Here is a 65,087-nt window from a genome sequence, read left to right as displayed (position 1 = left end):
GTCTATCTTAAAAATTTTAACTCAACGTAGGCTCTGATACCACTAAATGTAACCCCCCTCAGACCAATGCGGGTAACCTAATCTAATCTGGAATGTCACATTAGGGCCACCGGAGCGACCCATAGTAAAAAATAGTGGAAAATTTAAAACTTTTATTAAAACATATAACTCATAAAACGATTTAGCAGTATGCATAAATAAAATAGATTTTCAGACTCGTATATAAAACAAAATACAATTTACATGCCCCCTAATCACATGTACCATACTCTGCAAGCAACGCCAGAAGAACTCGCTTACTGATGTCGATAGATGCACTGGTACGATACTTTTAACCTGAAAAGGTGAGTAACAGAGTGAGCTTTGTAAAACTCAGTAATACAGAACTACCAGATGATGTTGAAGTACGTGTAGATATAGATAAACATATATTTCTTTATCGGTTCAAACATATACATATTTTTAGTTAAGTTGAGTCCCACTGATATCTCAGGTAGTAACAGACAGTAAACTTCCAGTTCAGAGGAAATATTTCGGATTACTGGGTTCAGAAGATCAGGGTAGGTTATCTAGTATGTTCCCGCAGAACCAGTGAAAAGATACATATCTTTTTAAAACATATTTTTAAAATTTAAAAACCATAGTAATTCCCCCAACTGAACACGTCCAAATGTGTATGTTCCCCAGAACCATACACCCATCGTCACGTCCAGTAAGGCCCTGAGCACAAAGCCAATGAGCCTACATGTATGCTTCCTCCAACAATACCCCCAAATAAAACATTTTTCCGTCAGCAGACGGAGATATAAAAAAATCAAAACATAATTCATGTCAGATATCATAACAAAATCTAGGTCAGGTATTAGAACAGAATCCAGATCAGGTATCATAACATAATTCAAATAGGAAATCAGATAAATATTCATGGGCTTAGGGAACACACTAGAGTTTCCAGATATTATTCAGAGATATTGGATAATCTTATCGGGTAGAGAAACATGGATCTTAAGTATATCGATAGAATGTCGAAATTTAGAATCACTATCGGAAGAGTTTATTAGCTGATGAAATCATCAGTTATTCAGAATGTGATTGTAGCTGATAAGGAAGAAATGAAGGTTTAGGACATTTACAGTCTGTGTCGATCTATCGGATTATCGAAATAACTCAAACTGAACAACTCCCAAAACTAATGTATGTTGACAGGTTCATTCGTTGCCCTTCCAGGTATTCACTCTTTAATACCAACAATTATTGTCTATAAATCATCTTCTGAGTCATCGCTGAATGGATCTTAAGGAGTCAAACATATATTCTAATGATCTTTATTTCATTTTCATGTTTCAATTATATCAGGAAATGCCGACGTTCTTGAATTGTTGCTCATAACCCATAGGGATGATATATCATGTAAGTTCATCTGAGTTTCCAGACTTATCCAAATCATTTACTTAATCCTCAATCGTTGAGGTTAATTAGTTCATTTAGTAGTTAAGTCTATCCCGGTTACTCTAGAATTTTTCAGAGTAATTCGGACATTTCTGAATTTCGGATACATATTGTACTTCCGTTCAGTTCAATTTGGTATTCATGGCTGATTTATCTTACGAATATCCATTTTTTAATACCGAATGCACTCTAGAGTTGAGCTGAGCTGAGTACTTCCAGAATTATCATCGATCCAAACTTGAGGAGACGAACAAGCATTCAAGTGGTACATATGCCATTCAGGTACTGTGTTCCATAACTTTTAAGAGCAGTACAACATCCATGTTTATTTGGATTTCTTAATTAATCCAAGACATTTACTTATTCTAGGCCATAAGGGTATTTTGGTGCTTAATGTTAATTCAGTCATTTCAGAGCTTGAGGATATCCAATCATTCCTGGTCTTAGTGATATTCTTGATTCATTTCCATTCAAGGGGTATTTTGATCATTTTACAGATCTAGAGTATTTCAATCCTTTCTTTCTATCCGGTCTTATTATTTAATTCAAACTTATCATTTATTTCAGTCCTTTCTAATAATTATGATAAAAAAGTACAATCGATAAATTATTCTTCAGGTATTTACTCATTCAGAGTTAACTCGGACTATTTATACCTCTCAATGGCATTTTCATAATTTCGTAACCAAATAATTTTGGTGTTAAACTCTTAACAAGGATAAATATAATTTGGAGATCCTAAGGTTAATTGATTTCCCGGATAATCTCTGAACTTGAAATTATTCCTTATCAAACTTCTAGTAATTTGTACAAGCCATCTTGGGTTTAGAAATCGGTTATCCAGACTAAGCAAAACTAGTATTTTCTATACACATCAGTAGTTTCATCAGATTAATGTCTTTAAAAACTTCTTATCCAACTTTCAGGGTCAATTCTTATCTTTTTACAACATAAAGGTATTTTTGTAATTTTACATAATCGAAATATTCTCATAATTTATCATCCAAGTACCTTTAATGAGATAAATTATAATTTATATATTCAGGATTGATTCCTTTATCACTTAATCACAGAACTTGTAATTCAATAGTCTTAATTAATTTATCACTTAAACCGTATTATGTTCGAGTTCATCTATAATCAAACACGCATAATAGTCCAATCATATACATCCATGCATTTATCCATTATCAAAATGTTCTAAAAGCATAAGAGGTAGTAATGTATTACCTCGATTGTTGTGCCATATCGATCGACCATTTAAACTCCATTTGAATGCCCTCGATCTTGAAATCAACTTCCAATAACTCCTCAGATACATATCAACAAAAATTCATAAAAAATCGGAGCTTAATTGCGAAAAACAGATCAAATCGGGTGATTAATCAATGCAAAATAACTTACCGGGTTTGAATTTGGCAAAACAGACTTCGGAATCAGACTCAAGACATCGAGAAACATAAAATATGACTTTTAAAAAAAATGACTTTTTGGTCAAAGTCAAAGTCAACGGTCAATGAGTTGACTCAGTCAAAGTCAACGAGTTGACCCAGTGAGTTGGCTCAGCCGAGTTGACTCAGCGCGGGTTGACTCAGTCGAGTCAAGCAGGTCGGGCAGGCCCATTCAAAGCAGTCCACCAGGCAGTGGATTTTCCCCACTTTAAGAGGTGGCGCGTGCGGGCGCGTGCGGGGTTGAAAAAGACGAAGAAGACGAAGGAGTGGAGTAACCAAGAATGAAAGAATGCCCAACAAAATGCCAATGCCATACACATGTTGTTTTGTGCATTTGGTATCGTGTCTATGAAGGTGTTTCTTCTTATTCAAATGCTAATGAGCTTTGGAATAAGCTCGAAGAACTTCATAGTGACAAGAAGCACCAAAGGTAGTGTGCTTAATGCTCTTGAAGAGCCCAAGGTATCTTCTAACTCTGGTGAATTTGATTCATATTCTTTTAATGAGTTACAAGATGCATATGATGAATTATTTTTGGAGTTTGAGACCATGAACTCCAAATACAAGAAATTGATTTCAAAATTTAAAGTTGAAAATGATTTTCTTTTGAAAACTAAAATGGATTTTGAAAATCAAAATAAAATTTTGGAAAATGATTTAGAGCTTTCAAAAATAAAAAATGAAAATTTTGAAAAAGAATGCTTTGATTTAAAAATTAAGCATGAATACTTAACAAAAGAAAAGGAAATCATTTTAAATAATTTATCAAATTTCATAATGACAAAATGTTCACACTGTCATTATCACGATCACATGATTGTCCTTTAAAGAAAGGAAAACATTTTAAAATTAGACAAGTATGGATTCCAAAGGGAACAAGGGGCATTGAAACTAACGTCCAAGGATCCAAAGCAATTTAGATACCAAAATCCAATTGAATGTCTTTTGTAGGTGTTTGGGAGCAATGGTGATGAAAGTGAAGATATCAAAATGCTCTAGCCACACTTGATATGAAATGGGTAACCCCAAAGCTTATTTTGATTATCTTGCATAACTGGTTGCTCATTTGGTTTAAGCATGCATGAGTTTGGATTTTAAATGATTTTATATCTCTATCTCATGTATGTTAAAAAGTGTTGTGATGAACATTTTCTAAAGTTTTAATGATTTTTCATTAATGTTTGTTCATCATAATAATTTTTTGTCAAAATTGGTTTTAATGTATTGTTTTTACAAATTTTAATTTTTGACCTAAATTTAAATGTTTATGCATTAATTTTATTGCAAATGATATCTCTCTAACAATTGATATCAATTTTTAAAGTGTATAACATTTTGAAACGCTTTATGCATATGATCTTCATTGCCTCATGCTAATATTGCATCAAGTAGTTTAGACTTGGATATATTGAATTTCATGTGCTACTAACTTGTTTGTTCATCTTTGTTTAAATTCAATATTCTTTGAAGTATCTAAGTTTTTGAGCTAAAACTTTTTATGGAATGCATTTGTTGAGGGGGAGCTTTTAATTTTTCAAATGCTTTTAATGTTAAAATTTCTACCTACTCTCCATTGTTATTTTGTACCTTAAAGTTTGAATTATTTTTGATATAGCAAAAAGGGGGAGAAGTTTTGGTTTGAAAAATTCAATTTCAAGAATGAAAAAGGGGGAGCTTTAATATTTTCCAAATATTTCTCGTTTTCATTAAATGTTTTATTAAGAGGGAGCTTTTTCCAAAAACTATTTTTCAAAGGTTTTATATCAAAAGGGGGGAGATTGTAAAACTTATATTTTGATATATCAAATAAGGGAAAATTAATGTTTGTTGGACTAAATTGAATTTTTTTCAAAGTTTTTCAAAAATAATTCAAAGTCTAATCAAAACCTTAAAATGAGTGTTTTGATCAGAAGTTTCGAAACTTCTACAAGAGTTTCAAAACTTTCCAAGACAGTTTCCCAAAAAGTTTCAATATTTTGGCTCCAACGGTCATATTTTTCCAATGACTCTTTCGAAGAGTTTCGAAACTCAAGGAAGGTTTCAAAACTCTTTGTGCAGAAAGTCTTCCAACGACTCTAAACCTTCCCCAACGGCTAAAACCAGCTAGTAGCTCATTCTAACATATAAAAACAGCTAGTAGCTCATTCCAACATATAAAAACAAGTTCAAGATACTTGAAGAAGGTTACACAACACCTATCCAAGAAATTAAATACAAGAGAAGAGTTTTTCATTCTTATTTTTCTTTCTCTTGTAAATAGTGTGTGTTTTAGTGAGCTTAATTTTGTAAATACCCTCCTTTATAGAGGTTTCCTGTTTACACTTTCTTATTTTTTTTGTAAAGAGGTTTTGGTTCTAGTTTAGCCAAGTTAAAAACTAGGGAGTTGTAAAGGTTACTCCTGAGCCTTGAAAAAGAAAGAATAAATTAGTGGATTTATTGAAAAATCCTAAGTGATGAGCTTAGGTAGTGAATGTAGACTTGGTTGATAAGTCGAACCACTATAAATCTTTGTGCAAATTTTCCTATCTTTATACTCCTTACTCCCTAAATTTCAAAAAGCCAATTCACCCCCTCTTGGCTCATTTTCGATTGATCAATCAAGCTTCATCAAATCCCAACATGATGTGGTTAGTATATACATATAATTTAGGATGAAATTGAAATATTCAAGAAATTTGGGGACCAATTTAGAGTAAAAATCATAGTTTGGGGATGAAACCAAAATGTTCAAAAGTTTGAGGACCAATTTAGAATGATAGTCGTAGTTTAGGGATTAAATTAAAATATTTAAAAGTTTACGGACGAGAGTTATAATTGAAGGATGCATGATGGAATAAACTTAAATATTAGTTTTGTGTTGTTATTTGTTTTTTTTAGTAATTTATAAATAAATTTTTTGTTCGTAATTATTTAATTTAAAAAGCGAATATAATAAGATATAAATAACTCGAAATATTTATGAATAATACATGAAATAATATTAATTTTATTTCATTATAAAATAGTTAAGTGCAAATGCTCAACATGCATTTGTTTCTAACAATTATAGAAGCAAACGCATTGCCTTGAAGAAGGAATACCAGGAATATTAGTGCAAACGCCATGGCCGTCTAGAGCCCCTGAGTATTTTTCTGCACATTTTAGTTGACAACAAGTATCGTTGCAATGCTCACTGCATGGTCCCAGTCCCACGTTGCATTGTTTGTTTCTCGGCGGCGTCGGGTTCCCGTTTACTTTCTCATATTGTGCACCGCTCACGTTGGCTATTTTTTCAAGAAACAAAAATAAAATTTCATTTAGTTAATTTTAAATTTAAAACCCCGTTAAGTAAATGTTATTCTTTCTATAGATTACGGATTTAAGCTACTATATCTTCCCAAACTATACCTAAAGTTTCGAATAGATACCTAAATTATTTTTTTAATACATCCAGGTGTCTAACATTACAAACGTTATCATTTTAGGTGTCTGAGTCGTCAACATCGTTAATTTCACCCATTAAGTGATATGTGTCACAATCTAATATTTTGAAATTTATTTATTTTTAAATATTATTATATTTATAAAAAAAAAACCATAATTTATCTTAGATGAAGCTTCTTTGACGACAAAGAGCGACGTGAGTTTAGGACTTAAAATGAAGGTTTTCGAAGTTTAAGTTTATTTCAAAATGTTTATGTTTTTCTTTAAAAAATTATATGATTTAAATTTTTTTAATTTTAAATAAAAATTTTAAAATCATCATATTGTGACATGTGTCACTTAATGGGGAAATTAATGTCGTTGACGGTTCGGGCACCTAAAATGATAATGTTTATAACGTTAGGCACCTGGATGGATCAAAAAATAGTGTAGGTGCCTATTCGAGAATTTAGGTATAATTTGGGCACTTATTTTAGTATTAAGCCTTACAAATTTATCAGAACTGCTAACATGACATTTAAAAAAAATCAACAATGACATGAAATTACCTATGGTGACATGTAAGCATCATTGTTAATTTTTTAACGGAGAGTGACCAAAATGAAATTAAAAAGTAAACGTTATGAATGATTTAAAAAATAGTTGGGTGATCATAACAGAACAAAAATAATAATTGGGGTACTAAATATATAGTTTACCCTAATAATTCGTGATAATTATCAAATCTGAGGAGAATAATACCTGAGGTTAACAACAGGAGGACAAGAATACAAAATACTTGGAAGAATTTGACCATTTTTCTAGAATATCCAATTCTTTTTTTAAATTTTGTTTACAACAAGTTTGATGGAAAATCCTTTTATAGGCAAAAAAAATTGTAGTCCTAAATATTTAAAGAAATAATCCTACGTGGCAGTGTATAATGTTGACAAGTGGATACCTTATTTGCTTGCAACATTTTAGGAAATAATTTGTGTGCGAATGGCAATTTTATAATTCAAATTAAAATAAATGGAAATTCAATTTGCATATAAAGCAAATACAGAGAAGGAAAGAGGAATTATTTACACTAACATTTTCAAATAAATTTATGGTAGGTATAGTATAGGAGGTTGCTGTATTTTTTGAAAAAAAAATCAATGTGATAATTGTATTACTTTTCTCTTAATATGATCATCTAATTTAGAAAATAAATTCATTGTGACCATTTGACTAAAACGTTTTTCATCGTTGATCATTACAATACTAACATGTCAGTCCACAGTGCTGACGTGGTAGTCTATTCGTCATATTAGAGTTACCAATTTAGTCTATATGCTATTTCATCTGTCACGTTAATCTGCCATCCTGGACTACCACGTCAGTACCGTGAACTATCACATTAACATTGTGAATCATCATATCAATAAGTTTGCATGTATGACACGTTTTAATATGCCTTTATGAAATATTTTCTTATGCATTTTGGCATGTTTTTCGGTCGTTTGGTCGTTTTTTCATTTATTTTTTTCTACGGGTTGATTTGACTAATATTGTGAATCATCATATCAATAAGTTTTTTCTTATGTCTTTTGTGATCTTAAGTTGCTAGTTTTGTTTTAATGATTATAGAAAATTTTACTAATTATGTGCTTAACTAAATCTTTATTGTAATTTGGGATATTTCCTATTTTAAATACAATTAGTTGCTTTTGTAGAAAAAAAATCATTGGATCGAATAAGAATTACTCTCCATATAATTGGAATTCTTCCAACAAATTCTTCTCACATGTTTCTAATCTTGCTAACACAATCCACAACAACAAATTCTCTCGAAATTGAACAATTACTTGAGGATCATATCACAATAAATCTCGAATCACAACCATTATACCCTCGTTAAGATTTACAAAAAAAAAATCATATCGACTCAATACCACTTGTTAAGAATTTACAAGCAGAAAAAATATTCATAGAAATATCGATATGGAATAAATCACATAGAATATACAAAATTTGAACGAGGTACGATTTTGTTTATCTTCACAGATGAGTGGAAAAAATCTACTATAAAATAAAGAATAGAAATAATCTTCACATAAAATTAATTTTGTTTAATTAAATTGGACTGGAGTATATGGTTTTACTGAGAGATGTTATATTAGGTGACCTTAATGGTTAGAATTGTTCGAACCCAAACAAATCAAATTTGATTTTTTTTATTGAACTTAACTCGATTAACTCGAATACACAAATGTCACATCTACACCTTTTATTTTGCTCGGACTATGAAGTCTTTATGAAAGATGGAGGAGAAATGAATAGAATGGTTGACGGGTACAATCTGAATTGCCAGTAATCGGAGGGATACGCAAATTAAAACGACATCCCTCGCTGAGTAGAGGAATTCGTTTATGTTCATACAGTCCATTTTGTAGCAATAACGATTTAAGGCACATACATAGTCCTTGTTCATCTTGCTTGGTTTTCGTTCGTTCGACAAGAGTTTTAACGCCTGCACAACAACTCGACGACGGCTCGGAATCTTTTCTGATAAAAAAGCCCCAACAGGGTGACATTAAGCCGAGAACATCGAAAACCCCAAATGGGGCTAAATAGGGCGAAAGAGCGGGTTCTTCACTCAGGAGGGTCCGAAAAGGCACTTTTAACCCAATGCAAGGAAATAGTCGACAAAACTATAGCAAATAAGGGCCTGAAACAGCCACAAAGAGTGCACCAAAATTGCAATCAAACTTGCCTAGAAGACAGCAGCATCAAACGGGCAACGGCGAAAAATACTAGCTTCTCATGTTCAACACCAAAACGAACAAAACGCTCATGATGTTGTATCTTCTCTCGATCTTCTCCGAAAATTACATCCCCATATTACTCTTCTTCCCGTTAAGTGTTGAGGCCTCCGAAATTCAATGTTCTCCGGAGTTCCTTGAAACTTCTGGAATTTCATGTCCTTCGCAGAACTACAAACCCTTAACGTAACCTTTGATAAGTCGACATAAGTTGCTTGTCACATAGAATGAAGGCCCGTTTACGTAGAACACCTTCGCTTACGTGGTATGTCACGTGAGTTGTTTTTCTAAACAGTGGCATTGTCATGAGTCTGTCATCTAAGCAAGAATATACGCATAATTTTATGTTAAAAGTAAATAATAAGAGGAGATAAGTTTTTAAAATTTTAGGAGGGAAGAAAACAGATTTTCAATAGAAGATACAAATAAAATATTTAAAATATATAAAAATTTAAAACTCTTAGGGGGATGACAATTCCCATTCGTCCCGCCTAAGTCCATTCATATTCGTAAGCAAAGGCGCTTCCTTAAGGAAGAGCACTTAAAAAAGAGAAAATAACTTCAGTGACCGAAAATGCCTTATAATATACGATTTTAACCAACTTTTTTTGGATTTGTGAAAATAACCAACAAATTCGCAACATGAACTCCAATTTCGCAACACAGTTTCCAAATTCGCAACTCAGTTTTGAAATTTGCAACGCGATTTTTTAAATTCGCAATGCGAATTTGGAATTCGCAACACAGAAGTCAAATTCGCAAAGCACGTTTATTTTCGCAACGCGAATTTTATTTTCGAATCCGAAACACGAATATTAATTTTGCAACACGAATGTAAACAATATATTCCGTAAATCACAACTCATAATCTAAAACACTAAATCGCAACTCGGTCTCATCTCCATCTCTCACTCTCTACGGCGACATCCGTCCCCCTCTCACAACCTTTCACGACCACAAATGAAAAATCAACCACTGATGGTTAGTTTTTTAATTATTTTTATTTTAAAAATTTTGTATTATTATTATATTTTTCATATTTAAATTGATGATAAATTTACTCGTAATTTCAATATATAGATTAACCATTTCACCTAGATTGCTTAGTAAATTCATTCGTTTGCTGCCAATACTACTAAACTGTTTAGTCTTTAACCCTGTGAAGTTAGTATTTGTCTTTTGGTTGAAGTAATGCAATTCATTCAAGTTTCAATTTGCAGAAGAAGATTAGTTTTTGAAACTTAAATTCGCAATACGAAAATGAAATTCGCAACGCGAAAACTAAAATCGCGTTGCGAATTTCATTTTCGAGTTGCGATTTTCGTGTTGCAAATTTCATTTTCGTGTTGCGAATTTAAGTTTCAAGAATAAACTACTCTTCTTCTGCAAATTGAAACTTGAATGAATTGCATCACTTCAACCAAAAACAAATACTAACTTCACAGTGTTGTGAATTATGTTTCAAGAATAAACTACTACTCTTCGAGAATGTTGTCCTTGAACCTGCATTAAACCTATATGTTGTCCTTTTAACATTGTTTATACTTACTTCTAGAATGTTATCTGATGCATTTTGTGAACTATGATAGAATAATGACTTGGATGAATACCGGACTAGTTTGAAACATATTTGGCTATATTTTCCATGTTTAATATCATGTCTGTTTATTGTGTATAATTTGTAGTTTTTGGTATATTATTAGTATATCTAACTTGGTATGATTATTGTTTTTGTTAGGAATTTTTTCCGGCTGCATTGACTTTAAGGAATAAATTAAGCCTAGCCACTACAATTGCGTCAACACTTACACCTGTCCAAAGAAATTTTTTTGAGAATACTTGTTTTGGGCCATGGCTGAAAGTACAACATCCAGGTGGAGATGCTATGTTGACTCATTTGTTTCTTCAGACCATGTCTAACGATCTACCCGAGGGGATACAACGTGGTGATGAGGAGATATAATTTCATTTTCCACCGGTGTATACTCGTTTTGGGTGTGAGGAGTTTTGCTTAGTCACTGGTCTACGTTTCGGACGACACGATGAATTAGGTCTGTATACTAGTCATAATAGTTGATAGCCATCTTCCACACATTTCGTATACAAAGCTATCTTCAAGTCTTCCTTTGTATCAAAACAATCATCTTTCTTGATACAAATAACTTTTGTGTAACAATCAACTGCTATCTTTACCAACTCTTCTTCCGGTATCTGAAGTAATTCTGGCATATTCCAGTTATACTCCCGTGGCATTTTCTTCTTTTTCTTTTCTTCAGGGACTTCTTCTTCTTCTTCAGGGTTATATGAATTACAGAATGGATGTTCAACATGTTCATTCACAGCCGTAACTTCCTCCTCATTATTATCAACATCTTCCTCGGCATCGGCTGTTTCATCATCAAAATTCAGGTATTGACCAATATCAAAATCATTACACGCAGGGTCTGTTTTTTCTACTGAAACATCATCAAAATCCGTGTATTAACCAAGATCAAAGTCCGAGTATTGACCAAGATCAAATTTTGAATACTGACTAGTACTCACATTTTTTCCTATTGGCTCATCATCGTCTAACTGGTCAATACGAAAACCGGAATTTGGTGCTGAAAGTTGATTGGGATTTGGATTAGGGAAAGATTGTGGGTTTTGAGATTGTGTTTGATATTTTGTTTGGTATTGGAAATGTGGTGAAACAAAATTTTATTAGTGATAAATTGTGGTGGAACTATGAAATTTTGAGGTTGATAACAACGTTGTACATTGTGAGCACCATAAACTGGGGCTGAATAACTTAGTTGATTATTACTTGTTACTAACCCAACTTCACTACTTCTAGGTTTAACAACATACAATGTAACATCATCTTGCGAAACACTAATGTAAGGAATGAATCGTTCAACATCTTCATTGCCAGTTAACAAATAATCTTTACTTTTTCTCTGATAATATAGCTTAAATCCACTTAGAAGCTATAAATTCAATTTCTTTGAAACACGTAACATTAGAGTTTCATAAGTTAAATTTTTTAATTACAGTTTTAGTTGAAGATTCATGGGTAAAGGCATATATTGTAAAACACCATTAACATTCTCCCATGACCCTCCATAACACAAATCTATCCAAACATGATCAACATTAGATGATTTCATTCTACAAATTATAAATTAATTTACTAAACAAACGAGCTATAAACTAGATATCATCACTAACTTAGAGAAAAACATACCTTTATTAACTTGATAGTTGATAATTTGAGAGAGAAATCATTGAAAAATTATATAGAAACAAAATTATGTAAAAAAATTAGAGATGGGGAAGGATGTCATTGGATATAAGAACGGATGTCGCCGGAGAGAGTGAGAGATGGAGATGAAATGAGTTGTGATTTAGGGATTTAGGTTATGAGTTGTTGCTGCTGCGTAGTTTATATACCCAAAACATTTGTGTTGCAAAAATAAAAGCTGTTGCGAAATTAAAATTCGTGTTGCGAATTCGGGAATCGAGTTACGAAAACAAAATTCGTGTTGCGAATTAGAAAATCTTGTTGCGAAAAGGAAACTTGTGTTGGGAATTAGAAAATCTTGTTGCGAAAAGGAAACTTGTGTTGCGAATTTAAAAATCGAGTTGAGAAAAAGAAATTTGGGTTGCGAATTCAGAAATCGAGCTGCGTTGCGAAATTGGAGTTCGTGTTGCGAATTTGAAAACCGCGTTGCGAAAAAGAAAAAAACTGAGTTACGAATTTGGAAACTGTGTTGCGAATTTGTTGGTTATTTTCGTAAATCCAAAAAAAATTGGTTAAAATCGTATATTATAAGACATTTTCGGACACTGAAGTTATTTTCTCTTTAAAAAAAACACTATCATGTAGGCACAGGTTCGTCCTAATAGGTGTCATTTTAGAAATTATTTTTTGTTTGTTATTGATAAAAAAATAAAAGAGTATTGTTTTAGTAATTTAGCCAACGATTTTGTTAGATAAAAAAATTAATGTAATTTTTTAAATATTTTAAATTTGAGATAAATTATTAATTTGTTTTAAAAAATTCATAATATTTCTCTAATTTTGTAACAAAAAATCATGTACATCATAAACTATTTAAAGTTATATAAACATAAAATATTTTAAATAATATAAAGATTAAACATGAACAAAAAAAGTTAATTCAAGTGGTGAATAACATTGATATTGTTTAAACAGGTCTCAAGTCCAAGTTTTTATGTATGTATAAATTTTCGTTGGGATACTTACCCACCAAAATAAGGTGTGCGACTTGAATTAATCTAGATTAATTAGTGTAAAGTCCTGAAATTAGGATGACAACAAAAATAATTCAACATGAATACTTATAATTTAGTGGCTTAATATCATTTTAGATGCCTAAACTATACCTCAAATTGACTTTTGGTTCCTAAAGAATTTTCTGCTAAAAATAGGTGTCTAACGTTCCCAACATTACATTTTTAGGTGTCTGGACTGTAACAAACGTTAAATTTAATTGTTATCTTACACGTGTCATGCATATAAAATTTCAAAAAAAAATAAAAAATTCAATATTATAATTAAAAAATAAAAAAATCTAAATTTTACTATTGATAGGCCACCGTCAGTTTGTGACCATCATTGTTGAATCTATCAAAACTGTCTCACCATCGCTAATAAAACCCAACCCCCACCCACTATGAAATTGTGATGATCGTCGTGAAAAGCGCCGTGAATGGTCGTTGGTTTTCAAAGTTTTTCTTTGTCGTTTTTTACGATTCTAACAGCTACAGCTGGTCGTACGTTACACAACCACCACCATTGAATTTATCGCTCTACTCCAAACAAAACTCAACTTGTGGTGTTCGTGTTCGTCGGAGGTGGGGATAAGAAGAAGAGGGACAAACACAAGGTTGGTTTTTATAAAATTATTTTTTAAACAATATTTTTATTATTAAAAAACAAAAAAATATAACGGTAGACAATTAAAAGTGTAATGGAAAAAACGTTAGGTACTTAATTTTAACGAAATTTCTGTAGATATCAAAAATTAATTAGAAGTATAATTTAGACACTTAAAAATATTATTAAATCTAATTTAGTTGAACGAGGACTAAACAAGTCCCATATATATTTTCCATTAAAAATTAGAATCCAACTTTAGACTTGGCCACCGTGGTGTTGGCGGTGGTGGTCGGTGTTGGCGGCGCTGGCCTGGCGGTGGTTGTTGGACTTGGACCAATAAGATGCCACCCAAAAATTGGAATTTGTAATTTCCCCACTTCTTGCTTTCATTTCAAACACAAAATTACCGTTATACTCTTATGTTCCCTAATAAAATGTTGGATAAACTTCACTTTTGTACCTAAATTACTATTTATGTTCTGTTTTGGTACTTCAACTTTATTTTTTTTAAATCATATTTCACGTTTAGTTTAGGTTTCATTTTGGTATCTACTGCTAAAAAATTAACAAAACTATTGATGTGGTAATTTTTTTAATGATGCCGTGATATTATCTTATGGTGACACACTAATTGAGGGCTAATTTTATTATTATACCTACATACAATTAATTGTGGTTAATGAATTAAAATATATAGAGTAAAGTATAAAAATGATCTTCAATTATAGGATACTATTTTATTAAGTTCTTCAACTACTAAAAGTTACAAACTGATTCTCTAACAATAAAATATTGTTTTGTTGAGTCTCTCGACTTTAGAAATTGTAAAATGATCATCCAACTATTTATTATATTTTAAGCTCGTCATTTTCTATTAAAAATTGATGATTATTTAAGGTTGCCATTAGCATAATAACTATGATATAATAATCGTTTAATGTTTTACTATTAGATTTTTCATATCACAGTGTATAAGTTGATGATCATTTATATACTTTACTCAAATATATAATTACCTATTTACTTTATTCAAATATATAATTACCTATTAAAAAAAAAAGCATTCGTGTTCTTACCAAACACAAAGATTCCGAGACATCAACACCAGCAAAAACAACAAAAATCTTTGTAAACCGATTGAAAAGCCGTGAAGGAAGGGAAGAATAACACTTTTAATCCTCAATTTTTAATTTAACTATTTTACTTTCCTCAGAAAAGTCATTGAAATTCTTCTGCTCCGTTTATCAGTGTACTTTCAATTCAGCTTTAAACATTTCTACCTGAATTATTAATTAATTAATTAATTAATTATTAGCCAGATTTAACATTTCATTTTGAAGAAAAAAAAGTTTATTTTGGTTGCAAATTAGTGATAAACACGACTGGCAGTCATCATGGGAATGTCTCAGGAAAGGCGGGTTAATATACGGCTAATATACAGCATTACCGGATACATTAAAATGTATTTAATAAATTCGGTTTAGCGGTACCTATTATGTTGACAACTAATAATGTTTTAGGTAGAAAATATGAAAAACTATTAAAAAATTTGGTAACCGGTAAACTTTGGTTATCGGTAAGTATCTATCCTTTTTATAAAAGTGTCCATACTTTTAACATATCAAGTAAATTTTACCGGTTTTGTCATAATGAATCTGGTTTTGTCATATTTTTACCTGTTATATTGTAAATTATCTATCCTTTTTATAAAAGTGTCCATACTTATTTCACTGTGAAAATATATTTATTATTATCTTTAGTTAATATTGTTAAATTTAAAATCTAAATAATATTTTATAAAATATCAAAACAATCAAATAATTTTTTGTGTAAATGAAATTATTAAATTAATATTGTAGGTGGAAAACATGAAACACTATTAAAAAAATTGAAACATAAATTACATAACTTTCAAAAAAGTATATATCATTTTTATAAAAGTGTCCATACTTATTTCACTGTTGAAAACATATTTATTATTATATTTGGTTAATATTGTTAAATTTAAATTCTAAATAATATTTTATAAAATATCAAAACAATCAAATAAAATTTTGTGTAAATTAAATTATTAAATTAATATTGTAGGTGGAAAACATAAAACACTATTAAATAAATTGAAACATAAATTACATAACTTTAAAAGCAGTTTTAAATCCTAAAAAGTGTCGATACTTTTAAGAAATATATCGATCCAAAACGATATACCAGGTAAAAATATGATAAAACCGGTAACAAAATGATAAAACCGGTAAAATTAAAAGTGTCGATACGTTATATAAGGATCGACACTTTGTGAATTTAAAAGAGAAGCAGTTATAGCGCCTATAATGTGTCGATACTTTAAAAAAAAATATCGATCCACAACGATATAACAGGTAAAAATATGATAAAACCGGTATCAAAATGATAAAAACGGTAAAATGATACCGGATATATTGAAAGTGTCGATACTTTCGTAAGTACGTGTAATAAATTATCGACACTTTCAAAGAAATAGGTAATTATCCTTTCGAAAGTATCGACACCTGACATAAAGTATCGACACTTTTGTATTTGTATCGATTAAATATAATAACATATCCGATGAAAATATAAGCTAAATATCCTCTGAAAATAGATAGAACGGACGAGTTTTTGAAATCGAAGAGTAATTGTTGCTGCATTTCAGAAGGCGTTTCTAAAGCGAAGTTTGTTTGTTTGTTGCTGCAGTCGAATCGAAAAGTATGTTGTCGAAACCCTAATTTTTTATTATTACAGTAATCGCGATAGGGTTTTTTATGTGTTGTTTGGGGTTTTGGAGTAAGGAAGCATTTGGGACCGATTGCAGGTAGAAATAGATATTCAAGGAAAACGATAAATGTCGATACTTTTATTAATATTATAGGTAGAAAATGATATTATAGGTTGTATAAATGTGCCGACACATTTTGGTGTGGCCATTCAAATTCTTTTGAAGAAAATCGTTTTACCACAAGAGTAGTTATCTATATTTGTATATTGAAAAGTGTATGTAACAAAATAATTTGATTTGCGTAAACTGATATATGAAGGAAAAATGGAGTCAATGGGTTGGAAAATTGTTGGTGGAGCAGATGACTTTGAAATTGAGGCCGAGACTCGAAAGCAACCAAAGGGTGGATATATGTACTTCTAGTAAGTATCAATGTCTTTTTGTTATTATTGTTGAAATGGTAATTGGATTAAAGTATCGATAAACTTTAAATTGATTACAAATTTTAAATGTTAACAGTATGGCCGAATGCAAAAGGATGAAGGGAGATGGCACACAGAGCGGTTCGGTATGTAAAATGAAATTGACATTGAGTAGTATTAGTATTTAGTGTTAATGTATTGATTAAGAAACGTTTATGTTTAATATTAGGTGAAAAAAGATGTGAGGTCCAAATGGAATTCAATGAGTGATGCTGAAAAGGAACCTTACATCACACAGTCAAGGAATGATAGTAAAGAATACAAAGAACGGAGGAAAGCACATGAAAATAAGGTATTCATTAAACTTGTAAATACGTCGATACAAAAATATAAGAACTATAACATTATATATTGTTAAAAAATGTAGGAAGTTTCGACAAGATGCAGCATTAAAAGGTGAATTTATTAATTAAACACCTTAAGGAGAAGGGTCAGTTGAATGTGCTGGGAGAAATAGGTTTTGGATCGTTGATCGGAGTAAGGGATCGACCTATTCGGAGGGAATTGTGTCGATCCTTGATGGCACAATTTGACGTCAGTCAATGTATGGCTAAGTATGGTGATTATTCATTCCCTCTGGGGTATCGACTGCTGCAGCCGTATTGGGGGTACAAAACAAAGGCAAAAGTGTTATAGAAGTCTGTAGGAGTAAGAACTGGAAAGCACTTGCCTCCAAATATGGTTTGAATCATAAGGTGACATATACTGAAGTTGAAGAGGATATCAAAAGTGGATCTTACTTGGGGGATGAGCTGAAGGCCCGAGTTCTATTGTACCTTGTCGGTATATTTCTTTGTCCAACGGGTGATACGTCAACGAACAAGGAATATATGAAGCTCATTTGCGATGAAGGCTTGAAGGGTGAATTCAATTGGGCTGAATATATCCATTCGAGATTGATTGAATCAATTATCACCTTTAAAAAGGGCAGCCAGAGATACCTCAAAGGGTGCATAGCAATCTTAGAGGTAAATGAGTTGAATCACTTTTTTGTGTTTTTATATAAAAATTCTAATTTTATTATAAATGCAGGTTGCACTGTTCGATTTTTGGTCGGGCTGTGAGGCAGTGCCGGCTTATGAAAGAACCGGAGTGGCACGCATCCGTGCATGGGGGAAGGAAGAGGTGGTTAGAGTGATGGTGAAGTTGAAGTTGGATAGAGGGAAGAAGCAAGAAATGGTAATAAATGTAATTAAATAATATTAAGAATATAATCATTTTCTTCATGTTGTAGATGTTGTCCTCAGAAGAGGATTATTTGAATTTATGCAATTTTGTGTCGACAATTTTGTTGTTGCCCTTTGGTCTTCAAAGATGAGGTTAGAACATGTTTGAGGCAATTGAATTACTGTAGTCAAAATCGTTAATATACATTTGAATGTTAACATTCAAACTTGATTACAATCTCAGGCATAACGTCGACCGTGTACTTGAGAAACTACCTGTATTTTCCGAGCATTTTCTATTCGTGTGGGTAAGATGAATGTCATTACAGTTTGCTGACTTTTCCTTGTCTATGATTCCTACATATTTATGTTCGACTGTTTGTGAACAGGATCAAAAAAATGCAAAACATACGATTCTGTTACCTATTGTAAAGATCTCAATGATGTTTGGAACGCGTGTCCAGATTTTAACGAGCTAAATACACTTTTGGTCGATGATTCAGCGGAAAAAATGATTTATAATCCGGTAGGTTGCATTTATGCAATATGTTTCTGATCAGTTGAACAGGTGTTCAGACATTGATTATTTTAACAACTTATGTGTTTATATAGAAATACAATTACATATGTCCACATACCTTTGACGCTGCTTCCCATTCGAACGACAAAGCTCTAGGTATGACACAAATTTATTCATGCTTATGCGAATTTAATTTATTGTTAGTAAAATTGCACCTCATTAGTTTGATAATTGAAATTATTTATGTATGTCCTCAGAAAAAGGCGGAAACATACGAGAGTATTTGGAAAATTTGTTGAAGGCCTCTAATGTTCCGGACTTCGTTAGAAACAACCCTTTTTCATCGGATTAATTTTGTTTGTCGGTACATTATTTGAACATTCTTGTGTATTTAAATTTTGGTGTGATTATATTGTATGTATATTTTCATTAATTATTCCATATTTGCTTCTATGTGTACATATACATTTGAGTGAGTTTTAAGATATTAATTTAGTAATTATAGGCGTCTAATGATTAATTTTTTACGTTACGGTATATATTATTGTTAAATTAAAAATTCTTAATATTATTTTATAAAATATCAACACAATCAACTAATTTTTTGTGCAAATGAAATTATTAAATTAATATTGTAGGTGGAAAACATGAAACATACTTAAAAAATATTGAAACATAAATTACATATCTTTAAAAAAAGTTTCGATCCTTTTATAAAAAGTATGGACACTTTCAACATATTATAATAAATAGATAATTTTGTAATATAACCGGTATAAATATACCGGTCTTATGCGCGAATAGGTCTACAACCTATATCGACACTTTTTAATATTGTGTCGGTACTTTATGTCCATATTGGAAGAAAAATGTGTCGATACGATTTAAAAAAGTGTCGACATTTTACACATCGGAACCCATAATTATAATGTAATAGATAATTTTGTAATATAACCGGTATAAATATACCGGTCTTATGCGCGAATAGGTCTACAACCTATATCGACACTTTTTAATATTGTGTCGGTACTTTATGTCCATATTGGAAGAAAAATGTGTCGATACGATTTAAAAAAGTGTCGACATTTTACACATCGGAACCCATAATTATAATGTAATAGATAATTTTGTAATATAACCGGTATAAATATACCGGTCTTATGCGCGAATAGGTCTACAACCTATATCGACACTTTTTAATATTGTGTCGGTACTTTATGTCCATATTGGAAGAAAAATGTGTCGATACAATTTAAAAAAGTGTCGACATTTTACACATCGGAACCCATAATTATAATGTAATAGATAATTTGTAATATAACCGGTATAAATATACCGGTCTTATGCGCGAATAGGTCTACAACCTATATCGACACTTTTTAATATTGTGTCGGTACTTTATGTCCATATTGGAAGAAAAATGTGTCGATACAATTTAAAAAAGTGTCGACATTTTACATATCGGAACCCATAATTATAATGTAATAGATAATTTTGTAATATAACCGGTATAAATATACCGGTCTTATGCGCGAATAGGTCTACAACCTATATCGACACTTTTTAATATTGTGTCGGTACTTTATGTCCATATTGGAAGAAAAATGTGTCGATACAATTTAAAAAAGTGTCGACATTTTACACATCGGAACCCATAATTATAATGTAATAGATAATTTTGTAATATAACCGGTATAAATATACCGGTCTTATGCGCGAATAGGTCTACAACCTATATCGACACTTTTTAATATTGTGTCGGTACTTTATGTCCATATTGGAAGAAAAATGTGTCGATACGATTTAAAAAGTGTCGACATTTTACACATCGGAACCCATAATTATAATGTAATAGATAATTTTGTAATATAACCGGTATAAATATACCGGTTTTATGAGCGAATAGGTCTACAACCTATATCGACACTTTATAATATTGTGTCGGTACTTTATGTCCATACCATTTAAAAAAGTGTCGGTAATTTGAAGTAACGCGGTTTTTCTTCCTTCATTCAAAATATTATATGTACATACAATAGGAGTGATGTTGATACTTACGATATATTATATGGAGATCGTTGTCATTCCATTCCGTCTTCGAAAAAATCAGTTGATGTAGGCTGTGTGCTTGTACTCAAACTAAGCTTGACTTGAGGACATGTTAGTTTGTTATGCCCCTCACCGTTGCAGTACCCACATCGCCTAATTTGCTTCTCGACCTTGTTCTTCGGCACTTCTTTTCGCTTGCGTTGTTTTCGTTGAGGGTCACGAACATTGTTTACTACAATGCTCTGGTTGACTGAATGATTCAAACCAAACGAGTTTTCTAATTCTTCTATTAGTTTTTTCATCTCATCTCTTGCGGTTTTGAAAGACTCGTCTGTCTTTGATGCAATGTAGCATAACCTACTTGACATTGAACGTAGAGCAGCGAACCTTGCCATTTGCATCACTTCTGGAGACACATTCAAATCAACATAGCTGGTGCAGAAGCCTTCGCATCATTAGTCCACCTACTTTGAATCAAAGTCCCGGGCAAATATGTGTAGTCCAATTGCTTCAAAATGTGAAGTTGATGGCGACACGGAAGTCCAACGGTCTCGAATTTTTTGCAGGAGCAAATTAGAGTTTTCGTACGAGAATCAAAACTAATTTCAAATTTCCTATTTTTTTCTGCGTACTTTGACAAAATATAATGTTGACATTCATCTGATAAGGACTTAATCTCTGCCTCAATCCGGTACAATGTCTCCCGTGTAAGTTCATCTTGGAACACACGAAAAGATTCGCGGGTAAAAATCGCAGCGGCATGGCTTTCAAGGTCGACCAGTTTTGTGATCTGGAAGGGCTTCGTATGGGAACTTAAGTAATCCGCTTTCAACTCGTTCATACGCATTCTACTAATTCCATCTTCAATTGCACGAACAACATCTAAATATGTCTTCTTGTGTTTCAGTGCAATAGCTAGTGAAGCATTCATAGACTCGCACCTTTGTGTTGAGCGAATATTGGCAAAGAAATGACCGGTTAGATATGCTTGTGCCCATAAGTGTCGTGTATTTCCCTTCTCAATCACCCATGGATGCTTTTGGACGTTGAATTCTGAAACAATCGAACGCCATTGAATATCAAATTCCTTGGTTGTCCACCAGGAAGCCATGCATTTTGAGAATGCTGCTGTAAACTTTGGGTCACCAATGTTAGCTTGTGCATTGCGAGAAAGATGCCAAGAACATAATCTGTGCTTAGCATAAGGGATAACAGATTTGATAGCCCTCTGCATTGCCCTATCCCCATCGGTTACAACAGAAATAGGTGATTTATTCATCATGGCTTCTAAAAAATTCTGTAGCACCCACTCGAAAGATTGAGACGTTTCGTCAGCGATTATGGCAGTGGCAAACACAATTGTGTTATGGTGATGATTGACACCAACAATAGGCATAATTGGTCGACCATACAAATTATCTTTGTACGTTGTGTCGAACGCAATTACATCACCGAAGCATGTGTAATCCGATCTCGATGTAGAATCCGACCAAATAAGATTATACAATGCCCCCGATTCGTCTACCGAGTATGCCATAAAAAACCCGGGATCATCATGTTTCTTATAATCAAAGTAGGCAATAAGCGCATTCACATCCCCATCGACGATTTCCTTTGCTTTACCTCTTTGAAGTGCATTGTAGAGGTCTTTATGTGTAAATCCAACATTATGATAGCCCCCTGCCTGCTGCGTTAAATAGTTCATTACTTGTGACGTGCCAACACCGACCTCTTTCAATGTTGTTGCCTCATCGATATCAGCCTTACTTACAGCTCGATTAGAACGCATAAATGGTGTCATAGCAGATGTGCACAATGCATGATTATGTTTCTGATCAGACTTACTTATAACCCACTGATCGTTTGTATTTGTTGCTGTAACTACGACTCTAGCCTTACATCCTGTTCTTGTGACTGGCGTATGAGCACGTTGACGATCAACAGTATTGACTTTTGATACTCGAAACCCTTCTTTGGAACAACAAAATTCTTGTGTCTTCACATTCCCTTCCACGTCAAGCCGTGTTGTTCCCTTACGTGCACTAAACCCATGTTCCCGTGCGAATCCCTTGTAAAAGTGCCAAGCTTGATCACGTGAACAGAAGAGCTGACCAACCAATCTGTCAGATTCATCAACATTATGTACTTCATGGCATTCCTCGGTTGGCTTAACATTGTCTACATCAGTATTATCCATGGCAAAAATTTTGTTGTGCAAGTTCAGTGCTCCAGGAGTTGATGGATATGTAAACGAAGGTTCATTTTGAACATGTTTCTGTAGTTAAAGGGTGGGTACAACATTAAATTCGCAGTACATATTTAGGTATGTACAATAACTACAAGTATTATCATTTTAAATTCGCAGTACACTGTTAAAAAAATTGAAACATAAATTACATAAGTTTTAAAAAAGTATCGATCCTTTTTATAAAAAGTATGGACACTTTCAATATAATAGGTAAACATATGATGTAATAGGTAGCCCTTATATAATGTAATAGGTATCGTTTATATAATGTAATAGGTAATGGTTATTGTAAAGTGTCTATCCTTTTTATAAAAGTGTCCATACTTTTTTCACTGTGGAAAACATTAATTTAATGTTATCTTTTGAGTGAGTTTTAAGATATTAATTTAGTAATTATAGGCGTCTAATGATTTATTTTTTACGTTACGGTATATATTATTATTAAATTAAAAATTCTAAATAATATTTTATAAAATATAAAAACAATCAAATAATTTTTTGTGCAAATGAAATTATTAAATCAATATTGTAGGTGGAAAACATGAAACACTGTTAAAAAAATTGAAACATAAATTACATAAGTTTTAAAAAAAGTATCGATCCTTTTTATAAAAAGTATGGACACTTTCATATAATAGGTAAACATATGATGTAATAGGTAGCCCTTATATAATGTAATAGGTATCGTTTATATAATGTAATAGGTAATGGTTATATTGTAAAGTGTCTATCCTTTTTATAAAAGTGTCCATACTTTTTTCACTGTGGAAAACATTAATTTAAGGTTATCTTTTGAGTGAGTTTTAAGATATTAATTTAGTAATTATAGGCGTCTAATGATTTATTTTTACGTTACGGTATATTATTATTAAATTTAAAATTCTAAATAATATTTTATAAAATATAAAAACAATCAAATAATTTTTTGTGCAAATGAAATTATTAAATCAATATTGTAGGTGGAAAACATGAAACACTGTTAAAAAAATTGAAACATAAATTACATAAGTTTTAAAAAAAGTATCGATCCTTTTTATAAAAAGTATGGACACTTTCAATATAATAGGTAAACATATGATGTAATAGGTAGCCCTTATATAATGTAATAGGTATCGTTTATATAATGTAATAGGTATCTATCTCGCATGTGAGTACTTTATTCCAACCATGTGACAAGTGTGACAACTCCATCAACTCACAACTCAGCTTTGAACTCAATCAATATTGTCTTTTAGCTTGATGGTTCATAAAGCATGTTACTTGAACAGTATGAATCAATTATGCAATTTTCATGTTCAATTTAACACTGCATTTCAAATTCATTTCATATGTAATTGGAGTTTGAATTTAAATTTCAATTTGAGTTTGAATTTCAATATATATTTCGGCTCCACTATAAATATTAGCCCAAGCCAATATGCATGTTATCATTGATTATTCCTAATTTCCATTGTTTTTTTTCCAACGTATAAACGCGAGGGAAATCCCGACCATTTTATTTTTTGGTCAACTTTAAAGCGTCAGAAACGTTTCGGGCGTATGATCTGGGTGGTATACAAGAAATGTAACAATAGCAACTAAAATCATAAGTTGAGTACCACCCAAATCATAAGTCTGAAATACTTCCGATGCTCATCAAAATCCAAAGCTCATTTGGTGCCAAGCAAAAGGAAATCAAAATCCAAATCTCATATGATGCCAAGCAATAGGTAGTGGTTATATTGTAAAGTGTCTATCCTTTTTATAAAAGTGTCCATACTTTTTTCACTGTGGAAAACATTAATTTAAGGTTATCTTTTGAGTGAGTTTTAAGATATTAATTTAGTAATTATAGGCGTCTAATGATTTATTTTTTACGTTACGGTATATATTATTATTAAATTAAAAATTCTAAATAATATTTTATAAAATATCAAAACAATCAAATAATTTTTTGTGCAAATGAAATTATTAAATCAATATTGTAGGTGGAAAACATGAAACACTGTTAAAGTATCGATCCTTTTTATAAAAAGTATGGACACTTTCAATATAATATAATGTAATAGGTAAATTTGCAATGCTATCGGTATAAATATACTGGTTTACTTATAAAATAGGTAAATATAAGCGCTACCTATTACATTATATAAGCGCTACCTAGTATGTTATTGTACTTTATAATATTTCCGGTTAAATAATATAACATAACCGGTCTAAATTTTAACCGGTCACTTGTTTAACCGGTCACGCCGTATATTAGCCGTTTTTTAGGCGCCGCACCGCAGAACTACCCAGTCATCATTCCTTTTCAATTCCCTCAAACACTTTCTCTCTCTAACTTTTTTCCTCTCTCTCTCTCTCTACAATTCATGCTTTGTTTCGCTGTCTAAAGCTTCCATTCCAATTCGATTTTCTCCTTTTTAACGCTCAAAAACAGTTTCATATTGATTTTCTCTGAGTTTTTGGATCTGGGTTCTGCTTTCTTCCAGATTACCATCTTCGAGTTCAAGTTCAACGCCAGGTAATTGTTTTTTTTAAATCATTTTTTTTATTTTTTTTTTATTTTTGGAATCTGGGTATTTTGAATCACAGTCTCATCTGCTGAATTCAAGAAGATTTGATCTTATTGTTTGATGCTGTGCTTGGTGGGGGGGGGGATTTATAAATTGCAGCTCATCTTTGATGAATTAGCTTCATTTTTTATACTGGATTTTTGCTGAGTAGGAACTGAATTTTAGGGAGCATGATTTTAGCTATGTTTTTTTTGGTCTTTCGATGTGAATTTTCAATAAAAATATGACCTTTTTGTCATTTTCATGACTTTGAATTTCGATATATGGGGAACTGTAAAATCTAAAACACAGTGATGGAATGTTGTATTTCCAAAAAAAAATCTTTTTTTTCTGGGTATTGTAAACATGGATCTAGTGTTCTTAAGAATTTGAGGCTTGCAGTTTTAAGAATTTGTATTTGACTCAATTGTAAGCATATGCTACCTCTGCTAAAATTAGCCCTACTGTTTAAAATGCGACTAAGAATTTCGAAGAGAGCTGATTAGGAGAAGAAAGCTTTATATGCAGTTAGAACTTGGGATTATGAGTCTGCGATGTCCAAACTAGTTCTAACTCTTTTAAGATTTAATTCGTTGCTGCCTCTGCTAAAATCAGCTCTACTGTTTAAAACGCGACTAAGAATTTCAAAGAGAGCTGATTAGGAGAAGAAAGAAACACGGCTTTAAAGGCATTCAGAACTTGGGATTATGAGTCTGCAATGTCTGAGCTAGTTCTAACTTTTTAAGATTTAATTGTTGACACTCTTACCAGCTAGTAGCTATTTTAGGTCCATAATGAAGAATTTTGTCGATGTTCCACCTTTTTCAGGAAAGGCAAAAGAAATAAAAAGGAACGAACAATGAAGCTACATGCTCTTTTCCTGGCAATTCCGTTTGTTATTTTGACAAGAGTTGTGAAGATATAAAACAGTGATAGATTCTGTTACATTTAATAATTGGCTTTGTAGAGTAGTGCAAGACGTTCTTCTACCTAATGAATAACTAATATAAATATAGGTTCCCCAAATATAACTGATGCTTAATTTTTCTTCCAAAATCATGTTCAAATCGTATGTATCGGGATCAGATGTGATGGGATAGCTGGTTACTTAAAAACATCCCTTCCAACATAAATAGGAATTTAGTGCAATCTGGATTCTACAATCTCCTTGTTTGATTTTTTAAATTGAAATCGACTTGTTTGATTATTTTGTTCAATAAATTTGACCCCTTTTTCAGTAGCAATACCATGAACAGTGTCAGGAGAGAGTTTTTTTCGTTTCTTTATGTTATCTTGCTGCAGTAATTTATTTATCAATGGTGTCAATTATGTTTCAGGTGAAATCTATTACTTGCCTCAAGCTCAACACCTAGAAGATCAAAATATAAATTTCAAGCTGCATAAGAAGTATGGCAGTTTCCATGAGAGATTTAGATCCAGCTTTTCAGGGAGCCGGACAAAAAGCGTATCCTTAACTTTTTGAAATTTGCAATCATCCTGATTGTTTACTGTTATTCAGATTGATATTGAAAATAATATTTTCATAGTAATTTAGGTTGTATGTATAGTCTAGGGTGACAGAAATTATAGTTAGCAATCAGCTTCTGTTTTAATCTTGGGTATGTCTGCTTTGGAGTTGCGCTTCTTCGTGAATTATTTCCTTAACAGTGTGAAGTGGAATTGAGATCTGGCACATTGAAAACTTCCGCCCTGTTCCGGTTTCGAAGTCATCTTATGGAAAATTTTTCACAGGCGATTCCTATGTTATTTTGAAGGCAAGTTATTTTGTTAAGAAGCATCATATTAGATTTTAGATATTGCATGCTTTTGTCGGCACCAAAATTTGAAGCCTGTGGACTTATTTTTATGTTCTCATTTCATTTCCATTGCAGTTATTCATTAAAACTGAGTTCTCGTATTTTCCTTGAGTACACTTGTAGTTTGAGGCTCTAAGATGCATCTAACTTTTACTTCTAGGATTAATGTTCTGTAATATTACTATTTTTTCTTGGCTCAGACAACTGCCTTAAAAAGTGGTGCCTTGCGTCACGATATCCACTACTGGCTTGGGAAAGATACATCCCAGGTAAACCTTGTTCCCACAAACTTTTTTTCTCTTGTTAAACTCCTAACATGTAATAGATTGAATTTTGAAATTATAAAAGAATTATTGGATCAATTTTGTGACCACAACTTGTTTAACATAGGATGAAGCAGGTGCTGCTGCAGTCAAGACTGTTGAACTTGATGCTGCCCTTGGAGGGCGTGCTGTTCAATATCGTGAAGTTCAGGGCCATGAAACTGAGAAGTTTCTTTCCTATTTTAAGCCGTGTATCATACCGGAGGAAGGTGGAGTAGCATCTGGATTCAAACATGTTGAGGAAGAGGAACACAAGATACGTTTGTTCGTATGTAGGGGCAAACATGTTGTCCACGTAAAAGAGGCAAGTCTTTTGGCCTCATTTATCTTCTAAGGACTAACAATGCTCATTGTTGAGTGTGATTCAGTACTTTTCTTTCTAGAAGTTGATGATTTGTGTCGTATGGCAGGTTCCATTTGCTCGAACCTCACTTAATCATGATGACATCTTTATACTGGATACAAAGTCTAAAATATTTCAATTTAATGGGTCCAATTCATCGATTCAAGAGAGGGCAAAAGCCCTAGAAGTTGTCCAATACATTAAAGATACTTATCATGATGGGAAATGTGAGGTTGCTGCCATTGGTGAGTAAACCAACAGATACAGTTCATGAAGGAAAGGAAGAATATGATAAATGGAGCGAGAAGTGGATAGTTGTATATAAACTAATAAATTCTATCTTATTACTCTATGCAGAGGATGGAAAGTTGATGGCTGATGCTGAAACCGGAGAATTTTGGGGATTCTTCGGTGGCTTTGCTCCACTTCCAAGAAAGACTGCTAATGGTGAGGATAGGCCTATTGAGTCTAATCCAGCCAAGCTACTTAGGTAAAAATTTGTTCTTGGTCTGGGGATGGTGATTATGGTCAATCAAAGTTTGGTTGATTACCTCGATAAATTATTATTTTTTTCTTTCTCTAAATAGATCAATTAGTATCTCTGAGAGGAAAGAAAAATACTTTTTTCATTGGTAAAGGACCTTCTTTTGGGGTCCTATGATTTTGTACTTTGAACAATGCTCTCACTCGATTTTGTTTGCTTCGCAAGTGTTGAGAAGGGGCAGACAAAGCCTGTTGATACTGATTCCTTGACAAGGGAGTTGTTGGACACAAATAAATGCTATATTTTAGATTGTGGATTAGAAGTGTTTGTATGGATGGGAAGAAATACTTCTCTTGATGAAAGAAAGAGCGCAAGTGGAACAGCAGAGGTAAGTGCTTTCTGAGGTGATTTATACCAACTTTTATTAGGATTTCTCATTCACCCTTTTTGTATTGTTGTTGTTACCGATCAGGAGTTAGTTAGTGGTTCCGATCGACCGAAATCCCAAATAATTCGTATAATTGAGGGGTTTGAGACTGTTTTATTTAAGTCGAAGTTTGAGTCCTGGCCCCAGACCACTAATGTTGCTGTTACAGAGGATGGTAGAAGCAAAGTTGCCGGTCAGTAACTGAAATATCTTGCAATTTTGTTGCTTTTTGCAGTACAAATTGTCCTTGCTTGATGATTTTACTATTTTAGCCAACAAAAACATTGTATGTCAACTTGAAACATCAATATGTTTCAATGATTTTTGTAGCACTCTTACGACGCCAAGGACTGAATGTCAAGGGTCTAGCAAAAGCTGCTCCAGTGAAGGAAGAACCCCAACCATATATTGACTGCACTGGAAATTTGCAGGTATGTTTGTACTTGTGTTGTTTATGTATTTTTTCCTATGTGCTAAATCTTTGTATTTTTTTTTTCTATCGGAAAGAAAAAGTCATCCTGACATGAGTTGAAAGATCATGTGCATAGATATTTATGGGTAAACTATGCATTTAGTACCTAAACTATCAGTTTTAGTCCGTTTAGTACCTAAACTTTCAATTTTTTTCAAAACCATACCTAATGTTTAGTTTTTGTTTCATTTTAGTACCCTGCCATTAAAAACTTAACGCGTTTAGTACCTAAACGATCAATTTTGGTTCGTTTTAGTACCTAAACTTTCAATTTTTTTAAAAAACTTAAAGTTAAATTTTGAACGGGGTACTAAAATGAAACAAAACTAAACTTTAGGTATGGTTTTGAAAAAATTGAAAGTTTAGGTACTAAACACGTAATTTACTCAAATATTTATAATACACAAATGTACAAAAAATGTGAGCTTTTGGTTGTTAGACTGAAGATCTAACAGCCATTCCGAGCTCTTGGATATCATTACTAACTTATCTTTCTGGTTCCAATGATGGGCTTATTATATCACTGTTAAGAATCTCTTTTGTTCTGTCTTTAGACGTGTTATCTTGCTTAAACATATAGCAAGCTTAGTTCTTTTCTAGCAGTTTCCCTTCTTGCTGCATTTGGATTAATAGTTATCCAAAGAAGGTTAAAGTAGGGTGAAAAAAACTCGACTCGAAAAAACTCGACTTAACTTCGAGTTGTAATTTCATAAATTCGACTCGACTCAAAAAAATTTCAAATTCAAGGCGAGTTATAAAATAGAACTCGAATAACTCTAAATTTTTAGTAATTAGTAGATTGATTTTCAAGTTTGAGACGAGTCCCTCGACTTTGTATGATAAATTATCACATATGAAAAAAAAATATAGGGTTAACTACATGGATGGTAATTTATCTCTGTGTTTTGTCCACTTTTGGTCATTGATTTCAAAAAACATAAGATATATTGACTTTTGTTTTTATTTAATTAAGATATGGTCACTTTCGTTTTTATTTAATTTAGATATTGATTACCCCGAGTTAACTTCCGTTAACAACAGTTAAATATGTTTGATATAATCACACATTTGTTCTATGTTATTACATATTCACTCAATTTAGTCATTCTTTTAATAAATTAAAATAAATTTAATCTTCCAATCGAACGATACCACATGTCATGCCAGTAAGGTTGTTAAAAAATACCAGACCCAATTGAGCTGACCCGTTGACCTACTGACCCAGTTAAAAAATATCAGGTATTTATAATAAAAATACTCTATTTTCGGGTCGAGCATGGGTCACAAAATGTTGGTTAATCGGGTACCCTCCGACCCGGTACCTGATTTATTACATTTTTTATTTTTCATTTTTATTTCATACTAAAATTTTATTCATAATCCTCAAATTATTTCACTCTAACATTTTGAAATCATAATTTCTTCAAATTTGACACCATAATGTTCTAAATTCATAATTTCTTAAATTATTTCACATTAACGTTCTAAATTATTTTTAAAAATATTTATTTTAACTTCAAAACATTTGAAATTTAATTTAATTTAATTTATTTTAAATTTTAATAAATTTTATTTCAATTATGTAATTTGAATTTTTAACCTTTATGTGTGGATCATATATATTATAGACTTTTAAATTTTAAATTTTAGAATTTTTTATATAACTTTTTTTTTAAAATAATATAATTTAAAGAAAAATAAAAAATTATGAACCGAGTATCCGTGACTCGAATTATATATAATATAATTTTATATATATTAACTTATTAAATATATTTTACTATTAACATAATTTAAATTTTTTTTTATTTTCATTTAAAAATATATAATTTATTTTAATTTATTAAAAGTATGACTAAATTGAGAGAATAGTAACTAACAGGGACCAAATGTGTGAATATATTAAAATATTTAACGGCAGTTAATTCAGGTGACCAAATCTTGTTTAAATAAAAATGTGATCATATCTAATGTATTTTGAAATTAGTGACCAAAAGTTGACAAAACCCAAAGATAAGTGATCAACCGTGTAGTTAACCAAAAAATATAATATATTGTATATTGTTATAGAAAACCGTTTAAATTGGAATCAAATAGTACCATAATATTATAAATTTTTACAACTAAATTTAAACAGAAACTCGAATCGACTCGATAGGACTCGTCAATTCGAATAACTCGAAATTTTTTTACTCAACTCGATCGAATGTTCACCCCTAGGTAAAAAGGACGAAGTTAATAGTTTGTTTTTGAAGGAAAATGAAGTTAGCAATTGTGTATGACAAAATATGAATTACTATGTTGAATCTTCGAAATATAGGGGGAGGGGTGGCCCTTATATAGCAAAATGTTATGCGCTTAAGCAACGTTGTGTTTTTTTTCCAGTTAATGTGATACTGGTATCTTATTTCGTGGAAATTACTGTTTAACTTTTGCAATGCTCTATGGGTGGCAGTGGTGCTTTTCTCTCCTTTCCGTGGACATAATATATGTAGCACATTGACTTCATCCTTTTGAAGCCAGTTTATTGATGATAGTATTGATTTGGCTGCGCAGGTTTGGCGTGTGAATGGCCAGAAAAAAGTTCTCCTTCCAGCTTCTGATCAGTCAAAATTTTACAGTGGGGATTGCTATATTTTTCAATATTCTTATCCTGGAGAAGAAAAAGAAGAGTATCTCATAGGAACATGGGTTGGAAAGCAGAGTGTCGAGGTGATTAAGTATTCTTTGACCGTCTTTTGCCTCTCAATCCCCAAAACTTTTGACTGCCATAATGCTTTCACTTCCGGAACAGTAAACACGCATGTACCATGGATGTGAATTATCATCCAATACCTATATCTTATTCGCTATGTGTTTGTCTTAATCATGATACCTTTTCTTACAATGCTTGTGTTAGCGTTGTTGCTTTACTGATCACGAGTTTTTGTCTAACAGGAAGAAAGAGTTTCCGCAGTCTCTTTAGCGACCAAAATGGTTGAAGCCATGAAGTTCCAGGCTACCCTGGTAGCTTTCTTTTAACTAGAGCATTGTTCTTTTGCTGTATGTTTCTATTTTCCTTCTGATGATGTCTTAACCGATTAACAGGCTTGCATCCACGAAGGAAGTGAACCCATTCAATTCTTTTCAATCTTCCAGAGCTTTATTGTGTTTAAGGTTCGAGAAATTTTTATTTGTAGCTTTTACTTCCTTCAATGGTTGCTCATGTTTTAGTTTTTTTCCCTAGATGACTAGTTCGATTATGTAAAATTCATCAGGGTGGTCTTAGTGAGGGATACAAGAATTATATTGCGGAGAAGGAAATCCCAGATGGCACATACACAGAAGACGGTCTTGCACTGTTTCGAGTACAGGGTTCTGGACCTGATAATATGCAAGCAATACAAGTCGAAGCGGTATGTCCCAAGTTTCATCTACTATCATCGTTTCCTTAAGAACTTGTTACACTATGAATATGATCCTGTTAGAACTATTTTTTATTGGAAGTGTAAAATCTCCATCTGACTACGATTGGGTACTTGTTTTGATTGTTTTTGAATTCGTATTTTTCCTTTTCCATGGCCGGACAATGTGAAAGCATGAGTCCCAAAACAGTTGCTAGTATAGAGAGAAGATATATAATCTGTTCTGCAGTACATTTATTGTTTATAGGATCGAACTTATGCACTCTTCCATTTTTTTATTCGACTTATATCAGGTCGCGTCATCTTTGAACTCCTCATACTGTTATATATTACATAGTGGTTCCACTATATTCACATGGGCTGGGAACTTAACATCCCCTGATGACCACGAGCTTGTTGAGCGACAACTGGATATAATAAAGGTATGTTTTATATTTTGAAGTAACTTTAGTATGGATAAGTGCTAGTTTCGCTTCATTGTTTTGAATATTGTGATTCACTTTGGGTTCACTTTGGTATGTCTAATCGGTTGGTTATCTTGGTGTTTTCTATTGGCTTATGCTTATGATTCTCTCCAGCCTAATTTACAATCCAAGCCACAAAAAGAAGGATCGGAATCCGAACAGTTTTGGGAGTTGCTCGGAGGAAAAGCCGAATACCCGAGCCAAAAGATTGCAAGGGAACCTGAAGGTGATCCCCACCTATTCTCCTGCACGTTCTCGAAAGGTATTGGTAACTCTTTAATGGTTACAAGGTTGTTCACGGTCTCTTAATTCGAGAAAAGTGAAATGTTTATTCATATTATAATTTTCTAATATCTCTGCTTTCTTCATTGTCATGTTTAACTGCAAATTGTACTCGAATCTGCAGGGAATCTCAAGGTGCGTATCTACGTTTCTCCTACTTTCTTAACCCGCAGCATAAATCCACATTTAATATGGGTTGAACTTTTAATTTTCCGTATGTAGGTTCTTAAAACGTAATGGTTTTATCTAATCTCTTCATAACTTCATATGTTCCATGCTTATAAATTCTGAAAGTATGCATAACTTTTATCATATCACAATGATACTTATGAAAACAGTGCTTTGAGCTTATGGCATTATATTCCGAAAACGACAAAGAGCTAAAATGAGGAAAAGAGAACAATTTTGTACGTTGTCTTTTTTTCTGCACCGTTGGCTTCTACTGAAGTTCGTATTCAGGTGTCGGAGATATATAACTTCACCCAAGATGATCTGATGACTGAAGACATATTCATCCTAGATTGCCACGTGGATATCTTTGTCTGGGTTGGACAACAGGTCGATACCAAGAATAAATTGCAGGCCTTGACTATCGGCCAGGTATGATCAAACGGTTAATATAGAAGGTGGACTGTTGTTGCACTTTATTTTTAAGGGTATTATTTTCGTAATCAACTAATTATGGATGTCGAGTGCCGCTACATATGCTTCAATCGTATAACTTAAAAACTAACGTAAATGGACTTGTCCTTGGGTGGTTCATACAATATCTTTTAGGAAGTTGTGTTCTTACTTGTTACCTTCTGTTGTTGCTCAGAAATTTCTTGAGCAGGATGTTCTCTTGGAAAATTTATCCCGTGAAGCTCCTATCTACGTAGTCATGGAAGGAAGCGAGCCGCCCTTCTTCACACGTTTTTTCACATGGGATTCTGCGAAGTCCGCTGTAAGTATATTTACTACTATATTCGAAGTGCACATGGTTGATATCTTTGCGAGGATCTTAATGTCTTTATATTCTTGCAGATGCATGGAAACTCATTTCAAAGGAAACTTACCATTTTGAAAACCGAGGGTACACCAGCAATTGATGTAAGCCTCAACTTTAGTCTTTCGGTGTAGTCGAACTTTCATTGCTCTCAATATTGAGTGATCGTTATCTATGTTGCACAGACTCTTAGTTTTTCTTGAAGTATTCATGCATATGATATGACTCGAAAGATTCTAATTACACGGAAAACATTTGTTGAAAATGAACATACCCGTATTCAACATTCACACGTAAACTGGCATCTGAGTACGATACTGTGTGTGTATGTTTGTGTTCTTGTTACTACAACAATCATCTTTAGAGTTAATTCTCTGATTACCATCATATTACATGTTTAGAAACCCAAGCGGAGAACACCGGTATCACATGGTGGGAGGTCCAGTAGTGTGCCAGATAGATCACAACGTTCGAGAAGTATGTCCTTCAGCCCTGAGCGGGTTCGTGTGAGGGGAAGGTCTCCTGCATTCAATGCACTAGCAGCTGCATTCGAGAATCCTAACGATAGAAACCTTTCTACTCCGCTGCCCATGGTTACTAAACTGTATCCAAAATCCGTGACTTCAGATTCTGCAAAAAAGTCTGCAGCTATAGCAACTCTCACCGCATCTTTCGAACAACCACCACCAGCTCGGGAGACCATCATACCTAGATCTGTGAAAGGTATACACTTTCTGTGTTTCGAGATGAGTTTACGTTATTTTCATGTTTGTACTTAAAACCCCGAATGTTTCTTGGTGAAGTGAGCCCACCGACACCCAAATCAACACCAGAGGCGAACTCTAAGGAGAATTCCATTAGCAGCAAACTAGAATCTCTTACCATACAAGAAGATGCAAAAGTGGGTGAAGCTGAAGACGAGGGATGCCTTCCGATATACCCTTATGAAGGTCTCAAAACAACATCAACCGATCCCGTTTCTGAAATAGATGTGACCAAACGAGAGGTAAGCTTTTAAGACGGTATCATGTTGTTCTAGGCATTTATGATCATTTCTTCTCCGAGACTCTTATACCCGAAATACACAGACATACCTGTCATCTGAGGAGTTCAAAGAGAAGTTCGGGATGAAAAAGGATGCATTCTATAAGTTGCCTAAGTGGAAACAAAACAAGCTAAAAATGGCTCTTCAACTGTTCTAAGCCCCCCTTTTGATTCATCTGCAAATGAGAGTGCAGGTGGAACAAAACATGCTTGCAAATTTGTACAAGTTCTTTCCATTTTTCACCATCAAGTTTGCTTTTTTATATATTAAACCGAATCTGCGAATCGGTCTAACTGCACACATTTTGTTCAGCTGCAGCGGGATGAACCCGAACCCAATTTCCCTAGGAAGATTTTGGATTTCAACCCCCTTTTTTCCCTCGTGTAGTTGTTTGGATGTCTAGAAAATTTCTTCCTTTTTTTTTCTTTGTTGTTTTTGGTTGAGTTAGCATATTGGGATTCTTCATGGTTGAGGCTTGCATTTTTTTAACTTTTTATTTTTTTGGGTTTACAAATGATTTAAAAATAGAACAATCGTTGGGACAATTTAGGTTGTATTTTGTAAACTTTGAGGATGAAAAGCTTGCACAGAGGAGTGTAAGAACCAGGAACTAGTTCATTGTCGTCTGCTTTGGATAATAAAAGTGTGCTTTTATTTTTGTTGTACTTATAATCAATGTGTCATTGAGATTCATCTGTTATTTGAGTACCCATCAACTTTTATTATCAATTTTTGTCTGTTTTGGTATCTCAATTTTTATTTTTTTAAATCATATTTAACGTTTAGTTTTTGTTTTATTTTAGTACCCATCATTAAAAACATAATGTGTTAGTACATAAACTATTGGTTTTAGCCAGTTTTAATACAGTTTTTAAACTATTGATAATTTAGGTACTAAAGGATTAATTTACCTAAAATAAAACGATAATATTTTTGGCCTTTAATTATATAGTTTGATTGTTTCGACATTCTTCAATTTTGTATGATTTTTTTAATTCAATCTTTCAATATATATACATTTTTAATTCTTTAATGTTTTTGTCATTCTTAGTTCATTTTTATCGAATTTAAATCATATATCCAGCAATCACTTTAAATTATCTATTTAAATTCAATTTTTACAATAATTTTTTTTTATAATTTAGCTCTAAAATTTATATTTTGTTCAATTTAATCTCACGATTGTAACTTTTTTTATAATTTTTTATTCCATGAATTTCTTAACACCTTTGTACTCTCATTAATACTTGTTTTCAAAATTCCTTATATAAAAAATAATATTACAAATCTTACTTTATATATATATATATATATTGAATATGATAAAATTCAAAACAAAATTAAAAAACTACCCATCATTAGAGTTTTCTTCTACCCATCATTAGGGTTTCGGTCACTTGGACTGTTTTTTCAGTTTTTGTGAGTTTGATCGTGGTTATTGGTGGGGTTTTTGAGTGTGGGGTTGTGAAGATATGGGGGATATCGTTAACGAGTTGGAAGGATTGGAGATCGGAGAGGAGGAGAAGGAAATTATCCGATTGGAGAATACGGATTCGGGATCACTAATTTATTTTGAGAATTGCTTGGTATGGAGATTTTTAACAATAAATGTAGATTTCTGGGTTTTGGTAAATGATTTCTCAGTCGGATTTATTTCAGAACAAGTGGATACGTAGTTGGGAAAGCTTCTTGGTGATTTTATTGAGTTTGATGCATTGGCTATTGCTTTGGGGTATAAGGGCTTGTTACCTATTCGAGTTCGTTTAGATGTTAGGAAACCTTTAAAGAGAAAGAAAAAGATTGCGCTGGCTAATGGGGGATTCACTTAAACTACATTCCAGTATTAGAAATTGAGAGTATTTTGTTTTTTATATGGAAAGCTAGGACATGGCGAAGGTTTCTATCAGTTTTTGAAGCCGAAGCAAGAGTTGGTACCGCAATGGTACATTTAATTAAGGCTCCATCACGTCGACAACTGTCTGTGCATAGTCTATGGTTGCGTGAGGAAGGGGAGGCTAATGTAGCTGAAAGAAGTCAGAAAGTAGGTGCAAGTTCGATCAATAAGAGTACTGAGGTACGAGGAGGGAGTACACAATGTTGGATTGACACGTCACAGGGAGGTAATGGTTGTTTGAGAACGAATATGGACGTGATGATGGCTTCGATAGAGTAGGATTTCCGTTACACAAACCGGAAGGAGGTAAGAGACAAATGAGTGCTCTGATTGAGACATTCACAGCCGAAGGTAATGTAGCTAATAAAGAAAATTTATCAACAAACATGCATACACAAGCCAGTCGATCGCAATAAAGATCATTAGTTGGAATGTCCAGGGGTTGGGGATGACCTAGTCGGTTCCTCGTCTCCTGCACATGCTGAGAGATGTAAATCCCTCTGTAGTTTTTTTGATAAAAACAAAACTACACTGTTAGTATGGGAAAGGTGTGTAAGTCTTTTGGATTCATGAATGTCATCAATGTAGGATCGCGCGGTTCGTGTGGAGGATTATGGTTAGCTTGGAAGGCAAATTGCAATGTTTTTTACGGTCTTTTTTTGCTTCGTACATTGACACTTTGATAGTGAAGGATGTGTTTGGGAGTACTTCGAGACTCACGGGTTTCTACGGGCCCGGAGGAAGAAAGACGTGTTAACTCATGGAATTTATTGCAAAGCTTAAATGATATGTCAGATGTGCCTTGGTTTGTGTTAGGGGACTTCAATGAGATAATGTACTCATTTGAAAAGAAATAAGGTTTAGTTTGTAGCGAAAGGAAAATGAAGGTTTTCTGTGTGGCGCTGGATGATTGTAGGTTGCACGACATAGAGTATTTAGGTATTTAGTATACATGGGAGTGGGTTCTGCGGGCTGAAACAAACATAAGGGAGAGGTTGGATCGTGGAGTCACTACTGATTTATGGAGATCGCAGTTTCCTCAGTACTCGCTTAAGCATTTAACGTACAGTATCTCAAATCATTGTCCCTTAGTTTGGTGACCAAGGTAACTGTCCCTAGTCATTGGCATTTTAAATTTGAAGTTTCATGGTTGTCAGAAAATTCTTGTGGTGACGCAATGTTTAGACTTTGGAGTGAAGCTAGAGGTTTGGATCCCGAGAAACTGAGCTTTGTGTGTCATGGGCTTGATAAATGGTTTAAGGAAAATTTTCATAAGAATCGTATGATAGCTAATGATCTTAAAAAGAAGCTAGCGGATCTAGTGGAACTATTTCCAACTGACGAAGTTTTGGGTGATATCATTGATACGAGATTGCAATTGAATATGGAGGTGGATAAGAAAGAATTGTAGTGGGAACAAAGAGGTCGTGCAAACTGGTTGAAAAATGGAGATAACAATACGATTTTTTCTCACAGATTTGCATCTAGTCAGAAGAAACACAATCGAATAAAGGCTCTTGAGTCTAAAGAGGGAGCTATGGTTGATGAATAGGAGGAAATGGGGAAATTAACTACCCGGTATTTTCATAATTTGTTTATGAAGATGTCTTGGAGGGTATTGATGCTTGTGTTACGAGTGAGATGAATTCTTATTTGCTCCGACCATTCATGAAGGAGAAGGTAACGACTGCATTGTAGTCCCTTTGTCCATTGAAAGGGTCGGGTGAGGATGGGTTAGGTGCATTATTTTACCAACGCTTTTGGCATTATTTTTTACCCTGAATCCGACCCGAAGCCGATTTGTTTTTTTAAAAAAAAAAACCCAACCCGATCGGGTCGGGTTCGGGTCCCATGCCCATCCATAGTATAGACCTTCTGGAAGGGCGAGAGGTGATGGATATCATTAACCATACCCACATTGTCCTGATTCTGAAAGCTGTATCTCCAACTAAGTTGACTCAATTTTGCCCAATCAGCTTGTGTAATGTCATTTACAAAATAACGTCTAAGCTGTTAGTATTGGGAATGCAAAATCATCTAGACACATGCATTGATGATGCGCAGAGTGCATTTGTTCCCGGGCGGTTGATCTCGGACAACATAACCATTGCTTATGAGTTGTTACATTCGTTCATGAAGAGGAGGGAGGGACGACAAGGTTTCTTTTCTCTGAAGTTAGACATGAGTAAAGCGTATGACAAAGTCGAGTGGGAGTTTGTTTGAGCAGTGATGAGTAAGATGGGATTTTCTTCCAAATGGATTGAAATCTTAAGACAATGTGTTACCACAGTGTCCTATTCAGTCATACTGAATGGGGTACAGGGCGCACGATTTGAGCCTCAGAGAGGAATTTGACAGGGTGATCCTCTAAGCCCTTACCTATTTCTGATTTGTAGTGAGGGTCTTTTGGTGTTACTCAGGAGAGCTGTGCAGAAAGAATAGTATAAAGGTGTGAATATTAATAGGTATGCAACGGCTATATCTCACTTTTTAGTCGCTGATGATAGTCTTATTTTTGGTGAGGCTACTCCTTGTATGGCTACTCAGGTCAAGCAAATTTTGTCAGTCTATAGTGAGTGTTCAGGTCAGCTTATCAATCTAGACAAGTCAGGCATTTTCTTCAGTTTGAACGTCATTGAAGAGAATCAAAGAGATGTTAAGTGTATTCTTGAAATGAAGAGTTCAGCAAGAAGTATATTGGGCTCCCGGCTTTTGTGGGAAGGGATAAAAAATGTGCGTTCTCAAATTTGAAGGATAGGTTTCGGAATAGAATTCAAAATTGGTGTATCCGAGTATTGTCCCAATGAGGAAAATAAGTTTTTATTAAATTTTTTCTTCAATCTATTCTAATGTTCGCGATGAATTGCTTCCTTTTACCTAAGACACTTTGTAAGGAGTTCAAAGGTATCATGGTCCGCTTCTGGTGGCAGAAATCTGAGCACAAACGAGGAATTCATTGGTGTTCGTGGGATGTGCTGAGTAGGCTGGAGGAGGAAGGAGGACTTGGTTTTAGAGACATGGAAAAGTTCAATATCGCTTTGCTGGCATAGCAAGGGTGGAGGTTGATTATGAATCCAATGTCATTGGTTAGTCGTCTTCTTCGGGTGAAATATTTTCCCACTAGAGACTTCCTCAGTTTGAGATTAGGTTCATCTCCGTCTTATATGTGGCGTAGCATCTAGAGTGTGCGGGGGCTGTTAGAGAATGGGCTCCGATGGAAAATGGGCAATGGGCACTCGATTTCAGTCTGGAATAATGATTGGTTACCGGGGGCTAGGAAATTTCTTCTTGTTTCCACCCGCCAGGATTCAATTGTAAGAGTTTCAAACTTAATCAATGAGAACGGGGGTGTTTGGAAAGACGTTTTATTTCGTCAAACGTTTAACGAGGAGGAAGTTGAACTGATTTTGGGAATCCCAATTTCACGATATTTCCAAGAGGATACCCATGTGTGGTGTGGTGAACGGTCCGGTGTATTCAGTGTGCAAAGTGCTTATCGTTTGTTATTGGAGGATGGTAGTGTTTCTCCGGATGAAGCCATTGTGATTAAAGCTATTTGGGCGTGTGCATGTCAGCGTAAGATTAAATTGTAGTTATGGAAGTTTCTATTCAATTTCATCCCAACAAACAACAATTTATTTCAGAAGCGAATTACGAATAATCCATTCTATGCACGGTGTCCAACGGAGATTGAGAGTGCGGAGCATGTTGCTAGAGTTTGTCCCATTGCGGGTTTGGCAATCTTTGGGTTTTTATAGGCCTCCTAATTTTTCTAATGCTAGTTTTGGAGAATGGCTTTCATGGCTCTTAAAACAGAATCATTCATCAAAACATTCAACAATTATGACATCTATTTGGGCATTATGGTTTGCGAGAATTAAATATACTCATCAAGGAAAGATTTATCAAAGAGTGATGCAAGTCCCGATGGATGGACTTACTGTTCACTGGCAACCGGCCATCGCCCCAGCAGTGAAGGTGGATTTTGATGCTAGATTTGTTGAACAAAATAAAGTGCCCTGGTCGGGGCTTTTAATCAGAGATAATGAAGGTTTAATTTTAGGTGCTTGTCGAAGATTTAATTCGAACATTACCTAGACGTTAATGGCTGAAGCAAAGGCTGCATTATACGCAGTGGAGCTGGCGGCGGACCTCGGTTTCAACCGCGTCATCGTTGAGGGGGATTCAAGGTCAGTAATAAAAAATTTAGAATATAGGGAAGAAGATTTATCTGAAATTTGAGCTTGGATTTGGGAAATAAAGAGGAAAGCAAACCTGTTTCATGCATGCACTTTCAGCTTCACTCCGAGATCGGCAAATAAGGCGGCGCATGTCCTGGCAGGCGGAGTTGGACTTAGGGAGGAAGACCGGTTCTGGATAGAGGAAGGTCCTAGTTGTGCAGAGCTTCAGGAGGAGGAAGACAGGAGGTGGATAGATCCTCCATAATTGTAGAGTTTTGGTGTGTTCGTGGTTAAGGTTCGATCTGATTTTATCTTCTTCATGTTGTGTTCGTGCTTTGGGATGATTTTTCAGCTAAGAGGAAAGGTTGGTGTTCGATTTTTCATTTTGTTTTTGCTTTGAACGATTTGTTTCCCTGTTTGTACAACTGTTTCCCATTTACGGTGGACAGGGTTTTCTTTTTCTTTTTGTTTTTTTATTCTAATAAATAAAACCAGCATTCCATTGTTAAAAAAAAGAATTGGATAATATATATCATGAATAATATCATAAAATTCTAGATGATTACATTTAAATTTAAGAAAATTTTAAATAAATATATCTCATCTAATTCAGCTTAAATTTTATAATCTCCATTTGATTTTTTTTAAATATAATTTAAATAATAAAATCATACTCGCAAATTCAACCTACTTAAAATTTTCACTCGGTTTCACTCTATCAAATACTCATTCTTAGGGATAGGCACGGACCCGAACCCGGTAGTTCTAATTCGATCCGAATGGGTAGAGTTTTTTTTAAATCGGATTCAGATCGGGTCGAGTCGAATCTCTTTAGAAGTTATATTCGAGGCGGGTCGGATTAGTTTTTTAAAAATTATGTTTGGGTTGGGTCGAGTTCGGGTTTTTCGTGAAAAATCCCTAACCCAACATAAAAAAATTTACCTTATACATTTAGAGATAATTATAATAATATCACTCTATATATTGTTTTTCTAATTAAATCATTATTTTTATTAAATAAAAATAATATTTTAATAAATATATTATTTGGGTCATGTCGAGTTCGGATTTTATCTCTAAAAATCAGGCCGAGCTCGAGTGTATAATTTTCGAGTCAAGTCGAGTTGATCGAAACTAGACTCATGCCCATCCCTACTCATTCTTAATTTTTTGAATAAATTAAGGTGATTACAAAATAATATATATTCTAAAACACCGTCAATCATTTGACAATGAATATTCAATCACTCTTACAATCACTAGTGATTGAATACATGATCCCTAAGAATAACAATGATTCTTTTAACCACTGAGGTAAGTTAGTTCGTCCTACTCATTCTTAATTAAAATAATATAAGCATACTTGATATTAATAAGAGTAAACTACATCATTAATCACCAACCTATTACTGATTTTCTATTTTGATGGCCAAACTAATTTTTTTTTTTATAAAAGCATCATTAATAAAGATTGAATCAATCAACAACAATTTTCGTTAACAGACTAAATCAATTAATTTTATGCATCAAAATATTTTAAAAATTAAATATATTCATGAAAAAAAACATATATTCATTTCCAAAATTTAAATATACCATGAAATTGTGCCTAATTTAAGTCGATCATCTTCATCAAAATCAGGCTGAACCGATTGCTCGAACTCGGCATCCATAATAACCCCATCTATAACGTGCACAACAAGCTTCCCTCTCCTCATATCAACCCTCTCCAACTTCACTCCATTAGCCACCAACACTCCACCTTCATCCTTTGAAACGAACAACTTGAACCCCGACAACGAATCATACGACACCTCTTTGCCGGCCGGCACCATGTTTGAGTAGAGAACTCGAGGAATGGCCGAGAAACCCAACACACGAGAGATGATCGCGTATGTATCGTTCATCTTTTCCCCAACCAAACTACCACTCGTGTTTAACCTCAAATCGCACTCGAAAGCTGTTTTTGAAGGGAGAAAGACGGTGAAAGTGAGATCTTCAGGTAACATATCGATCATCATGTTACCAAATGTACCGATCGAGTTGTCGTTATCGGAGGCTTTAAGAGAGTTCATGTTGTTGTGAAAGGACATTGCATCGTTACCGGTGGCGATGTCTGGAACTTTCAGCATCGTAACGATCAACACCAAGATACAACAAAGAAACACCAACAACACAAAACCAATTGAGTTTTTGAAATGGTAACCTCTCCTCGTCTCCTATGGATTATTCATTAGTTGCAATCATTCATGGGAACTTTTTCTCCTCCAAAATCTATTTTACTTCATTGCCAAGTGAACTCTATCTGGGATTTAGAAGAAAAAAAAGGTAAATAAAGTCGAAATATTAATAAAAAAGAAGCATACTCTAATTTTAACTTAATTAACTCACAATCACTCTTAAAGAATGTAATAGCAATCTAATATCCATGACAATCATGTATTGTATTCCTTAGATAGATATTATCCTAGAATGCTTAAAATTTTATTTTTCTTATCCTGTAATACAGGTCTAGAGGGGCACCTTGGAGGGGAGGGTCTTAAATAGTGGTTGAATAGTAGAATAACAGTGACTATATAACGATAGCGACATCATCCAAAACCATTATTACAAAAAATTATTGTATAAAGTATAATCGCATCAATAACAATAAATTATAGATGTAATTTAACAAATAAAAATCAAATATGAAAATAATAAGAAGTTATTCCCGTTATCGCTACGTTATAATAAATTCAACTCCATTATTGTCCCACAATTATTATGTTTTACAATTAGTTGTGTAAATTTTAAAAATTCAAGATCATGGTATTTATAGTGACTTTAATAACATTTGTTACGTTCATAACTACAATAAACATAATGCAATTGAAAAAACAATCACAACTGTAATTTAAATCGTTGTCGCTTCCTCTATATCAGTTGGTAAAATATACCATTTGTCATTGAATTTTACTTTTTCTCTTTTATTTTATTCATTGTATTTTTTATTTTTAATTTAGTCACTCAACTTTTGAATTACTCTTATTTTGATCGTTCTGAAATATTTTATTATTAATTATGGCTAATAAGAATAGATGGAAAAATTGTGGAGTGGGAGATTTGAATTATCCGAATTAACTAAAATGAAGTCAAATCGATTATGTAAATGAAACCAAAATCAAAATATAGAAAACTGAAATTAAATTGAATCTGTTGAAACAATGCAACATAAACTACTTTTTTCTCTCGAGAATCAAAACGACGACAAGAATCTTAGCGCTACATACGTGCAATGAAAAAAGAGAATAAAATATACAAATAAACAGAGAATCAGAAAGTTTCAAGCAGAGTTTCTATATTTTCCCCAGATTTAGAACTAGAAATTGCAGTCAATTCTCATGACTCAAAGAGATCAAGACTCAGATCGAGATCGATTGTTGAAAATCAAATTGCAAAAGCGAAAAGGGAGCAGTGAACAAGTTTACATACCTGATTAACTTCGAAAGCTATTGCTGTTGAAGAATCAGCGAAGCACGAAAACCCTTTGTTGAAGTCCCAATCACAGAGCGCAGAGACTTCGACTTCGAGTAGGGGAGTTTGAGACGATGAGATGGAGAACGAACGGAGTCCCAAATCTTACCTTTTGAATGTTAAAAACGCACTTTCACGTGAAATTATCTTGGAAAATGTTCTCCGCTTAACTTAAGATCAAACTAGGACCCGAAGCCAACAGATTTCAACCTATCTGATTTGATTAGATCGATTTTTTTATTAAAAAAATCAGATTGAAATTGAATCGAGTTTTTTTAAAATTATATGTTGGGTTCGAGTTTAGGGTAAGACCCAAGAAATAATACTCTATAAATTTATCTTATATATTTAGAAATAATTGTAATAACAATTAATTTTTATTTTATTAAATAAAAATAATATTTATTTTATAAATATATTTATTCAGGTGGTCGAGTTTTGATTTTATTTCAAAAAGTCGGATCGAATTTGATTCAGGCGAATTCAGCCCTAAACTCAGGCCGGATCAAGTTTCGAGTGGATGATATATATTTTTGAAACAGATTGACCGAAAACTCGACCCAACATGACCCATATCCGTCAAATGTTTAGAGATTTTAGGATAAATTACATTTTAATGTCGGGTCTAATATTATATTTTTGTTTTAATCATCTAACTATTAATGTTGGATAAATTATCGTTTTGATCATCTAACTATTTTTTTTAAATCATATCAAACGTTAAGTTTTTTTATCACACACTATTAAAAAATTGGCAATGATGTTGATATGTCACCGTAAGACAACATCATCTCATTTTTGGATAAATAAAAAAATTATCATGTTAGCAGTTCTGTTTATATTTTAACGACGGGTGACTAAAACAAAAGAGAAATGTAATGTTAGACATGATTTTGAGAAAAATAATAGTTGGGTGACTTACGTAGTTTATCATATATTTTATTTGGGTAAACTACACCCAATGTCATTTTTGTTTTTATCTATCTTATTTTGGTCACTAATTGTAAAAATGTTATAACATGATCACTAATATTGTCAATTTATTACATTTTGATCATTGAGATTAACTCTCATTAATTTAATCGTGCCATATCAAATTGATGACGTGACATTTTATTTTAGGGTAAACTACACATTTAGTATCACAACTGTCATTTTTATTATATTTTGGTCACTCAGTTATTAATTTTTTGAAAATCACATATAATGTTACATTTTTATCACATGTAGTTAAAGATTTAACATAATTACTGATGTGATATTTTATTTTTTTAATGATGACATGACACTATCTTATGATAACAAATCAATATCACCGTTAACTTTTAATTGTGGTTGAACAAAATGAAACCAAAACGTAATGGTAGGTATGATTTTGAATCATAAAAAAATAGTTGAATGACCAAAGTAAAACCAGAATGATAGTTGTAATACTAAATATGTAGTTTACCTTGGAATACAATAATAAGGTATTGTTTCATAAGATTACATGTAGGAATAAAATTAACTTTACTTACATATTATTGAGAATGTTTTACTATCTTATTTAGTTTATTTAGTAAAAATATAATATTATAATATTTGACTAGAGGAATTATACGAGAGGAATAATGTACATTTTATTGAATTTTTCTTGATATATATTTTCATTTTGGGTAAATTACACTATTTTTCACTAAATTTTACTCTTTATCCTATTTTACTCACCATACTTCCAATTTTTCTATTTTGCTCACTGAATTTTACATATTGAATCATTTTGCTCACTCTACCGTTAACTCTCTAACGGTGTGATGATGTGTAATTTATTATTATTAATAAAAATAATTGAAAATATAAAGGGTAAATTACATCATTCCTCATTGAACTTTATTCCCTATCCTATTTTGCTCACCCAACTATAAAATAAAAACAAAAGGTGGTCGGATGCCATTGTCGACCATCGTAGATGATGTTTGTTCGGTCTCAAATTTTATGGGTCGCTTCGCCTCGACACCTTGAGTTCGAATTCGACCTTCATTTTATCGAAACTTACTCCGAAGTCCACGAATTAAAGATCAAATATGAGGAAGTCAAAGGGGTCGAGAAAAAATAACTCATGAATTTTGAAACCGAACAATCACTTTCAACAATAGTAGATGGTGGCCAGAATGAAAAATGGCGTGGTGATCAGCAATGAAGTAGAGAAAAATGGAGGAAAGAAGAGGAATCAAAACAACGTCATTTTGGTTCATATTTGAGTTTTTCAAAATGACTTTGTTTTTATGCTGGACAACACATCATCACATTGTTAAAAAGTTAACGGCAGAGTGAGTAAAATAATTCAATCTACAAAGTTAAGTGAGTAAAATAGAGAAAATATATCAAGTAAAACAAAATATAAAATAAAATTCAGTGAGGAACGATGTAATTTACCATTTCTGAAGTTCTTAAAATTAGAAAGAAAATATTTACATAAAAATTTATAAATATATATATATATATATTATTTCTTTAAAAACATAGAAACACTCTGCCATTCTTCCTCTGGTTCAAGTTCTGTTCTTCTTAGATTTCTTCTTCAATCTCTGTTGTATCGCATGATTTCACGTTTAGATCGTATCATCTAGATTGCAAATACTCTTTTTTTTTATTTTGTTTTGCCTTTTCTTCGGGAGAGATTGTTTGTCGAGAGAGATGGCAGGTGTTGAGTTAGCCAAAGGCGTTAACGGCCTCGAAAAGATCATCCTCCGCGAGTCTCGCGGCAGCTCCGCCGAGGTAATTTTATAGGCCTTTCGGTTTTTTTCTTTTTATTTCTGGATCTTTTCAATCCGATCTACATTTCTTTGAATTTGTGTTTTATTCTCTCTTTTTTTTGTTATTTTCCATAGATCTTTGAGTATTTAATATTGTTTCTTGTTTAGGTGTATTTGTATGGAGGTCATGTGACATCTTGGAAGAATGAGCAAGGAGAGGAGTTGATATTCGTCAGTAGTATGGTACTTTTCAGTGACTAAAATTTTCTTTGACTAAATATGATCAGGGATTCAAATTGCGGACATAAGGAACGCTGTGGGTTTCGCGGTCATTCAATAACTTTCGCGGACCCTCTGCTATATAGGGGTCACGATTGCGGCTATTTAAATCCCTGAATATGATATATAATGTTTAAAGTATATTGTTCAAGTCCTTTGACTCGATGATTCATTTAGAAAAAATATATTTTTAATGAAATTATGTGTTAATACGCATTTTGTTTCCCTTGTTGCCTTTCTCAACCTGTGATATGTCTTTTTTGAGTGTGAGCAATGGCGAAAGTTAGACAGATTATGCGTTTTCTAGATCGTAAACCTTTCCAGCAATTTTGAGAACATAAAGAACTGATTCATTCTTATTGAAATAGCATGAATTCATAGATTAACTGTTCAGAAAAACGAGTTTAGAGTGATGCTACGTTTAAAGAAAATGATTAAACTTGTGTTAATTTGTTTGGAACTCCTTATTCGAATATGAAATGAAATACTTCAGACGTTTTTAGGAAAAGAATAGAGTTTAGTAACTTATTTTCTCTGCTTGTCTTTCTTTTTTGTCTCATTCAGTGACCGATAAGGTAAACAAGAAGAATTCTTTTTTTGGTTTTATGAGATATAAAATGCTAAATTACTTCAATTATTGAGGTGAATGTGATTAACAACTAACAAGTAACAAGAATTCATTAACCTGTAGCTGCTGTCTAAAGTGAACACTTGCACATGTAAACGCAAATGTTTAAGAAGACAACACTTGGAAGTTATGTGCACTTTTTAACTAATTTACGAGATACATTTCTTCTGCAGGCATGGTTCAAGCCTCCAAAGCCCATTCGTGGAGGAATTCCTTTATGTTTCCCCAAGTATGTGCAGATCTTTTATTGTCCTAGCTTGTTTATACCATGGTCATCCTGGTCATGAAAAACATGCTCTATGTTTGCAGTTTTCAAATATTGGTCCTCTTGAGTCGCATGGGTTTGTCAGAAATAAATTTTGGAGCATTGACACTGACTCCCCTGCATTACCAACAAACTCATCCAGTAAAGTTTACATTGATTTGATCCTGAAGCCTTCTGAAGAAGATATGAAGATTTGGCTTCACAGGTAGTATCATCTTCTAATATTTTAATGTCAATTCACAAAGAGTGATTCATTCCAAATCTTTGCACATTATTTTCTTGACCAATTAACTTGTCTTCATGGCTGTCTTCTGTCTCAGTTATGAGTACCGCCTGAGGGTAGCTTTTGGGACCTGGAGGAGATCTAATGTTAACATCTAGCATCAGGAATACTAATAGTGATGGGAAGCCGTTTACATTCACATTTGCATATCACACGTATTTTTCTGTTCTGATATCAGGTAACTAAGAATTTGTTTTATATTTTATGTTTTTTGTGATAAGATGCTCCTCGATATTACGACTTCCAGGTTCATATCTACATATGTTGGAGTCAACTTTTTGGTGGCTAAGCTATTCTACTTCATCATGATTAAGTTCTAGCAAGTAAACTATCATTACTAGTAACATCAGTCCTTTTCCTAGTTCTAGTTTATGCCAGGTTCTAAAATTCTGTGTACTATTGCAAGCGTGTCTTGTGATTGAGCAATTGAGGATGAATGTGTAGTTTGGAAGGTATAGGAGATGGAGAACATTGTTTATCCTTACCTAACTTGCCCCTGCTCCCTTTGAATTTGTGTGGTCTATTGAACAATCCTGATTGCCATTTCCAGCAGTGAAAGTAGCAAATGTTCTTCTGCCTGCTTATCCAAAGCCACTTACTTTTCAATGATGAATTTTCACACAATTCTTGGTGTCAATAACAAGGTTTATGATAATGTAACAATAACAACTCTTAGTTTCCAGTTTCCACCCACAAAAGGAACATTTCTTAGGCTTAGTCAACTTCGGGTATATAAAATCATTTATTTTGTTCTTAAATTTAACTGCTTTCTAGTTATCGATATGGGTGCTAATGTAACCGGTGCGCTTATATCTTCTCTTACTATTGCATTTCACCTCAACTAGTGAAAACTGATTCATCGTAGAATATGTTAAGTCAATGACTCAACGTTTGTCTCATATCATGATTATACCATTATTATTGAACATTAGTTCTTATTATCAATGTGTAAAAGAACTAAGTTCCTTGTCTACCGTGAAGTTCATGTTGAAGGATTAGAGACATTCGATTATCTGGATAATTTACAGAACAGGGAGATGCGATAACATTTGAAGGAGAAGTGAGTTGATGATTGCCTTTCCCCTCAGTCTGCTCACGCTTTAACTTGGTATACTGTTAACATATTCTTATTTCTGCTTAAAAGGTGGACAAAATATGCCTCAGTACTCCTACAAAAATTGCAATTCTGGATCATGAAAAGAAGAGAACCCTTGTATTACGCAAAGATGGACTTCCCCATGCCAGTAAGGTTTATTTTCTTTGCCATTTTTTGTTGATATTTGTGCTATAGATATGGAGCCTGATACTTGTTATGTTTACGACTTCTATTGATAATCTAAAATACGCAAACAAGAGTACTTCACATTTACAGTCAGAGCCGGAAAATATTATGTTGTTCATTTCCGTTTATAACAGAACTATGGATTATTGTTGGACCATTTCAAGTAGTTGTGTGAACTACTTTCTCTGATAGGTATTGCGAACTCGGGCTTGTGATTCTTGTCAGCTCTTGCAGATATACCGATTTCTTGTACATTAATGAAAGCCATTCTTTGCTTTAATATTCTCATTTCTTTTGTATGCAGTGGTGTGGAATCCCTGGGAAAAAAGGGCAAAGACTAAACCCGATTTTGCAGACGATGAGTACAAATATATACTGTGTGTGGAGGCTCTCTCTATTGTTCCATCCAGCTACTGCAGTGGCCAACTTGATCATCAGAAAGTCCTGGGTAACTGAAGATCCCTTACCGCAATCGTGTATGTACAGGTAATCATGCAGCATAGTTCTTTGTCCTCGATGTGATTCAACGTAATCATGCAGTTGATGTGTTGCAATAGTTGAGTCTATAAATTTGTTTTGTTAGTTACACATGCAGGAATCATGAGGCAACATGTTGTGGATGAATCCTGGACTTTTGTTGGATTAATGCAAATAAGGGCTTAGGACATTGTGGATGATATTGAAGCTTGTTATTTCAGCTATTGATGAGCTTTTGTTTGTCTATGGGCTGTCTTTGGACTTGTCTCATCTCCTGCTTCCGTTTTGTAAGAACTTTCTTTTCTGAATTTGAGTTGGATTTTTTATGTTTTAAATCTTTTTCTTTTATTTTTCTTAATAGTATGGGTGATTACAGTATAGTATTTTTTAAATTTTCTTAACCCATTGAAAACGCACACACATCGTGCAATGCAGTTATTCGAACTCAAAATCTCTATAAATAACGACCTTCCTTTAACTAATAAGGTCTGATGGGTTCTTTTGTTATATTTTCTTTTTTGTTTGAAGGGTTTATGCATAAATTAAATTTACATCGTAATATTACTCATGTAGCCGAGATAAAAAGCGGGATGCAATATTAGATCTTTTAAATAAGATAAGTAGTTAGAATCTTAGAATTAACTCGGTTAGAGTGTTCACTTTATAACGAGTCTATGTAGTATTTATTCATTATTTGATCTAAATCAATATTGATAATTTTGTAGTAATTATAATTAATTATCAGGGATTAATGTAAAATTTTATGTTAAGAGGGAAAAATATCTAAAATAGATTATAAAAAAATACAAATAAAACATAAAGAATTTAAATTTTTTAAGGAAGATGGCCCGATTATTGATTGCAATTACAATCACCAAACTATACCATACATAAATGTAAAAAAAATGGTAAAAAGGTATAGAAAAGTCATACTTTTGAAAAAGAAACAAACTATACCATGCATAAATGTAAAAAAATGGTAAAAAGCCATAGAAGTCATTGTACTTTTGAAAAAGACCCTATGTGCATCATTTCTAAATCAATATTTTTTCTTACAATGAGGTCCTTCAACTCAAAAAATATATCTAATATTACCCTTTAACCGATGTTTTTTGTCGGTGATCGTTATACTACTAGTTTGCCAATTCACAGTACTGATGTGGTGGTCCACGGTGCTGATGTGATAATTCACAATGTTAATGAGGCAGTCTATCTGTCATGTTTGAGTTACCAATTTAGCCAATCTGTCACCCTGGACTACTTTGTTAGCACCATAGACTATCTGTCAGTACTGTGAACTGTCACATCAGCACTGTAACGATCAACGATGAAATTTTTTTTGTTAAAGAGTACCACATTAAATTTATTTTCTGAGTTGGAGGGTCACATTGAGAGAAAAAATACTACAAAAGTCACATTGATTTTTTTTAAAATACAGAGACCTCTGTATTTTTGCCCAAAAAAAAAATTCCCTAAACCTAAAATCATAACCTTTGTTTATTTCACGACTTTCTCCCACGAATGTTCTGATATACTAAAATAGATGGACCAATTTGAAAAAGATAAACCTTACCAAAATCTTTAAAAATTCAAAACCCCTTCTAACCCCTATTCTCACGTTTTTGTGTAGAGGAAATAAAGAGGAAGATCGATGGTAAAGCTCTTTCCACGACTTTAAACTACGATCTTCATCATTTTAATTTAGAAAAAATAACCTCAATAATCGAAAATGGCTTATAATATACGATTTTAACCAACTTTTTTTAGATTTTCCAAAATGACCAACAAATTCGCAACGTGAACTACAATTTCGCAACTCAGTTTCCAATTTCGCAACGCGAATCTGTAAATCGCAACACAGAAGTCAAATTCGTAATGCGATAGTCAAATTCGCAACACAAAAGTCAAATTCGCAACGCGAAAGTCAAATTCGCAACGTGAATAGTAAAAATCGCAATGTGAATAATAAAATCGTAACGTGAATAGTAAAATCACAACGTGAATAGTAAAATCGTAACGAATCTATATGTAAATTATCTCTTATCATCCATTTATAATAATTTGTTGGAAAAGTACATAAATAATTTTTATAAAAAATAGTACACGTGAAAAAATTTATATGTAAATGAACAACAAATCTATTTCATTTGTCAATCTTCATTACAAATTATTCTAAATTCAATTAATTAAAGTTTGAAATTTGAAAGAATCCTTAACTCAGACTAATGAAATACATTTAAAAAATTAAATTTTGAATTATATTAAGAAAAAGCTGATTCCTGTACACATGTAGATAAGTTTTATTTTCCACTTAAAATCCCAGTCTAGAAGCAGAGAGTTACCATTTGAAATTCGTAACGCGATTTTGCGATTTTCTAAATTCACGTTGCGATTTTCCAATTCGCGTTGTGATTTTGACTATTCACGTTGCGATTTTACTATTCATGTTGCGATTTTTACTATTCACGTTATGATTTTTACTATTCACGTTACGATTATACTATTCACGTTGCGAAATTGGAAACTGAGTTGCGAAATTGGAGTTCGCGTTGCGAATTTGTTGGTCATTTTGGCAAATCCAAAAAAAAGTTGGTTAAAATCGTATATTATAAGACATTTTCAGTCACTGAAGTTATTTTCTCTTTAATTTATTCTCCAACCTTTTTGAACATTTTAATTTCATCATCATAATTTGACTCTTATTTTAAATTGATCTTTTGTACAATGTATAGCCGATTAAGTTCTCGTAACTATAATTTGAATTATAGTTCTTGGTTAATGTAATAGGTGATTCGATTCAAAATTTTAAAATAAAAATATATAATCTAATCGATTATAAAAATATTAATATGATTTAAGTTATATTATTTTTGATTTGTTCATTTAATTAATTTAACCAATAAAATAATAAATATTAATAAATCTCATTGGTAAATGGTAAAGGTTTTAGGTTTAGAATTTTGATTGAAATTGGATATTGAATAATTCACATGATTATTCGACTTTTAAGATTAGGTGGTTTTAGGTTTGAAAATAGAGCTAACTTCACCATATATTCTCAAACTATGATCCTTCTTCTAAACTGGACCTTAAACTTTTAAACATTCTAATTCCATCCCCACACTATGACTGTCATTCTAAATTGGTTCCCAAACTAATGAACATCCCAAATTCATCCCCAAACTACAACCCTCATTCTAAATCACTCCTTAACCTTCTGAACATTACAAAAAACTCCCCCAAAATCATCCAAAAGTTTGGGGATGAAATTAGATTCAAAAGATTGGAGACTAATATATAGACTGGGAGTCATAATTTTGGGATGGATTTAGAATGTTTAAAAGTTTAGGGGACCAATTTAGAATGAGAGTAACAATTAAGGGATGAGAATAGAATGTTGAAAAGTTTAGGGACAAATTTAAAATGAGTCACAATTTGAGGACATATAATGTAATTAATTCTTGAAAATATATAAATTTAATATACTTATATAAAGTCGAATAATTCCATTATTGATCTAAAAAGATCGGTAATTGAATATGGATACAGTAACTGTGTATGGAACATTGCATGGCGGATAAATTTAGAGATGAAAGGACCATTTTGCAAACATACTCGAATTTAAATATTAAAAGTGTGAATATCCAAATCTTGTCCCTAATATTTAACCAAATTTAAAAGAAACACCAAACAAGAAACTATGTATAGAACATTTACACGGCGAGAAATTTACACCACAGACATGTTAGAACGTTTCAGAAACTAAATTACTTTCTCCGTTTCTCTTCATCGTCCTCTGTAAATGTCATCGGGTCGCCGACCTTCATTTTTCCGGTATCGGTCTCCGGCTTTCTAGACCGTATAATGCTGCTGGATCGTATCAATGTCCAGCCCCTTCAGCTTCACCACGGACTCCACATCCCCTTTGAGCGTATGCAGCTCTCGAAGCCTGTAAGACATACATCGGAAATCCGTAATTGTGTCGTAAAACATATATCGGGAACGCGTAATCGTGTCGTAAAACGAATGGCTTATAGCTATTAGTGTAGGTGATTCGGCATTGTAAGTTGATGTCTTACCTTGCAACCGCGGCTCTTCTCTTGGCCTGTTCGGCGATCTCCGATAACTCGCAATAGCTGTTCTTTTCATTGAAGAGATTCGAAGCCTCGGGTGGTTGAAGACCGTGCAATGTTCTTTGAGCAAGCGCCCATTGAGCCTCCCTCTCTTCCTTGCCGTAGTCTTTCTTGGTGGTGAAAGCCGTCTGTTACCGAGGCCAGATTAGCAAACACGAAAACTACGTAACGATGTGCATAAATTGAGATATGTGTACCTTGTTTTCGAGTAGGTTGAGCCAAGCTTTTCCGCTTAAGATATATCGAATAGCGAACTTCATTAGATCCAATGGAATGTAAAAAACTATACTGTAAAGCCAAATGACACCAGCCCATCCCCAGCCAATGCCTTTAATCCTTGCAAATCCCCAATCAGCATATACAGCAATCACAGTTGCAACCTGATCAACACAAAGAACCGATCAATTTGATGTCTTATGACTCGGAAATGAGTGGCGGGATAAATGTACATGTACTTACAAGCTGCGCGATGATGAAGGCGGTCATCAATAGCAGTCCGGGACGCTCGACGTGCGACCAGCTACGTGATCTGGTCACGAAGATTAAGGCCTGGCTCACAATGCTTACTTGTAAGTATAAAGCGCCCATCATCTCGTGCTCCGAGTCCCTTATAGACCTGACACCGAATTTGTCCTGCATTTGTCGACCCAAACTGTTATGAAACTGAATCGAAAGAGAATATGAACTGCGAATTTTCAGCACGGCATACCGGGAAGAAGTCGGTCTTATGCATGGCCCAGAAGAATATGACAGTCATCAATGCCAAGTAGCCTCCGAGCACGATTCCAGTAGCGAAAATTTCTTTCAGTTTCCAGCTATCAGGTAAGGGAGATGGCTTGACTCGGTCCTTTGATATTGTCATGATAGTGCCTGGAGTAATATTCGACTTGATCAATGTTGATACTCGAATTCAAGCTGGTTAAACCGTGGAAAACGAGAAGAGTCATGTGCAAGTTAAGTATAAATCCATGTACCATCGTTTAGAATGGCAATGATCAAAACCATAAATGGCGAAAAATCGAACTTCCAGATGAGAGCAATGAACATAAATCCAAACTGCAACAACAGAAACAAAGTATCAGTAAATTTCGGATACGTAATCTATAATTAATTCATATAAAATCATCTTATAAAACCACAATACGGATTGTGATCGAGACTGCATAGATCTGCGAAAGTGAAATACGAGAAGGTCATGCATTGCAAAACATAGTATATAAATCATTAAACATGTTTAAAGGGGAGATCAGTTTACAGTATAGTTCTTCATCCTCTGGAAAATAGCTCTGCTAGTTAACACTGCACTGACAATGACACTCAGCCCCGGTTCTGTAAGAACAATGTCCGAAGCACTTCGTGCAGCATCTGTAGCGTCCGCGACCGCAATACCGATATCCGCCTTTTTTAAAGCAGGAGCATCGTTAACACCATCTCCGGTCATTCCACAAATGTGCTTCCTCTCCTGCAATTTCTTCACAATTTCGTATTTGTGCTCTGCAAGAGCAAGTATCATAAGGTGTTATGTTATTCGAGACCTGAAAGACGAATGAGGAATTCCCGTTCACAATTTCTTCACAATTTCGTATTTGTGCTCTGCAAGAGCAAGTATCATAAGGTGTTATGTTATTCGAGACCTGAAAGACGAATGAGGAATTCCCGTTCACGAATATCCGGGATGCAAAAGAGGGTTACCTGGAAACACGCCGGCAAATCCATCGGCCTTCTCAATCAACTCTTCAACAGGAATGGAAGCTATGTTTGCATCCTTGTCTTGGTCTAGCAAAGAAGCGGATGGATACATGTTGGTTCCCATTCCGAGTCTGCGGCCAGTCTCCTTTGCAATTGCGAGTTGATCACCTGGACAAAGGTACGAAAATATAAGTACGAAACTGCCACGACGAACGATGAACTTGGTTAAAGGATTCAGTTACCAGTGATCATCTTGACATTCACACCAAGATGAAGAGCTCGGCGAATGGTTTCGGCACTGTCATGCCTTGGAGGATCAAACAGAGATAACAAACCAACAAATTGCCATGGAGTACCTGCACTCTCTTTCGATTTTTCAGGCACTTGCTGGAATGTGTAGGAAAATTGTCAAGGGTTAGGGTACTCCAAAAAATTGAGACAGCATAATAGTGAATAGAAGATCATGAGTTTTGGATAAAAAACCTGTCTGGCAACTGCTAATGAACGAAGCCCACGCTCGGCAAACTTATCAATGATCGAATGAACCTTCTTCTTAAAATCTTCTTTTGCATTGCAAAGGTTCAAGATCTGTTGACAGATATAATATGATCAAATGGCACAAACAAGGTAAATTTATGGTATTAATGCAATGTTTATACAGATGGAAAACAAGGTTACCTGCTCGGGAGCTCCTTTGCTGGTTCGATGCCAGTTGCCATTGGCATCAATATAAGTTAAAGCAGTTCTCTTATCCACAGGATTGAAAGGAAAGAAATGCACCTCTTGAATACCAGCTCTTGCCTGTATGTACAACATATTGAACATAAATAATCCCCCTCGATTACAGAATCGAAATCGAGAAGAAATTGTTACATACCTCCTTAGGGTCGGCAAGCATTCCAACAATGGCAGCATCGATTGCATCCTGATTTTCAGTTCTAGAAGCCCTTGCAGCAAGCAACATGACATGATCCTTATCAGCATCCTTTACAAACACCTCAATCAAATTTTTATCGACACTGAGCTTGTTGAGCGTCAATGTTCCTGTCTTATCACTGCAAAGGACATCCATACCAGCCATTTCTTCGATTGCGGTCATACGCTTGGTGATAGCACCCTGCTGAGACAGTCTATGGGATCCAATGGCCATGGTCACGGACAAAACAGTCGGCATAGCAATGGGAATACCGCCGATCAAAAGAACCAAGAGATTGTCAATTCCATCCCTGTACTTGCGGTGTTGAATTGGATACATGACTATGATCTCAACCGCCATACCGACAGCAATCGAGCAAATACAGAAGTTTCCAATAGCAGTGAGCACCTTTTGGAAGTGTCCTACTTGGTTCGTGCTATCCACAAGATGTGCAGCCTTCCCAAAGAAAGTATGCACACCAGTAGCAATAACAACGGCTTCGATTTCACCCTGTTTGCAAGTTGAACCTGAGAAGACTTCATCCCCAGGGTGCTTCGTCACGGGAAGTGATTCTCCGGTCAAGGCAGATTGATCGACCTTTAACGGATCACCTTCGAGAAGACAGGCATCAGCCGGGATGATATCTCCCAGTTTAATGCTAATGATGTCTCCTGGAACCAGAATTGCTGCTTCTTCCTCACTCCATTTGCCATCCCTTAGCACCTTCATTTCACAACGGTATAAATTCAAGATCAATTTCATTAGATTCAAAAACAAAAACATAACAATATCTCTTAGCCATTTACATCATTATATTCAATTTCAACATATTTATTTCGAAGAAAATGTACTATAATTACCTTAGTTTTGGGAGCAAGACCGGCCATAAGTGCAGCAGCTGCATTCCCGGCATTGTTTTCTTCAATAAAACTAATGGTAGAGTTGATGACTAACAAACAAACGATACCGACAAAATCTTACCAATCTGGCGGCTTGCCCTCGCCGTTAGCCAAAGCAATGGCCATAATTGCAGCAGCTTCCATGACCCATGACAGAGGATTCCACATGAACCCCAAAAACTTGAGGATCTTGCTCTCCTGTTCGTTTTAAAAAATATAATCCAACGTTATTTTTATTGTGATTACGGACATAAATGAATGTTACCAAATATCAAACAAACTAAATCAAGTGTTATTGGTAACTATAGTAATGAAACCTTTTTCTCTTCTAGCTTGTTGGGGCCAAAAATCTGCAGCCTGTTGGCTCCTTCTTCTGAACTCAGTCCTTCTCTGGAGCATTTCAGCTGCTCGAAAACTTCCTCAATCGGGATTTTTTCCTATATACAAAGTAATTTCAATGACATTTAGATCACCACTTGTTGTTCATTGTTACAGTTCTTTGAAATATATATTGCATAGAATCATTCAAATAATATTAAAAAATCATTTTTGAAAATATTATTTTCACAAGAAAACCTAGCCCTTTAGATTTCAATTTTTTATTTTATTATTTTTTAATAATTTAAAGTAATTCTAAGATAGTATTATTCATAACGTTTTTATCTATCAACTATATATATATATATATATATATTACCTACATAATAAATTGAATCTGAATCTTTGTAGTAAAACAATATTTCCATTAACGTTAATGAAGGAGATGGGAATTTTTTAATTTCTAAAGAGAGAGAAAGGGAAAAGTGGTAAAGTGCCTTAAAATTTCCAAAATAATAAAACAAACATCTCGCTTTCAAATGAAAGCACAAACAGAAAAACACTTTATTCAGTACTAGGAAAAGATCAAAACGTAGCCAACTCCGTCACTGTCATGTCATCTCCTCGTTTTCCACATTTTAAATCAGTTTGTTTCTTATAGATTACTTGTGTGCTTGTTTGGCTAATGTGAAAATAAAAACACAAAAAATCATACAAGTATATAGATAAATTATATAATATTTAGAACTATATGAATACAACGTAAACTATTAGAGCAAACTTGAACTATTTTTCAACTAATCAATCTCCGTTCAAATTATAAATACACTCTTCAATAATTAGATAATATATTATGTTTTTCAGTTTTGTTAGAATTTGAATGAATTTAAAATATTTATTTTCAATATATGTGTATATAATAACATTTTTAATCTTAACTGAATTATATTTTTCAGATTATAACGAACAAAAGAGGCCTTTGACTATCAAATAGAGTAACAGCTAAAATTCGTCTAGTTTCCTTCTTTATCGGTATAGCGAAGTCAAAAACATTTCTCGGGAAAGTGACGAGAAAAATCCACTAATCTCCATTCCAGATCTCATAAGGAAAAAGAAAACACGTTGACAAACTACAGAAGACGATTCGTTTCAATAGTCGATATAAGAAAACATTGAAGACAACAAAAAAAACACAAGAAAGTGAATAGAATTTCACCAGATCAACAGTCTCGTTCCTGATCTCTTCAAGGCTGATTCCTTTACTGCTGGCCATGTTTAAGTCTGCACGGCGATCACTACCACCGTCAACGGCGGCTCAGAGAAAAGAGTACTTCAAGTAAAAAGAGAGAGAGAGATAGATTTCAGATTCACAAGAATTATGAAATAAATGAGACTTTCAGATTCCCGAGAAACAAACAGAAAATAAAAGAGAGAGAGATTTCGAATGTGCTTCGTAAAACTGAAAGGCTAAGCATTTTATATACACTTCAACAGAGAAGCTGAGACTTTGTATAATTCTATTTTAATTAATATAATGATATATTTTAATTAAAGACTTCCTTATTTAAACTTGTTATAATTATAATAAAAATATTATTTATATTATAGGATATATTACAAATTTCATCACTGAACTTTGTCTCTTATTTTAATCACTGAACTTTAAAAGTTTTCAATTCCTCATTGAATTTAATATATTGGGTTTTTTTATCACTGAATTTTATTTTCTCTCCTATTTTGGTCCCTCTTCGTTAAATAATTAACGACATTAAAAATAATGTCATTTTAGAAAAATAAAAATTTCACCCAAACGACATCGTTTTGCATATATATAACTCATTTTAATGTCGTTAATTATTTAAAGAACGAGTGACAAAAAAACTCAATGTATTAAGTCGGTGAGGAAATTGAAAAGATTTAAAGTACAATGAGTAAAATAGGAGAGAAAGAGTAAAGTTCAATCACCAATTTACCCAATTATGTAATTAGAGTTATCTGATTTTAATAAATTTTATCCATTGAAGTTGTATTCTATTATCTATAAATTTTGATTTTTCAATATCACATAATTAAAATTATAAGATAATATTATTTAAATTAATTATAATTATAATTATAATTATAATATATTAATTATTAATATTATTAATTATTAGTTAATCATAAATATTATATTTTTATGATTTTTCTATATATAATGGGTAAATTACACATTTAGAACATAAACTATCAGTTTTGATCCATTTTAGTATCTAAACTTTCAATTTTTTCAAAAGCATACCTAACGTTTAGTGTTTACTTCATTTTAATACCCCACCATTAAAAACTTAACGCGTTTAGTACCTAAACTATCATTTTTTGCTTATTTTAGTACCTAAACTTTCAATTTTTCAAAACTTAACGATAAATTTTGAACGATGTACTAAAATGAAACAACAACTGAAGTTTTTAATTTGGGTACTAAAATGAAACAAAAACTAAACTTAGGTATGATCTTGAAAAAATTGAAATTTTAAGTACTAAAATAGACCAAAACTAATAGTTTAGATACTAAAAGTATAATTTACCCATATATAGATTAAGTGATACCCTTCCATCATGCCTTCACCGGTCCACTTGCTATGTTTATCTTATTCTACTGATATGTATCAGTTAAAGATGATAATTTCATTTTTATTTTTTTATATTAGTACAATAAATATATTTTGATATATTATTTTGAAATTTTAATTTTATATGATTGGTTTTAAAAATATTTAAATCTAAATTCATTTATATTCAAATATATTATCTAAAAATTAAACTCAATAGTCCCAAATGATTATCTAAATCCAAACTCAAATAAATAATTATATTCAAACTCAATTATACATATTAAAATTTATACATAAAATACAATTTAATAAAAAATAATAGTTTGAATAAATTTAAACAAATAAATCTCCTGAAAACAAATTATGTGATAAATTTATTTAACCAACGATTTGGTTTAAGTAGTAAGCTACTTGATATTGCTTAAGCAGGTACTGAGTTCGAGTTTTATGTATGCAGAAAATCTCCGCTGGGAGACTCACTCACCAAAACAAGATGTGCGATATGAGTATATTTTTCACTGAAGAAAAAAAATAAAAAGTTAATCTCAACCGTCTATAACAGTTCAAAATCTGTATAAAACTAAAAGAGTTTTAGTGTATGTAAATCTTAATTTATTTTTTCATATTATTTTATAAATAACAATTTATTATCGGTAATTATTTAATTATCGGATATATTTTTTAAGTAAAATGAATTGGTGATAAATATACTATCAAAAGAAAAATAAAACGTAACAAAAAAGAAAAATAAAACGTAACAAAAAAAATAACAAAAAAAATAACAGGAGTGCATGATCTATTTGACCTTTTGTTATTGCCTTCTTTTTTATTTATTTTTTGTTGCGCTTCCGATTCCAAGACTTCGCTTTAACTAATCTGAATCCATCTGTATTGCACACCTGATTTTGGTGGGTTAGTCTCTCAACAAAAATTTTTTGCGTATAAAAAGACTCGAACATAAAATATTACTTAAATAATAACAAGTTTAAAAGACATCGAGTTTAAGTCATTGTGTATGCAATGAATGCGGACTGTTGAATCTCCTTAAAAGGCAATCCAACTTTTAATATACTTTTGAATTAATTATAAAGGTGCATGTGTGTAGATTTATTTTGTATAATTAATTGAGCTATTTTCTCACATAATTATTTTTTAAAATTGATAAATCAAATTTTTTAAGTAGATGTATTGAAAGAAATAATTGTGACTGTTGAAAAATTTAAATTCTCATATAATTGAAATGTTTTTATATTTTATATTAATGATTTAATTTCGCATTCATTAAATTTCTAATATAACTTATTAGAGATTCGTATTATCCCACATAAAATAATATGACCGTCCCTCGTTACCATACAAACCTAATTATATATATATATATATATATATATTATTGAATAAGTTTAATTCGATTGACATATCGTTGATACAATATATTAAAATTATATAATTTCTTTAAGTCAGTTGAATCTAATACTAAGTAATAATATAATACTCGTATCGAATTTAAATCCTAACATTCAACCAATTCCGTCATAAAAGATATGAAAGTTCGTGTGCTATTTTTTAAAATGAGGTCTCTAAAATATTTTATAATAAAAAATTATAAAATACCAAAATTTTCGTAATATAATTATTACAAATGAAAATATACCAAACATATGAAATTAAGTTTTCTTCACTGAATTTTTCCTTGCGAGTGTCTACCGTAGTTAAAATAAAATTTTTGGGGCTAAAAGACATAAGAAGTCCATGTACTTTTGAAAAACCAATGTGGCCCCAATATTATTTGTTTTTCTTAATGCGGCCCACAACTCAAAAAAAAAAAAACAAACCCAAAGTGGTCTTTTATTAACGTTTTTCATCGTTTGACTGTTACGGTGTTGACGTGGTAGTTTACGGTACTGATGTGGCGGTCCAATGTACTAATGTGGCAATCCAACTATTATGTTTGAGATACCAATTTAGCTCATCTGCCATGTTATCAACCTCAATAGACCGTCACATCAATACCGTGAACTGCCACATCAGTATTATAACATTTAACAACGAAAAACATTGGTCAAAGGACCACATTATAAACAAAGAACAACTTGTGGATAAGTTGGCATTGGAAAGGGAAACTCTTAGTGTCCCTAATTGTTCCACTTTTTGTGCTTTCAATTTAATTAAACAATAATTAACAAGTGTTTTATTTTTGACCCAAACCCATAAAATAAAATTAAAGTCTTTTCGAAGCACTATAGGGCTAAAAATAAGCACGTCATGCATGTCTTATTTGTCCCTCTAGATGGTAAATTAATTCACTAGTGTTTATATATTATTCTTTTATGCTGTAATTGTATTTATTTTTTAATTATTTATAATCTATTAATTCACTAGTGTTTATATTATTCTTTTATGATGTAGTTCTATTTATTTATTTTTAATTATTTATAATAGATTAATTTAGATAAAACATTATAGAGATATATTACGAGGATGGATCATAAATTCAATATTCATCATTTTCAACATCAAAATTTAAACTCTATTCATACTTAAAAAACTATCGTCTCATCTAGGAATAGACATTTAATATGAATTTAATGGGTTTTGACATGACGCGATCCTATAATAGTGAGGTTTTTTTTGTTGAAAATTTGGATTTAAGTTGGGTCGACTTTTTTTAAGAAAATATCGGGTTGAGTTCATGTTTAGGTAAAAATATATAACGTAACTTGAAAATGTTAATATTCATATTGAAAATGTTAATATTCATGTTTCTCTTTTTAGTTAAGTCCCTAATTTTCTAATAAAAATAAGAATATGTATTAATTGTATCGAGTGAAGTTGGGTATGAGTCTTTACCTTAAAATTGTATCAAATTTTGGGTCGGGTGGAGTTTCCCTAAACTCAGGTCGAATCAAGCGATTGGTGGGGACATGTTATACTCGATTCGAATTCAGATGGACAAAAACCCAACTCTATCTGACCCATGATCATACTTAATCTCCTCGTGCTAGATAATTTAGTTTTAAATTTTTTATATACATGACTAGTAAAATTCATCTTATGATTATGTTTATACATTTTCTAAAAAATACAATTTCTAAAATCATTTATCATCCTCTAATATCCAAATCCAAAATTATTATTTGGTTTAACGTGTTAAATTTCAGGGTAAAGTACACCAATAGTCTCCGACTATAGAATATTATTTTATTAAGTCTCTTAACTATTAAAAGT

The 65,087-nt window shown here is 32.9% G+C and overlaps 3 protein-coding genes and 1 pseudogene across 3 annotated transcripts; 2 read left to right on the top strand and 2 right to left on the bottom strand.

Annotated features, from left to right (window-relative positions):
- The first annotated feature begins 25,498 nt into the window (after positions 1-25,498).
- Positions 25,499-36,291, top strand: LOC120129822 (villin-4-like). Its single transcript, XM_039147228.1, has 24 exons — positions 25,499-25,696; positions 26,556-26,595; positions 27,127-27,192; positions 27,403-27,502; positions 27,745-27,813; positions 27,935-28,171; positions 28,278-28,455; positions 28,568-28,700; positions 28,920-29,082; positions 29,167-29,314; positions 29,452-29,552; positions 32,150-32,305; positions 32,531-32,599; positions 32,681-32,749; positions 32,851-32,988; positions 33,291-33,419; positions 33,576-33,723; positions 33,868-33,878; positions 34,203-34,343; positions 34,561-34,686; positions 34,767-34,832; positions 35,130-35,451; positions 35,532-35,734; positions 35,817-36,291. Exons 3-24 carry the CDS (start codon positions 27,137-27,139, stop codon positions 35,928-35,930), a joined length of 2,877 nt encoding a protein of 958 aa, XP_039003159.1. The 5' UTR covers positions 25,499-25,696; positions 26,556-26,595; positions 27,127-27,136; the 3' UTR covers positions 35,931-36,291.
- A 7,143-nt stretch (positions 36,292-43,434) lies between these two features.
- LOC120129794 lies at positions 43,435-43,980 on the bottom strand. Its single transcript, XM_039147208.1, has one exon. It carries the CDS (start codon positions 43,978-43,980, stop codon positions 43,435-43,437), a length of 546 nt encoding a protein of 181 aa, XP_039003139.1.
- Positions 43,981-47,908: 3,928 nt separating this feature from the next.
- LOC120129637 lies at positions 47,909-51,593 on the top strand (annotated as a pseudogene).
- A 3,401-nt stretch (positions 51,594-54,994) lies between these two features.
- Positions 54,995-60,616, bottom strand: LOC120129817 (plasma membrane ATPase 4-like). The gene is made up of 16 exons (XM_039147223.1): positions 60,482-60,616; positions 59,265-59,384; positions 58,909-59,145; positions 58,010-58,771; positions 57,811-57,933; positions 57,616-57,720; positions 57,375-57,519; positions 57,136-57,300; positions 56,699-56,937; positions 56,580-56,612; positions 56,418-56,499; positions 56,153-56,313; positions 55,903-56,076; positions 55,641-55,823; positions 55,390-55,571; positions 54,995-55,259 (listed from the first exon to the last, which is right to left on the bottom strand). Exons 3-16 carry the CDS (start codon positions 58,933-58,935, stop codon positions 55,163-55,165), a joined length of 2,478 nt encoding a protein of 825 aa, XP_039003154.1. The 5' UTR covers positions 58,936-59,145; positions 59,265-59,384; positions 60,482-60,616; the 3' UTR covers positions 54,995-55,162.
- Positions 60,617-65,087: the final 4,471 nt, after the last annotated feature.

Source organism: Hibiscus syriacus, unplaced genomic scaffold, assembly GCF_006381635.1.
Source record: "Hibiscus syriacus cultivar Baekdansim isolate YM2019G1 unplaced genomic scaffold, ASM638163v2 tig00110503_pilon, whole genome shotgun sequence".
Taxonomy (NCBI): Eukaryota; Viridiplantae; Streptophyta; class Magnoliopsida; order Malvales; family Malvaceae; genus Hibiscus; species Hibiscus syriacus.
This window is presented reverse-complemented; position numbering and strand designations above follow the sequence as displayed.

Coding starts and splice junctions, on each gene's coding strand:
- LOC120129822 (XM_039147228.1), top strand. CDS start 27,137: ATGGCAGTTTCCATGAGAGATTTAGATCCAGCTTTTCAGGGAGCCGGA. Junction 27,193..27,402: donor CAGGGAGCCGGACAAAAAGC/GTATCCTTAACT, acceptor AACAGTGTGAAG/TGGAATTGAGATCTGGCACA. Junction 32,989..33,290: donor AAGCAATACAAGTCGAAGCG/GTATGTCCCAAG, acceptor GACTTATATCAG/GTCGCGTCATCTTTGAACTC.
- LOC120129794 (XM_039147208.1), bottom strand. CDS start 43,980: ATGCTGAAAGTTCCAGACATCGCCACCGGTAACGATGCAATGTCCTTT.
- LOC120129817 (XM_039147223.1), bottom strand. CDS start 58,935: ATGGCCGGTCTTGCTCCCAAAACTAAG. Junction 56,938..57,135: donor ATTTGCCGGCGTGTTTCCAG/GTAACCCTCTTT, acceptor TTGCTCTTGCAG/AGCACAAATACGAAATTGTG. Junction 55,824..55,902: donor CCTTCATCATCGCGCAGCTT/GTAAGTACATGT, acceptor TGTGTTGATCAG/GTTGCAACTGTGATTGCTGT.